Raw genomic sequence first — 72089 nt, 5'->3', positions numbered from 1 at the left:
CAACGGTGGCATGCCCTTAGTCAAAGGATCAACGATCATCAACTCAGTGTTGACGTGCTCAATGAAAACTTTATTTTCTTTAACACGTTCCCTTATAGCTAAATACTTAATGTCGATGTGTTTACTTCAACTCCCACTTTTGTTGTTTTTAGCCATAAAAATAGTAGTTGAATTGTCGCAATACATTCTCAATGGCTTAGAGATAGAATCCATAATTCTAAGCCCAAAAATGAAACTATTAAGCCATACACCATGTAAAGTAGCCTCAAAACAAGAGACGAACTCAGCTTCGATAGTGGAAGTGGCAGTCAAGGTCTGCTTGGCACTCCTCCATGATACAACTCCACCGGCCATCATAAAGATGTATCCTAATGTTGATTTGCGTGAATCAACACATCCAGTAAAGTCAGAATCTAAGTAGCCAATTACTTCCAAGTTGTTCGTCCGTCTATACATAAGCATGTAGTCTTTGGTTCTTTGAAGGTACCTCATTACTTTCTTTGCAGCTCTCCAGTAGTTTAAACCTAGATCACTCTGATATCGTCCCAACATTCCCACAACGAAGTCGTTCTTCGGGCATTGGCTCAAATTGAACCTATCACCCTTCACAATGGGAGCCACACTTGGTGAACAATCCTTCATCCGAAATCTCTCTAAAACTTTATTAATATAGGTTTCCTGAGACAGACCCAAGATGCCTCGAAATCTGTCTCTATGGATCTTAATGCCAATGACATAAGATGCCTCACCCATATCCTTCATATCAAAATTTTTAGAGAGGAATTGTTTCACCTCATGCAGCAAACCCTTATCATTGGTTGCTAGCAAAATGTCATCCACATATAAAACAAGAAAACAGATTTTACTCCCACTGACTTTCTGGTATATACATTGATCCATAATGTTTTCTACAAAACCGAAAGAAGAAATTACATTATGGAATTTCAAATACCATTGGTGGGATGCTTGTTTTAAACCGTATAAGGATTTCTTGAGCTTGCAAACCAATTGCTCACCATCACTAGAGGGGAATCCTTCAGGTTGTTTCATGTAAACCTCCTCCTCTACATCTCCATTGAGAAATTCTGTTTTCACATCCATTTGTTGCAACTCCAATTCAAAATGGGCTACTAATGCCAAAATAACGCACAAGGAATCTTTCTTAGATACAGGAGAGAAAGTGTCCGTGTAACCGATTCCTTCTTTCTGAGTGAATCCCTTAGCAATGACTCTTGCCTTGTATCTCCCAATGTTTCCCAATGAGTCTTTCTTTGTCTTAAAGACCCATTTACATCCAATGGGTTTTGCACAATTAGGCAACTCAACAAGATCCCAGACTCCGTTAATCTTTATATAATTCATCTCTTCCTTCATGGCATCGTACCATAATTATGATTCTTTTCAACTCATGGCTTGTGAAAAGGACTTGGGATCATTTTTGGCTCCAATGTTGTAGTCAGATTCTTGCAGATACACAACATAATCATCAGGAATTGCTGATCTCTTTGGTCTAATAGATCTTCTTAATGTTGTACCATCATTTTCCTGAGAAGTATGTGGTTCAACTCGTTGTTCAAAAGTTCTTGGCAACTCTTGAACTACCTGATCTACTGGAATGTCATCAGCAACTTGTGGAACTTCAAAGATTGGTTGTTTAGTACCAGTTTGTACTTCAAAGATTTATGTTTCTATGGAGGTGGAAATAGCATTCGCCATTTTTATTATGGCATAACTTTTAAACCTAATCATTTTTAATTACTTAAATTTTATTTGAATTATATATATACAATCTCATTGAAGATGAGTCTTTTTAAGGTTTTGTATGGGAGGAAGTTCCATGTTCCTTTAAGTTTGAGTCAACTTAAAGATTGGCTTATGCTATGGCCAAATATGCTATAGGAAATGTAACATAGGGTGAAAAAGATAAAATAAAATGTAAAAGCAGTGTAGGACACAGAAAAGAGTTATGGAGATTTAAAAAGATACGTAAAGAATTTTACGTGGGTAAACATGTATATATTAAATTACAATATAAAAAAAGTTGTTTAAAATTGCGAAGTTGTTTTAAATTAGCTCTTAGTTTTTAGGGTGGTTTGAAATACTAGCTAGGGTAGTGCCAATGACCTACTAGCCCACATTAGAGTTCATAATGTATTTCATGTGTCTCTTTTGAAAAATTGTATACATGATCCGAATCATATAATTGATTGGAATGTTGTACAAGCCAAACTAGAATGAAAGTTCCAAGCTGAGCCTCTACAAATTTTGGACTGTAGGGAAATTACAATCTAGAATTGAGTCATCACCTAGGTTAAAATGCAATGGAAACACTTTGGGTCTAAGGATGCCATTTAGGAGATGGAAGATGAAATGAAGGAAGAATTTCCAATGTTGTTCCAAGGAAAATGGAAGCATGAAAACACTAAGGGCAGTGTTCCCTTTTAAGGGGAGGGTAGATGCAATACCCTTGGTAAAATTATTTTTATGACTTTTATGTTAAATTTGTGGTTGAAAGCTCAAATGGGACAAGTGACATGATGTGATGATGTAAATATTTATTTTGATCAAATAAAAGGAGTAACGTTTTTTGTGTATGATTATTCTGGAATATATGTTAAAGGCTAACATGTAAAATTAGACTCCTAACTTCTAAGGTAACAGTTGGAATTAGTTATGCCTAAGAAGGGACATGAACAAAAGAAGAAAAAGTCCCCCTTTTTTCCATTCAAGGGAACTATTGGAAAAGACAAATTGTTAAGAAAATTCATGACTAGACATAGATGTCATGAGGTGGAACAATTAAAAAGAGCACTTTAGGAGATAAAGGTAGTTACATTTAAGAAAGGCAAGTGGGACATAAATACTAGCCTTGAATCGAGAAAACTAGTAGGACATTGCTAAAGGGTTACATAGGTGAAATTCAAAAAAGATTCTTGTGTTTTTTTCCTTGCGGGTAGGAGTGGAGCTTGAGGGGAATTAACTGAGAAACTTAGTTCATGCTTGGGAGGAACGTGGAAGCCTTTAACATATTTTCTAGAAGACTTTATATAAATATAAGAATGTTTGATTAATTATGTGATGGTTGATTTGGTTTATGGAAAATGGAATATATTGTTATTATGAATTTAAAAATGATTTATGTACCACAAAATAAATAGTGGAAAAGCTCTTAGAATGTTCTATAAATGTAACAGGTAGATATGTATACCTATATATATAGATGTGTATGTATTTTTTTTCTATTATAGGTAAATGGAAGATTTTAGGTACATGGCCAACACTTCCTTTGTTGTAGAGAGTGGTAAGAAGTTCTAATTAGAAACTCACTCTGGTATCCTTTATGTGGGTGAATATGAATAAGAAAAACCAAAGAGTGTTTTCTAAGGTAAAATAGGCACTAAGTAGTAAGAATAATGTAAAGGCACACAACTTGTATTTGAATATTAACCCTTTACTAGTATTAGAATTGAGTTATGATAATTATAGAGTTATCTTAGGCTAGTTGTCTCAAGCCATAACAAGGATGAAACCCTATTCACAGGCCCAAGGACAACAATCCCGAATAAAGAATGTTAGTGCTGAGAGAAAGACCTAAAATAGTCTCTCGTTATAGGAATCCTCCATGTCTTTGGCCTAGTTTGTACACTAATAAATTTGTAGCTATATAGTTCATATAGATATACAGAAAATATATAACAAGTTATAGAGTATCCATATTCAGTATAAAATTAATGAAAGTAATATGACAATCCAAAATTTCATATAAAAATTACACAACACCTGCATAGAGAACAAAAAAAGGAAATAATATCAATAAGGGCATAAAAACATTGTAATAATTAGTAGACAAGCTACATGTTTCATTTCAAGAATAAAAAAGAATCATATAGTTTTTTTCATTTCTCATAAACAAAGGAAACATAATTTCAACATATGTCCATATATGATTCAACCTCAATTTACTTAACAAATTAAGAAAAACCTTGTTCAGGTAACCATATTTTATTAATATGCATGATGAACAGGGAAAAATTTAAGTATGGAAAAGTATCTTGAAGTTTAAAAACAATGGTGAATCTCACTAGTCCCTAATATGCAAACTATAAAATGTTTATTGATATATTTGTAAAAATTTTCAAATTTATAATGATTTTATATATAATATATATATAATGCTAGCGATTTTTAAGGTAAAGTAATCTTATATTGTAAAATTTGGGCGAATCATTTTTTTGGAAAAATCATGGAAAACTAGCCCACCTACGAATATTAATCCCTAAAATTTTCCATGATGATGCACCATAAAGGCGAAAATTGTAACCATTGTTTTGGAAAAGAAAGTAAAATAACTTACAGTCTCTCCCACACATCTAGATAAGAAATAAGAAATATGGAAATTAACCAGAGGGGGGAAAACCTTCAATACAAAAATAAGGGAACTTAAGTATTTCTGAAATTTCATGCGCAAAAACTAGGAATTTTCCCATATATTAATTACTAAAAGTTCCATACAAAAAAGTTACAAGAGAATATATGATTATGGCCGACATAGGGCCTCTCAGTAGAACCCTAGGCGAGCCATGGACAAGATAAAAGTTTGTTAATGGCATGGGAACCTTGGAAAGAATAAAGACAAATAAGCCCCTATAGCAATTGTGGTGAAAAGAAATTAAATTGAGGATGCCTACTCAAGAAAATGCCCAAAACAAACCCCAATCGCAACTAGAACTAACTTGCAAAAAGAATAGACTACGACCATCAGTGAAATTATTGAATTTCTTAGGAATTCATCATAAGGAAATTTTCTTGGAATTACCAAGGAAGCTATAATTATATTTACCTTTGTCAATAGCAATGAAGACTCTACATAATTCCCTGCCATGAAAAAAATTACTGGACATCTAAATTATAACTCATAAACAAAAGAAACCCATTGAAAATGTTAGAGTTAGGGTTTCAAGATTTAAACTTACCATGACAAAGTATGTTAATGAATCCCTGTAGAAGACAGAACCAGGTAAAATCATTGTGGAAAAGAGACGTCACGACTAAAAGCCCTCGAAGAAGAGCTAGGGTTTAATCTACAAACCTGCCAAGTCAGCGATTAGCGAGTGAAATTAACAAGAAATGTCATAAAGAAGATTCAAATATATATACACATCCAAGAAGAAATAAGAAATTTGAGGATTAACGAGGTGACGTCAAACCAGTTGTACACCAATGTCTTTGCTAATATATACATTATTTTTGGATGGTAAATATACGTAGAACTATCAAAAATTGGATGACAATATTCTCAAGAACAAAAGGAAACCCCATATTTTCCATTAAAATCACCATGAGGGTGTAGAGCTCGACTCTCAACCAAAGTAAACCACAATGATACCGAGGCGAAAAATGGGAAGGTAGGGTAATTTACCTAATGGTAATCCAAAAAAAATCATTTTCGATCAATCCTTGAATGATCCTCACTGTCAAATGAAATAGTTGGATATGGTTTTCATTTTAGTACCATGGGTCTCTTATCCATGTTTGAGCACCACGTGAAGCGAGTCCATGTGGCAGCGATGTGGAGCATATTTAAATACTCATGTTAAAGCTTTGTAAATAATTTTGACATGGCTAGAACAAGTCTAAGTGTAGACCCTTGTATCAATGCATATATGATTATACCGCTTGAATTTTAGAATAGAGGGTCGAGTGTATATATATATATATATATATAAAATAAGCTTCCATAACTTTGAACATTAAAGTCAAGAGTGGTAGAATAAAAAATCTAGTAACCCAATTCATAAAATTGTACATCCAATAATGTAAAATTCAAACGTGAGATCAATACATGATCAACCAAGGTGGGGTGTTATGTACATATTTTAATGAATATTAATACAAAGAAAAATATATTATCATTTAGTGCGAGAAGTATGTAGATAAGTGGAAAATTTCCTTTTATCTATGCAAAATAGATATGTCAACAAAAAAAAATGATTGTAGATGATTATTAATGCAAGTTTTATTTTTGGAAAGATATTTCATTGTGTAATTTTTTGGTAAAAGGTGTTATTACTTTAAAAAAATAACTTTTCAAAAGTGATCAAATTTTAATACAAAACATATTTAAAAAGGTTTGAACTACGGTACAAAACATTAAATTATTAAAACTGATTTTTTAGAAGTATATTTTTGAGCTATGTAATTTATAATATTGGTATATTTCAATAATTTTTTGCATACTAAGTTCATTTATGCATTCGAAAATATATTTTAAATAATGAACAATGACAATGCGCAATAAAATTATGTCAATAAAAAATTATACCATTTACACCTTTATAAAATTAAATAATACTAAAAATGTTAAATCTATTTCTATATTAAAAATAATAATTTGAATAATATGAAATTATAATTAAACACAAAATTTTGAAAAATAAAAAAACTATATAAATAATAAATAATTTAAAACTAATTTAATTTTGATAAAATAAATATTTAATTTTTTATTTCTAAATCTCTAAAATATTTAGATAAGAAACACAATTCAAATGTATAATTTCAGGTAACTCAAATCAAAAGTATGGAATTTTCATCATTAAACTAATTAAAAAGTAAAATGGTAAAAAAATCATTGATTATTTTATTAATTGAGAGTGTATATAAAATAATATCAAAATTATTTTCTCAAGGTTTATTAGATTGAGAATTAGATTAATGATAAAAGTTAATGTCTTCTATCCTATCTATACCTATAAAAAGATTTATTGATAAGTTTTCATTATGCAAATCATTAATGTTGTAATATTGGTAAATTTCAAGAAAAAAAAAACATAAATTAATTAAAACCATTAAAAAATAGAAATGTTAATAATGTCTAATAAAAATTAATTTCTATGAATCACCCAGCCATTTTTAATATTTTTTTTAATAGATGAGACCACCCCTCAAAATGTCTTCCTCGACTACAAAATTAAGTCCTTATGAAATTCAAATCTACAATGAAAAAATCTTCAATTTCCATCACTAAATATAATGTATTCAAACTAATCATAAAAGACATATTAATAAGAAAAATACATTTTATAATATTATGGGTAATCTTTTTTAATAAAAATCATAGTCACCTTTTTTCATAATGATGTTTACCAAGAATGGCCGTAACAAATCACCTTTCACAAAACTATCATCACTCTAACTTTCAAAACTAGTTATTCAAATTTTAGTCCATTTTAAAATTAATTTACTATATCTAAAATATGAGCGTCATTGGTTTAAAAACACTCCTTACCACAAATATATATAAATAAAGAAATTAAGTCATATATATATATATATATATATATATATATCTTAAAAATTTGTAATAAAGGGTAGTTAAAATAAATTAATTTAATTATTCAAATTGATTGTTCAATATTATTGGATATAACATATATTTTATTATACTTCAGTTAACTAGTGTTATTTATATTAATGTAGATCCATCAAGTACCAAGACGGATTGAATCTTTTAAGGTGAAAACCTCTTTTTTGAGTGAAAAACTTGAGGAAAGGTTACATGTTAAGAAATTTGATCCATCTCCAAGCTTGACAGATCCGGGTTAAGATGGATCTAGGTTGGTTATATAATACTATATAATATCTGTATTTGTATCTGTGTGTTTCTTTCCTATTCCCTCTCTCTATCTCAACCCACAAAAATACACACTCTCTCTCCATATCTATCTCTCTCACTCTTCCTCCCTCTTCCTCTATGCCTCTCTCTCTTCCCCTATTCTCTCTCTCTCTCTCTCTCTCTCTCTCTCTCTCTCTCTCTTACCCTTCTATCCTTCTCTCTCTCTTCCCTCCTTCTCTCCTCTCTCCCTCACTCTCTCTCCAGCACTCCCTTGTCACTCCCCCTCTCTTTCTACCTTTCTTCCTCTATGTCTTTCTTCTTCCTTCCATCTCTCTTCCCCTCCAACTACATCTCTCTCTCCTTCTCTCTCTTGAGTCTTATCTCTCCCTTTCTTTCCCACCTCCCTCTATCTCCCCCCCCCCCCCCCCATCATCTCTTTCTCACTCACTCTTCCCTCGAACACTATTTATCTCCCTCCATCTCCCCTTCTCTCTCTCTCCCCTCCATTTTTGTTTCTACCTCTCTCTCTCTCTTTCCCTTGTCTCCCTATCTCTCTCCCATCCTCTTCTCTCTCTTCCATCCTCTCCTCTCTCCCTCACTCTCTCTCCATCTCTCCCTTGTCACTCCCTTTCTCTCCACCTCTATCTCTCTATGTATTTGTTCTTTCCTCCCTCTATCCCCCCCCAATTCCATCTCTCTCTCTCTCTCTCTCTCTCTCTCTCTCTCTCTCTCTCTCTCCCCTTGTCATGACCCCATACTAGTGGTGCTTCAAATCCACCGTGGGCACGGTGCAACACTGACATTGTAATATTCCATCGAAAGTTTGTCCGTCGCATTGGAAACCAAATACTTCCTTCGCCGATTTCTACATATTGACCATCTTCCAAAAAATTAAACGAAACACAAGTTACAACAATACTTATGTTTTCATGAGGTATCTTCATGTGAGTGCCTCCTTCCTTCAATGTCTACAACGTGCACAAATTTGGTTTGACCTGGGCAAGAAATTTTGCACCAAGTTCCTCCTCTTCTGTTGGCACACATGAAAAAAATTATTCTTCATATATCATAGCTTCCTCTTTATCGCAATCAACATCTTCATCTTGCTCCACTTCCCAACCAAGTCGAAGGAGCTCTCTCGTAAACTTCATTTTCCAAAACTTCAAGTTCAACCCAAATCCTTGGTTTCTCTTCTTTCATGTGTTCCAACCTATACAAGGATTGCAAGAGTCTCTCATGGAACTCTTTCCAACTTTCCATAGATTTTTCGTTTAGCTCAACCCTTGACCAAGGTCTATGTCACTTTCCAAACTATCACCTATGTCACACTATGACCAACTTGTCATTTAGCTCGGCCCTAACTCCAACGTGCCTCTGCTGCTGCCAAACTTGTCTTAAATCAACTTGGTCCTGTATGAACCAAGCTCTTGTACCATCTGTCACGACCCCACATTAGTGGTGATTCAAATCCACCATTAGCACGGTGCGGCACCGACTAACTCTTTCGTTTCACCACTACTAAAGCTTTCAGGCTATGCCTACTACCAACACTTAGTTTATTTTTCAAGTGTTTCTTCAATTACTTATGTAGCGGAATTACTTAACTTCAATTATCTTCTTTTATCATTCACTTCATAAACTGTGTGATGTCAACAAACAACAATAAACAGTGTACACATAAGTTTATGAAGGGAGGGGGAAATCCCCAAACCAAGTTCACCCCAACTGTCAAAATACTTCACAAATAAAATACAAGTGTATTTTACAAATTTACAATGGTGTGGAAATTTCCTAGTTGCACTAACAACTCGTCCAACAAATTTTGTCCAAACTGTGTAGCTTCTCCCCACACTACCTGTCGAACTCATGCAGCCTCTACCCACACTGTGGAGGAACCCCAAGTTCTGCCCAGCCGAATTGCATAAATCACCCCATTCATAAATTTGTCTAGCCTGCTTTCCCTGGGCGGGTGCAAGGCCCAGGTCGTTGCCTGATGCACGCAGGCTGCATTGTTCTACCCTCGGGTCCTGGTCTGCACGCGCTTCCTCCTAAACTTTCTCATTCACCCTTCTTCCTTTTCCCTGCAACTCTGAACTTTTGGATTTTCCTTGGTCGAATTGGTTGATGCCTTTTGGTTTAATTTCCCAACTCCAATATATAATCGTTCGTCTGTTCCTAATAAACTAATCAAGACGTCCTTTGGATTTCAAGCTGACTTGCCATGTCACTTGCACACATCGTCTGACCTGGCAATTATGTTGTGAATGACCCTTCAACGGGCAGGCACACCCTTGGACCGACCTGCCATCATGCAGGTGGGTGCCCTTGTGGGTGGGTGTGCCTTGTTGTAACATTCACGCTAACCGATCATCGTTCATTCCTTTTCACTACTTGGCACCCAAGAACCCCACCATGGTGCGGGCATGCCCCTCGGCGCGGGTCCACCAACTCGGTCGCTATAAGTTGAACACTCTCCTCTGTTGCACATCCCTTCGCTTATTCACCTGACGCGCTCGTTCAGTTAAACACACCTGCTATGACTTGCCTTCAGTTTTGTGTGGTTGGCCACCTCGCCTTCGTGCAGGCACACGCCCTCTCGAATTTCCTTCTACATGCGTTCATTTAAACGCGCCCATCACCTGACTTGTATGTTCGATTTTTCGACTATCCTCATGTGCATGGGCAGTCATGGGCACTCGTTGGTTGTAGTGCTAATTCGAGGCCCTGACACCTCCCCTCTCTCCTCCATCCTCTCTCTACCACTTCCCTCTCTTTCTCTACCCCTATCACTCTGTCTCTCTAACTCTGTCTCTCTAACTCTTTCTCTCTATCTCTCCTCCCTCCATCTTTGTCACTATCTCCCTCTGTCTCTCCACCTACCCCTCTCTTCCCTTCACTTTGCTTCTTGTCATCACTTGGATCCTTAGTTTAGATGGATCTACGTTGGTTCTTACTAATACTATTTGTATTATATAAATTTCGCATATTTAAATATAAAAATATTCTCATTTTTAATTTTATTAGAACCCTAATTTAATTTCTATGGGAATATTTTTAGTGGTCATGAGGATAGAGGGTTTAGATATATCTCAAAACTAATTATAACCTTTTTCCTTTTAGCTTCAATTAGAAAAGTATTATAAAATACAACTAAAACAAAATATTTTTATTGTGAAATAAGTTATGGCTTCTCGGAATGTGGTATAGAATAAGCCTGGTATTGGCCTATGGTATTGTAACAAATCCTATTTACAAGCTAATAATATCCATGGTAAAGTGGGGATGCATATCTATGGTTAAGAATAATGTCATATTATTATAAAATATTTTGATTGTGCAATAAGTTATGATTTTTGGTATGTGGTATTGTTAAGCCATGGTATTATCCCATTCTATTGTAATAAAGCCTATTCACAAGTTCATAATATCAATGGAAAAGTGGGGATGAATATCATGATTAAAAATCTTGTCATATTGTTATAAAATATTTTGATTGTGAAATAAATTATGTTTTTTTTGGAATGTGGTATTAATAAGTCATGGTATTATCCCTTGGTATTATAACAAAGCTTATTGACAAGTTAATAATGTCCATGGTAAAGTGAAGATGAATATCGATGGTTAAGAATACGTTATATTTTTTGGCCATGTGGTATTGCAACAAAGCCTAACTTTTACAAGTTAATAATATCCACGTTGAAGTAGGGCTGCATATCCATGTTCAAGAATCTTGTCATATTGTTATAAAATATTTTAGTTGTAAGATAAGTTATCGTTTTTGGGCATGTGGTATTGATAAGCCATGGTATATGCCCATTGTACTGTAACAAAGCCTATTCACAAGTTAATAACAAAATCAAAATATAACCCATTGAATTTTATTATTTTTATTACTTTAACTTTTTATTATTAATTGAGCCAACATTTAAATGTTTTCACTCATCCCCTATCACTTTTAACCTTTTTTTTTAGTCAAGCCCACATTTAGAATTGTTTACATATGTACATTTAACGAGGGTAATCTCCACTTGCACGAGATAATTCACTGATTGATTGCATGGCCATATTAGTTCAACCATGTAGAACATATTTCATTGGATTGTATTTTCTCAATTCTTTTTTTGTGCATGAATATAATTCATTAATTCTTTTCTATATCAATTTTCTTTCTTGTTTTCTTAAAGTTTTGTTCATTGATTTTCACTAAATTCAATCTAGACAAATTTAACTACAATTTCACGAATCTAAGTAATAAAAAATGACATTTTTATTTATTTCAATTTTAAATATAATAATTTTAAATTAATTAAATTTAAAATATTAATTTTTAATAAAATAATTTAATTATTTAATTTTGATATATTTTAGAATTTATTTGAAATTCCCCGACCCATGTGCGCGTAAACAGTTGGACGCTGCTAGGATCCGTGCCATGTTTAGAGCCTCAATAAGAAAGGACTATGGGTGGTCATTTTACAGCCCTCACACACTTGCCTTCAACCTTAAGGTGGCAAGGCACATGCAGGATATTAACGGTGACTGGGGAGGACGACGAGACATATTCTTGTTGGGGTTTTATGCTGTGAGCTCAAATCGATTGGGATGTATTGTTATTGGAATGGCTAGGAGCTTGTTGGAAATCTTCGAGCTGCATGTGAAGGTTCTTCACAAGGTCCGCCATCCTAGTGCATATGGTATAATCCTTTTCCCTGTAGACAACGACAACAGGTATGTTCACTCATTGTATTTCTTTTATGCCCTCATCCTTGCGATTCAATTCTATCTAATATTTCGTTGGAGAAGATTCTTTGAGACGATGTTCGTGGTTAGAAGGGCAATCTTCCGTGAAATTTGGGAGGAAAGAGTTGTTTTTTTATGGGTTATCTGAATATAGTAGAATTGTCTTTGTTGGTTATGGAATTTTACTTTCTCAGATGGGCATGCATTTGGGCTCTGAGCACTGGAATTCAGTTTGCATGTCCTCCATGGATGATTTTGTCTAATATCTTGTTTTTTCGATGTATCTATTGGTCTTTAAGAGAATGGGTCTCCTGTGAAAGGATACGCCTTAATGGATTCTGTGTTTTGTCTCAAGAAGGCTCAGGGAGCCCCTGGTTGATGTGTTCAGCCTATCTTGGAACACCCATCTCATAATTGTTGGAAAAAGTTTGGTTTTTTGCCTTAACGCTCACTGTTATATGGAATTATGCTATCGCATATGTACAGGTTTAAATTCTCGATGTGCACACAAGGATCTTAAGCTAGTCAGATGCCTCAAGCTAGAGATCTTGTCTTTCCATTTCAAGGTATCATATCACATTCAAGGTAGGCAGAATTGTAGCATAGTGTGTCCTTATTCTGGCAGAGGCACCTCAATAAAGGGAGGTAGGTGGAGGAACAAAAGTGCTAGCCAGTGGTGGGGAGGTAGCCAACCCCAGCCATGTCGAGCTCGGGGCCGAGGTCGTAAATCTACTTCTAGCCTTATTTGGGATTTTGTATAGGCATATTAGACTGGCACGCAACCTCAGATCCACTAGTTAATCTCTGGTTGGGAAACAAATTTAAACCAACAAGTAGCTTGCATGGACTTGGATGTGGAGAAATGGCAAGACCTAGTGCTGGATCATGAACACTCAAGAGGTCAGTCCTCTCAATACAAATACATTGTCTATTTTTACTGGTTGATGAAGAATATTATGGCTAGAGCCTTAGCAACTCCTTCAGCTGATTCGTCCAAGACTGATCCCAGTCTCCAGAAAATTCATAAGGAATTTCAGTTCATACTATTTCAGGTTCAACAACAGAATGCCCGCCTCAACCGCATAGAGAAGCATATTCCATGTCTCACTCAGACGGAATTACCAAGCTCTAGTGTGAAAGACCCAACACCTGTGGTCTATTCTCGTGATTAATAGCATGATTTGCATAGTGGTATTTTTTTTGCTTTTTATAGATGAAGGGTCAACAAACTTTGATATTACGTCTTAGTTATCTAGATACTAGCATAATTAAGTATAATTCGACATATATAGCTATGACAAAGACTTTCAAATTCTTTTATTTTTGGATGACTTATAATGCGGTAAGATAACCAACAGAAGCGATTTACTAATAAGCCGTCCACATAACCATCTGAATATGGATGCATCTTCCCAGTTTTTGTTGAAAAAAATGAAAAAAATCCAACCAAACTTACCCCAAAAACAATTTATTTGAAATTATATTATAGTAAATCTTTTGAAGTGTTGAATTTACTTATGTATTCCCACATATATTTTAAATAACCAAAAAAATCACTGAGATCAAAACGGTAGAATCTTCACCGTTGAAAAAATTAAAAAGGTAAAACACTTAAAAGTATTGCTGATATATTTCACTTAATGCAATAATTAACAAAAACATACGGCAATTGAATATAAATGCTTCAAATTCTATAACATACGGAGAATCTAAATCAAAAAAATATTTTTATTAAACTTTTTTAAAGTAATATTTTATTATATTAGCAAAACATTTTCAGTTATTTGAATGAGCGGCTGGAGTTTCGGCTACGATTGCGGTTGTAGCTGCAGAACATCTCCGCCAAATCGAAATCTAAGAGCCAATACCAAACGAAGGGGTAGGCAGGGATATAGCAAATAGATCCAACCGGGTAAATTTTGATTTATGTTATAATCTTTTTTAATTAATTAAAAAAATGTTATATCTGCATATATTATATTGGGTATTGGTATTGATAAACCATTATATTAGTCCATGGTATTATAGTAAGTTTTATTTATAAGATTTTCTATAGTAAAGTGGGAGTGAATCTCCATGGCTAAGAATATTGTTTAACTCACATATTGATTGTTTTTCATAACTAATAATAATAATTTAATATAAATTTATAATTTACTTAATCTTTATGATTTTTTTAAATACTAGCAATGTAAGATATATCACCTATAAATGTTTTGATGCTTATGATGAATTGATGCCTATCAACAATTATTATCCATTTATTTTATATGGCTATGCTAGTTAATATCTATTATAAGAAAAACATTACGTATATCATACTACCAATATATGTAAAAACATTAATAACCAAATTAATAATGAGTAAAAAATATTATGTATTTACATTAATACTAATAACAATGCCGTAATACTATTAATGTGTTCATATATATTAGATAATTTTATTTTTGAAATATACTGTATGAAAAACATTCTGGAATATATATATATATATAGGAGTAGTCTATAATACGACTTTTCGGAGATTCCGATCATCCGAAAAGTGCATTATTCCGGCCAACCATCCAATCGGCCTTTCCATTCCCAGCCACCTCCAGTGTCACCGCCACCACCGTACCGTAGGAATATGTGAGGGTATACTATACGGCAATACGTTGAATTTTAAGTTTGAATTTCACAACCCCACTCGAAATTTGAATTTTGTATTTATATTTACCGCTCAGGCAATGTTTTTTCCTCATACATCGCGGAAATGAGGTGAGCAGCACCGACGGTGTAAGGTCCTCGGGTGCACATGCGGTTGGGCACCGAGCGAAGCAGTTGTGCGACGGGCGCGCGGGCGAGAGGCGAGTCGGGGCACACGCCGGGCGCGGGTGACCGACGAGTTGGCGCACATGGCGGGCGCGCGCGGGTGGACCGGCGAGTCGGAGCACACAGGAATGCGACGAAAGCGCAAGCTAGGTGCAACGATATGTGGGACAGTTTGCGAAAAGTGATAAAATGAAGTGCAACGGGGAAATTTATACCTGTGGAGCGTTCGCCGATATGATCAAAGGGCCGACTCATATGGAGGGCAGGCCGACGTGGTTGCAAGGCGTTCAAGGGGTGTGTGTGAACGAGATTTGATGGTTGGCTGGGCGAGCCACCACCCCATTTGCGATGGATATATATTATGACATTTGAAAGCGTTCAAAGGATCATTCGATCACAACAACTTCACATAAGGTGCAGGTCGAAGTGCGCATTAGGGACAAGAGATGAGCGCATAGCTCATGCGCTTGAGGTTGGACTTGTGCACGGTTTTGGCTCGCACTTGGAGAAAAGTCGAAGGGTGGGCAAAGTGTGTCGTGGGTTGTTTGAAGTGCCGGTTTGTGTCAAGACTTGACGAGGGTGTCTTGGTAGCTCGAGTGAGCACCCGCCCATCGTGCAAGGTGTGCACAAAGGTGAATAAAAGGCAGTTTTGCCGTGATTGTAAATTGGCTAAGTATAGACTTGGATTTTGCCAAGAATACTTGTAAAAGCTTGTATTGTTGAAAAGATTGATTAATATATATATTTCGGGCAGACTCATTGTTCAGGGAGTTGCCCCTCCCTTTATACTGTGCAATTGTGTTCTTGTTATAATTGCTGTTGATAATGAATGAGTATGGGTGTTCATTGGTATAAAGGCTAAACATAATAATACTTGGTTGCGAAACACAAACTAAGTAAGAGAAAGTGAATTAGGCGTAGTCCACGAACATAAGTATTGGTGAAAAGAAAGTGTTCGGTGGTGCCGCACCTCGCTAAGAGCGGTTGAAAGACTACCGCCGGCTTGGGGGCATGACAGGTGGTATCAGAGCAAGCTGATGACCGGGTTGAAGAAGCTTGACAATTGATGGTTGAGCAGGGTTGCTCGTAACAGGTACTTGCAGGTGAAGGAAGCTGATTTCACATACAAGTGGAACAAGAGCTGGTTCATGGTTGCAGGGAACCTGGTGAATATGGAGAAGGCTGAAAAGGCGAAGATGGTGGATGAGCCTATGATAGGTGAATCTAGCCATAATGCAGTTGAAGTCTTCCGGTACAAAGTGTTGGAACAAATGGGTCGATGGAGTTCTAATTGGGTTTCGATGAAGGCTGAGAACATGAAGATTCGGGAAAGCTGTTCGGAACTAAGGAGGGAACTTGAAGAACTCAAGAGCCAATGCGGAAGTACGACAGATGTTGAACTCAAGGAACTTGATGAGGAGATCCAATAGAGTGGTCTTGGTCTTCAAGAGCTCTTTGATGAAAGAGCCCGATTGAGGAAGGAAAGTGCCAGGGTGGAAGCCGAAATCAAGCAAGTTGAGGAGGAGATAAAGAAGAAGCTTCTTGGTAAGAAGATTGTTGTGATTGAGCAGGAAGAGCTCGACTACATTGACAGGTTGGGAACTCACTACCGAGACAATCCAGAGGACATTCAGAAGTTTAGTTCTATGAACTTAGTCAGTGGACACTTGGTTGGTGCACTTGAGCAGGATGCGATGGAGGACAAGCTTGAAGGAAGTCAAGCTGGACCAGGATCGAGTTGCTTAGAAGAGCCAAGCAAGGAGGTGAAGTACCTTAGGAGGAATTTCAAGTTGGAGCACAACCCAATTGACACTTCTGAGGCCGAATTCTTGAAGAAGGTTGCTGATGTGAGACACAAGATAAAGCCGATAGAAGGAGGTGATTCCTTGAAGCTGAGTTTTGTGCAAGTGACCGTGAAGGGTAAGAGATTTGCAGCTTTGGTGGATACAGGGGCTACTCATAGCTTCTTAAGCAGGAAAGCAGCAAAGTCTTTTGGGAAGAAAGCAAAGTATTTTGGGAAGAAAGCAAAGATGGAGAGGGAATGGAGTGCTTTCAAAGCAGTCAACTCTACCATGAAAGCTGTTGATGGTGTGATGGAGAACACTCAGGTGAGAGTGGGATCATGGTTTGGGAAGTTGGACTTGAGGATTGTGGACATGGATGATCATTCTATGGTGCTGGGGCAAGATTTCATGAGGCTTGCACAAGCCATACCAATGGTGGACCGAGACATTCTCTTGATCAAAACTGAGGAAAAAACCATGATGGTACCAATGAATAGGAGGAGTTGCTTGGGGTATAGGCCAAGGATGACTTCTATGACTTTGTATCCCAAAGATCCGAATGTGAAGCATGAGGATGTGGAGCAAAGAGGACTTGGGAGTGTAACTCAAACAACGAAGGAAAGGAAGTTGGTTGACTTCGTTGCAAGAGCTGGGAAGAATGACGGAAGTGAGAAGGCAATCTCACGAACATGGAGGCACTTGATAGAGACATCTTCTACTGATGATCTTCACAATGGAGTTGCAAATGAATGGAGTCCAAGTACTACTTCAAAGGCAATAGTTGATGAGGATTATGGAGGTAGAGATCCTGCTGGCATAGTGGACTTTTGCAGGTATGCTATGGGCATATATGACTTTCAGTTGACAAAGGACAAGCTAGGAGAGCTTGGGTGTACATGCGAGGAGATTGAGGCAGTGCACAGATACTTGAGGACACAACATCAATCTAATACATGGGTGGATGAGAGTCAGGGAGGAAACTTCTTGGCCCTCCTTTCTCTATAAACAACCTTGGAGAAGGTTTGGTGTAGGGACCTTGTTTGGGAGGGGCTACACCAACTTAACAAGGGGCCTTGGGAGAAGGCTTCTTTATGACAGATTGCAGACTTGGATGCACATGGCCAGATGTTGGGATGGAGTCTACATGAGTTGGACATCATGAACAACTAGAGTCATGAACATCAGGTTGGAGATATGGAGCATGACAGTTATGCAGGGACATGATGCAAGAGCATGTGTAGAGGTGTCATTCATGGACATTCTATGGGGAGTGCCAAAGCAAAGGATGTTGTGTAGATGTTGTTATGACATGGAGACGTATGAGCTAATGGAGAGGTTGTACACTCTTGTACAACAAAACCATGGCTTGGACATGTTGCAGATGAGATGGAGTTTCCATGGACTTGAGCATGGGATTGGATAGATTCCTGATGAGTCCGAGATGTAGCAGAAGTCAGGGAAAGACTTGTGGTGGTAGAAGGATGTGCATTCTTGTGATTTGGGCGTATGGTTGGACTGATCACCCGACTAGTTCTAGTCATGAGGGGTACCAATGTACAGAGAGATGCGACTATCAGTTTTACACTTGGCAGGAGCATATAGAGAGATGTTGCTGTCTGGTCGTTATGTTGGCACATGTGTGCCTCCATCTGATGGGAGACTACATGGAGGGAGGACACATGGTGAGCTTGGTGACAATTGGTCACTAAGACGAGACATGGTGGAGATGGAGTTCTACCTATGTTGCAGGGATGTTTGCTGTATGTGGAGGAGTTAACATCATGGATATTGATGATCTTGGTGGATGGATACCAGGATGGTATGTTGTCGAGGGCGACAACAATTTTAGGTGGAGGAGGATGTAAGGTCCTCGGAGGCGCATGCGGTTGGGTACCAAGCGAACCGGGCACGGGCGCGGTTGTGCGACGGGCGCGTGGGCGAGAGGCGAGTCGGGTCGCACGCCGGGCGTGGGCGTGGGTGACCGATGAGTTGGCGCACACGGCGGGCGCGCGCTGGTGGACCGGCGAATCGGAGCACACGGGAATGCGACGAAAGCGCGAGCTAGGTGTGACGATATGTGCGACAGTTTGCAACAAGTGATAAAATGAAGTGCGATGGGGAAGTTTATACCCATGGAGCGTTTGCCGATATGATCAAAGGGCCAACTCACATGGAGGGCAGGCCCCCAAGCCGACAGTAGTCTTTCAATCGCTCTTAGCGAGGTGCGGCACCACCGAACACTTTCTTTTCACCAATACTTATGTTCATGGACTACGCCTAATTCACTTTCTCCTACTTAGTTTGTGTTTCGCAACCAAGTATTATTATGTTTAACCTTTATACCAATGAACACCCATACTCATTCATTATCAATAACAATTATAACAAGAACACAATTGCACAGTATAAAGGGAGGGGCAACTCCCTGAACAATGAGTCTGCCCGAAATATATGTATTACTCAATCTTTCAACAATACAAGCTTTTACAAGTATTCTTGGCAAAATCCAAGGCTATACTTAACCAATTTACAATCATGGCAAAATGCCTTTATTCACCTTTGTGAACACCTTGCACGATGGGCGGGTGCTCACCCGAGCTACCAAGACACCCTCGTCAAGTCTTGACACAAACTGGCACTTCAAACAACCCATGGGCACACCTTGCCCAAAAGCTTTGTCTTTCCAAGTGTCACCTCCAACCGTGCGGGTAACCAAGATCACCGCATGAGCTATGCGCTCTCCTCTTGTCCCTTTCTGCGCACTTGAACTGCGCACTTCCTTATGCGAAGTTGATGTGATCGAATGATGCCTTTGAATGCTTTCAAATGTCATAATATATATCCATCGCAAATGGGGTGGTGGCTCACCCAGCCGACCATCAAATCTCATTCACACACACCCCTTGAATGCCTTGCAAACACGTCGGCCTGCCCTCCATGTGAGTCGGCCCTTTGATCATATCGGCAAATGCTCCACGGGTATAAACTTCCCCATCGCACTTCATTTTATCACTTGTCGCAAACTGTTGCACATATCATTGCACTTAGCTCGCGCTTTCGTCGCATTCCCGTGTGCTCCAACTCGCCGGTCTACCCACGCGCGCCTGCTGTGTGCGCCAACTCGTCGGTCACCCATGCCCGTGCCTGTCGTGTGCCTCGACTCACCTCTCACCTGCGCGCCCGTCGCACAACCGCGCCCGTGCCCGCGCCCAGTGCGCAACTGCATGAGCACCCGAGGACCTTACATCCTCCTCCACCTGAAATCATTGTCGTCCTCGACAACATATCATCCTGGTAGCCATCCACCAAGATCATCAATATCCATGATGTCAACTCCTCCACATACGGCAACCATCCCTGCAACATATGTAGAACTCCATCTCCACCATGTCTCGCCTCGGCAACCATCTGTCACCAAGATAACCATACCAAGGTATACACCTCATCGGTATGTCATACATCAGCTATCACCTCAATCCATGATCATCCCTCCATGTAGTCTTTCATCAGTTGTTCCACCATGCCAACACACCTGTATCATGTGTCATCATGTCGACCCAATAGCAACATCTCTCTGCACATTGGTACCCCTTATGACTCGAACTAGTCGGGTGATCAGTCCAACCATACGCCCAAATCACAAGAATGCACATCCTTATGCCACCACAAGTCTCTCCCTGACTTCTGCTACATCTCGGACTCATCAAGAATCTATCAATCCATGCTCAGGTCCATGGAAACTCCATCTCATCTGCAACATGTCCAAGCCATGGTCTTGTTGCACAAGAGTGTACAACCTCTCCACTAGCTCATACATCTCCATGTCACAACAGCATCTGCACGACATCTTTTGCTTCGGCACTCTCCATAGAATGTCCATGAATGACACCTCTACACATGCCTTGGCATAATGTCTCTGCACAACTGTCGTGCTCTATATTTCCAACCCGATGTCCATGACTCTAGTTGTCCATGATGTCCAACCCATGTAGACTCCATCCCAACATCTAGCCATCTGCATCCAAGTCTGTAATCTTGTCATAAAGAAGCCTTCTTCCAAGGCCCCTTGCAAATTTGGTGTGGTTCCTCCCTACTGAGTCCTCCACACCAACCCTTCCCCAAGGTTGTCTATAGAGAAAGGAGGGCCAGGAAGTTTCCTCCCTGACTGTCATCCACCCATGTGTCAGATTGATGTTGTGTCCTCAAGTATCTATGCACATCCTCAATCTCCTCACATGTACATCCAAGCTCACCTAGCTTGTCCTTTATCAACTGAAAGTCATATATGCCCATAGCATACCTGCAAAAGTCCACTATCCCAGCAGGATCTCTACCTCCATAATCCTCACCAACCACGGTCTCTGAAGTAGTACTCAGACTCCCTTCATTTGCAACTCCATTGTGAAGATCATTCATAGAAGATGCTCCTATCAAGTGACTCCATGTTCGCGAGATTGCCTTCTCACTTCCTTCATTCTCCTTCCCAACTCTTGCAATGAAGTCAACCAACTTCCTTTCCTTCGTTGTTTGAGTCACGCTCCCAAGTCCTCTTTGCTCCACATCCTCATGCTTCACATTCGGATCCTTGGGATACAAAGTCATAGAAGTCATCCTCGGTCTATACCCCAAGCAACTCCTTCTATTCATCGGTACCATCATGGTTCTTCCCTCAGCTGTGATCAAGAGAATTTCTCGGTCCACCATTGGTATGGCTTGTGCAAGCCTCATGAAATCTTGCCCCAACACCATAGAATGATCATCCATGTCCACAATCCTCAAGTCCAACTTTCCAAACCACGATCCCACCCTCACCTGAGTGTTCTCCATCACACCATCAACAACTTTCATGGTAGATTTGACTGCTTTGAAAGCACTCGATTCCCTCTCCATCTTTGCTTTCTTCCCAAAAGACTTTGTTGCCTTCCTGCTTAAGAAGCTATGAGTAGCCCCTATATCCACCAAAGCTGCAAATCTCTTGCCCTTCACGGTCACCTGCACAAAACTCAGCTTCAAGGATTCACCTCCTGCTGCCGGCTTTATCTTATGTCTCACATCAGCAACCTTCTCCAAGAATTCAGCCTCAGAAGTGTCAATTGGCTCATGCCCCATCTTGACCTTCCTCCTAAGGTACTTCACCTCCTTGCTTGGCTATTCTAAGCAATTCGATCCTAGTCCATCTTGACTTCCTTCAAGCTTGTCCTCCACCGCATCCTGCTCAAGTGCACCAACCAAGTGTCCACTGACTAAGTTCGTAGAACTAAACTTCCGAATGTCTTTTGGATTGTCTCGGTAGTGAGTTCCCAACCTGTCAACGTAGTCGAGCTCTTCCAGCTCAATCACAACAGCCTTCTTACCAAGGAGCTTCTTCTTTATCTCTTCCTCAACTTGCTTGATTTCGGCTTCCACCTTGGCACTTTCCTTCCTCAACCGGGCTCTTTCATCAAAGAGTTCTTAAAGACCAAGGCCACTTTGTCGGATCTCCTCATCAAGTTCCTTGAGTTCAGCATCTGTCGTACTTCCGCATTGGCTCTTGAGTTCCTCAAGTTCCCTTCTTAGTTCCGAACAGCTTTCCCGAATCTTCATGTTCTCAACCTTCATTGAAACCCAGTTAGAACTCCATTGACCCATCTGTTCCAACACTTTGTACCAAAAGACTTCAACTGCATCATGGCTAGATTCACCTATCATAGGCTCATCCACCATCTTTGCCTTTTCAGCCTTCTCCATATTCACTAGGTTCCCTGCAACCATGAACCCGCTCTTGTTCCACTTGTATGTGAAATCAACTTCCTTCACCTGCAAGTACCTGTTACGAGCAACCCTGCTCAACCATCAATTGTCAAGCTTCTTCAACCCTGAATCAGCTTCCTGATCATCAGCTCTGATACCAACTCACGATAGTGTAGAAGGATCAGCACTTCTTCATCAACCGGTCATCAGCCTGCTCTGATACCAACTGTCATGCCCCCAAGCCGATGGTAGTCTTTCAACCACTCTTGGCGAGGTGCGGCACCACCGAACACTTTCTTTTCACCAATACTTATGTTCAAGGATTACGCCTAATTCACTTTCTTCTACTTAGTTTGTGTTTCACAACCAAGTATTATTATGTTTAACCTTTATACCAATGAACACCCATACTCATTCATTATCAACAGCAATTATAACAAGAACACAATTGCACAGTATAAAGGGAGGGGCAACTCCCTGAACAATGAGTCTACCCGAAATATATGTATTAATCAATATTTCAACAATACAAGCTTTTACAAGTATTCTTGGCAAAATCCAAGTCTATACTTAACCAATTTACAATCATGGCAAACTGCCTTTATTCACCTTTATGCACACCTTGCACGATGGGCGGGTGCTCACCCGAGCTATGAAGACACCCTCGTCAAGTGTTGACACAAACCGACACTTCAAACAACCCACGGGCACACCTTGCCCAACAGCATCGTCTTTCCAAGTGTCACCTCCAACCGTGCGGCTAACCAAGATCAGCGCATGAGCTATGCGCTCTCCTCTTGTCCCTTTCTGCGCACTTGAACTGCGCACTTCCTTATGTGAAGTTACTGTGATCGAATGATGCCTTTGAACACTTTCAAATGTCATAATATATATCCATCACAAATGGGGTGGTGGCTCGCCCAGCCGACTATCAAATCTCGTTCACACACACCCCTTGAACACCTTGTAAACACGTCGGCCTGCCCTCCATGTGAGTCGGCCCTTTGATCATATCGGTAAATGCACCAGGGGTATAAACTTCCCCATCGCACTTCATTTTATCACTTGTCGCAAACTGTCGCACATATCATTGCACCTAGCTCGCGCTTTCGTCGCATTCCCATGTGCTCCGACTCGCCGGTCCATCCGCGTGCGCCCGCCATGTGCGCCAACTCGTTGGTCACCCGCGCCCGCGCCCGGCGTGCGCCTTGACTCGCCTCTCTCCTGCGCGCCCGTTGCACAACCGCGCCTGCGCCCAATGCCCAACCGCATGCGCATCCGAGGACCTTACAATAAGTATTGGTGAAAAGAAAATGTTCGGTGGTGCTGCACCTCGCTAAGAGCGGTTGAAAGACTACCACCGGCTTGGGGGCGTGACAGACAGTGTTTAATTCACAACTGAACCAACAAGGTTGAAGATATGCGTTCAGTTTAGAGTTACTGCAATTGGGTTCTTCAGCGGATTCAATATTTAAGATCCACAAGAATCCCAACAATAGTGTAGAGTGGAAAGAATACATAAAACCTCTTCGCAGGGATAACCTGAAACCCCCTTGGAGGGATAACCCTTGCCTTGGCGAACAGGAAGTCGTGCGCAGCTGGAAGCCTATGGAGTTCGCATTTTCTGTTTAGGTTTTGACATATTTCTAGTCACATAGTGCATATTTCTGGAATTGTCCATGACATTTTCACCTCTCAGTTAAGAAAACATCAAAATTACCAAAACTATTGGTGACCCGCAACTCAGAAAATAGGAGAAAGTTGAGAGAGCTAGAACTGTAACCAAAAAAAGGAGATCTGAACTGTGTGCCATACAAACTTATCATAACATTTATGTTCGGTATAAGTGAAGAGCTATATAAGACCTGCAATGGAGGCAGATCTTTGATTTTTCGAATGAGATTGCTTTTAAATGTTTGAACGGTGTGTTATTGCTTTTAAATTTTATGTGAAAGTCTTTGTTGAGTTCAACAGGAATGAATGTGTGCAATGGACTCGTGGTTTTCAAAGACGCTCTGCACTCGTTTTCCCCGGTGAATTCGCACTTTCCTTGGAAACGCTTTTATTTGTTTCCTCCCTCTCTGTATTCTGAGGTAGTTTAAATTATTTTTGTATGATAGCAGGCTGGGAGTGAGCTCGATAACCCTGTAAATAATTACTTCAAAATTTTCATTTTTACTGTGTTTTCGCTTTTACTTTACTGGGTAGTTTTGATTTTAAAAACAAGATGTAATAACCCAACAATATGTAATTGGTTATTAGTTTTCATTTTAAAAACAATACGTAATCTCATTTTCGTTTTCCATTCATCTTTTGTATTTTTGTCATTATAATTCTTCCGACATATAGATCGCCCTAAAATTCGGGTGAGTAATGTTTGTAGAGGTTTCAAATAGCGCCGTTCAACTGCAAAATTGGAGCCAAAGAGTTCGCAAGATGGTCGAACACGACTTTGAGTTTGTGTAAAAATTAGGAGTTAATATGATGGGGTATGTGTTGTATATATGTTTGCCAAAATAGAAAGTCTTTCATGTATGCATTAGCCATTATCCATTCATGTATATTATATATATTGTGTTGTATATATGTTGATAAAGTGTAAATTATCAAGACTACATGCCTGTGTTGTGCATATCATATATGGTGATTGGAGATATTTTAAGGTTAATACATGTTCAATAAGAATTGTTTTAAATTTTTTAAATTAAATTCAATTTTTAATAATTATTAAGAAAGTGGTAGAGATTTAAGTTTGAAATATTAAAATAAAAATATTTTTTTTTATTAGTAGTTATATGAATATCAATTATAATATTTTGGATGTCATAGTAATAAGTATGATATAGATTAGTTGTAGTATTTTATATATATGGTAGTAATAAGTATGATATAATTTTTTTTCTTTTTTTTTTTTAACAGAATCGGTTACTTTTGTATTATAAAAACTCAGAAGCATAGTTCTAGTACATAGATATTGAAAGTTTGGGCGAAGAGGATCAAAACCGGGTGCGCAGACCCATTTTCCTCATTGCTACCTCTATGATAACTGAAAGTGAAAAGGAAACGGCTATATTGCCGAACAAAAGCACCACCTAACCAACAGAATTTACAGTCCATAGATTCTAGGGAAGTTTCTGAGTGATCGAATCATCGGGGAGGGGATCTTTCCTGGCGCTGGCTTTAGTTGAGGCCTCAGCTTGATAGCTCTGGGAAAGGGCTCTGATCTGCTCAATGGCTTCCTCCAGATGGCTGCACCTTCCTTTCAGATTTTCTATTTCTTCTTTTTGCTTCTCCAACTTCTTCCGCTTCGATCTGCTATCAGCTTCATAATCGTCTTTTAGATCATTGAAGTGCTTGACAAATCTGTTAATCATGATTGTATGTGTTCTGCACATAGTGCACTCATGGTTGAAGATCCTGTCTATTGGATTGATTGTTGGCTCCTGAGCGTTCGGCTGGTCTTGTTGATTCGCCATGTTGCTGGACAGGATGAGAGAGTCTGTAATATGAGAAAACAGGTGGAAATCGGGGAAAAGGGAGATATCGGGAAGGGAGGCGGTATTACAGAGTAGGTAGATCAGATATGTGAGGAGCGTAGAGCGCTGGGGATTGTGGTGGATGGGCAGCAATGGAATACGGGGAGCTCTGCAGCGGTCAAGAAACAAAATGTCAGCAATAATTAAAACAACAGAACATATACCAGTAGTTACCAAGAGCAAGGAGCGGAGCTCTGGATCCCAATGAGAGCTGGGAGCTTCAGAATGATGCCATCGCTTGGTGAGAGCGCATAGAAGATGCCTTGCGGAGCCGCGAACTGTGGAGTCCCTGAGGTCCAAACTGCAATATATAGAAGGAGAGAAGCTCCTCAGAAGCTTAATCCAGTGCTGAGAGGATCTGATCTTGGGAGGATTGAGATCCTCTAAAATGATTCTGCTACTGTCAAGGAGCGTGCGAAGGGGATGGGCTCGATCACGCAGCCAGAGAATGACTGCGCTGGACAGAAGATAATTCATGGTGAGATAAAACATAATGATGTGGACCGAGTCATGGGGGCGGTTTTGTCTTCTTTGGTACCAGATTGTGCAGTCAAGGAGATTTGGGGAAGGGAAGGGAGATTTGGGGAAGAGCCTGATACGATGGAAATGGTGCCTAAGGTGACTGATGTTCTGGAATGAGGGGATGGGGAAGGGCTGCTTAGGGTATATCTTTTTCATAAACTGCATCATTCTCTCTGACCTGGCCTGTCTGTCTGCTTGTAGCTTTGCGAGCTTGTTCATCAGCCTCCGTGTTGTTTCCTCTTAGCACATGCTTGAAGGTGACTCCGCTTAATTTCCTGATGTTTTCCATTATCCTGCTTTTGATGTTGTTCAAGGCCATTTGCTTGAAATCTTTCCCTGAGGTCATGGCCGCTATGATAATAGCAAAATCTCCCATAATAAGAAGGTTTTGGAGGCCGAGTTTTCTGGCGATAGAGGTCCCCAGGAGGAGGCTATATGCCTCTGCCTTATTATTTGACATGGAGCCTAATCCCCATTCATATGTCACTATGGTTTTTCCTTGAGGATCTCTGATGATTCCACCAGCTCCAGCTTGGCCCGGATTATTTTTTGATGCCCCATCAAATTGGAGGGCGGGTCTCCTTTGTTTTTGTATCCAATTTCTGACTTCTTCCTTGGTCCCTCTCAACTTCCAATCCAAGTTTCCTTTTCCTGTGTTTACATTTTTTTTAGTTCTTGTTTCATAATTGAATTTACTCACCCACTCTTTTACTCTTGCATCTGTCGATTCCGAGTCTATCTGGGTTATTCCATTTGCTTCAATGGTCTCTGAAATGAGTGCAATCACTTTAGCCAAGGTGCTAGAGATGCTTGGTTTCTTGTTATTGAATATGCACTTGTTCCTGGCGATCCATATCTGCCAGCATAGATTTGGGGGTATACTGTTCCACGACCTTGTAGCTAGGGTCTTACCTTTTTTGTTTTGGGGGAAACTTTTTTCCCAATTTTTCTGAAGGAGAGTAATCTGGTTGGGAAGATCACCTGTGAGTAGAGGGCTGGTGATGAGTTTCCAACAAGATCTTGCGAAAGGGCACTCTATAAAAAGATGGTTGCTACTTTCCTCCGCTGCCCTGCACATGCAGCAGATTGAGGGGCCATGAATGCCCTTCTTCCTGAGGTTTTCCGCAGTGAGAATTTTACCATGGAGAAGGGTCCAATTGAAAAGTTTTACCTTTGGCAGGCATTCAGTTCTCCAAGCTGCTTTGTGAAGAGGCCAGTTGTTTATTGCTGAGGCATTTTGGAGTGTTTTATAGCCCTCTTTGACCGTGTAGCTGCCACCATTGGGGTCCCATACAAATTTATCATCTGACATTCTGTGCGTGGGAGCTGAGCCTATGAGTGAGGTCTTAAGATCAGCCCAGAGGTTCTTGAGATCATTAGGGAAAGTGATAGACCTCCAGCCTATCCAACAGTTGTGTTCCCAAAGAGAGATGTCATAAAGAGTCTTGAGATTTGCCTCTGACATCCACCGTTGCAGGGGCCTGAATTTAGGAAGCGCTTCCCTAGCCTCCGATCCCATTATTCTGTCCTCCCAGATGCTGATATCTCTGCCATTGCCCGGAACTCTTGAGATACAGGATTTGAATTGGGGGAGAGTTTTTTTGATAAGCTTCCAAATGGGTGTACACTGCCTGTCGATGATGGTTTCTGAGAGGATATTGCTGTTGACCCCGTTCAGGTATTTCTTCTTGATGACTTCTGTCCACCAGGCTCCTCTCTCATTGAGAATTCTCCAGGTCAATTTGTAGCCCATAGCCATGTTTGCTAATCTTGGTATTCTAATTCCGAGCCCTCCTTTCTCTAAGGGAAGAATGACCTTGTCCCACTTTACCAAGCTGAACTTTTTTGTGTCTTGCTTTCCTCCCTGCCACAAAAAGCTTCTAATTATCAGCTCCATGTGCTTATGGATGCTGGCCGGGGCGAGAGTAATGGCAAATTGATAGATTGGAAGAGCTGAAAGGATGGCCTTGATGAGAATTGTTCTGCCCGCCAAGTTAAGCCAATACACTCCCCAGCTCTGTAGCTTCCCTCTCAATTTCTCGATTAGCTTGGCCCAAATCTCAGTTTTAATTGATTCCTTGGCTAAGGGTAGCCCCAAGTACATAAAATGAGTCCAGTTCCTTTGAGCAGGGATTTCCATGATTATAGAGATTCTCTGGATTATGTGTCTGGGGACATTCCATGTGTAGATCATGCACTTGTTGTTGTTTAGCCTACCTCCAGAGGCTTGAAGGAATAGATCCAATGTTTTCTTGAACCTCCGGGCCATAAGGCTTGAGGCACCTCCAATTAACAGTGTGTCATCGGCGAAAAGGGAGTGATTAATCCCCTTGGTTCCTCGGACTATATCTACCCCTGTTATTTCCTTTAACTTGCGCATATTCTCCAGGTGCAAGCTTAGAGTTTCAGCCATGATGATGTAGAGGAAGGGGGATAGCGGGCATCCTTGCCTCAAGCCTCTTGAACTTTTGAAAGCATTGCTGGGCCTGCCATTAATGAGAGGAGCTGTCCAATTGTAGGAAATACATTCCATGACCCTGCTGATGAAGAACTCAGAGATGCCAAATTTCTTTAGAACTGCCTGGAGGAATGAATGGTTAACCCGGTCAAAGGCGTTTGCCATATCGAGCTTGATGATCATGCCCCTTTCCTTTCTAGATATGCTGCTGTGAATTGCCTCCTGAATAAGAATGACATTATCCGTTATTTGTCTCCTAGGGACGAAGCCTCCTTGGTTCTCGGAGATGAGGGAAGGGAGGAGTTTTTTTAGCCTGTTTGCTAAGATCTTAGTGATGATTTTATAGGAGACATTACACAGGGATATAGGGCGGAATCGATCAAATGTTTGAGGATTGGGGTCTTTAGGAATAAGGGCTAGATGGGAGGATTTTATGCTGCTGCCCATTTTGCATTTTGTGAAGAAGTTTTTTGCCATTCTGATGTAGTCCTTCTTGATAATTTCCCAGTGAGTTCTGTAAAAGGCCACTGTGAAACCATCAGGGCCCGGAGCCTTGTCCGAGGCCATGCTGTGAATTGACCATTCTATCTCCTCCGTCGTGATCTCCTTATCCAAATCTGCATTTTGGGCTTCTGAGATCTTATTCTCAATTATGTTGAGGAAATCCGGGTTTTCCATGTAGTGAGGATCTGCTGTTAGGAGAGCTTGGAAATGTCGGGTCGCTGCTTCCCTAATTTCCACTTGTTCTCTTAGATCTCTTCCCTCCACTATTATTCTTTCAATGTTGTTCCCTGCTCGCCTTAGTTTGAGGCTGTTGTGGAAAAAAGAGGTATTTTTGTCTCCTGATTTGAGCCAAAGGCATCGTGACTTTTGCCTTTGCTCTTCTTCCTCCCTTCTGTTCTGTTTGTACAGCTCCTTATACAGTTCATTTTCTTTAACTTGATCCTCTTCTGTGTCTTGGCTTCTTTCCTTTTCTTGGTTCCACTGTGCTAGTTTTGTTTGGAGATCGATTTTTTTTTTGCCTTCCTCTTTTGCATGGTTTCTTGCCCATTGCTTGATGGCGATCCGGAGGAGCTTGAGCTTGGTTTCCCAGATGTAATGAGGGGAGCCCGAGATTTCTGTTGCCCAGTGTTCTTTTATCAAGGTTCTGAAATCATCACTGCTGTCCCAGGCTCTGTTATACTTAAAAGGGAGCGGTCCCATATTCTTCCCTTTGTCCAGTTTCAAAGCCACTGGTTTATGGTCTGATATATAGCCTTGAATAATTGAGCTTTGAATACTTGGGAAATTGGCCACTATTCTCTCTTGTGCCAAGATACGGTCCAGCCTCTCTTTTATGTTATTCTTGCCTGTTCTCTTATTTGACCATGTGAAACGCCCATTTTGCGGTGGGATGTCCACCAGATTGTGGGCTTGAATGATTTCTTCTAATGCATCTCTTGAGGAGTCTGCAAAGAAGTTCCCTCCCATCTTCTCTTCAGCATTCCTTATTAAATTCAAATCGCCTCCCAGGAAGATGTTCCTTCCTTGAGCAGTCATTAGATCTGAGGTGATTGACTCCCAGCAAGAGGCTTTTTCTCTGAAGTGGGGGGGTGCATATACATTATATATTGTGTACTCTTCTGTCGTGGCTATGTTTTGCATATCTGATCTTATCCACCATCTGTTCTGCCTGTGGTCTTTCAGTTTCCATTTATTTTTGTCCCAAATTGTCCCTATGCCTCCTGAGGCACCAGCTGCGCTTGATGCTATTCCTACATAAATTCTGCTTCTTTTCATGCTGTTTTGAAATTCCTGTTCAGTGATTTTGGTCTCCTGGAGTAGGAGAATGTCTGGATGTTCTGATTTGAGGAGGTCTCGGACTGCATTTGCTTTTAGGGAGGAGCCCATCCCCCTACAATTCCAAGAGACCAAAATCATCATTTACTTTGTTTGTTGTAGGCCCCGCTTTTCTCTTTCATCTTCTCTCCGCTTCCTTTGGTCTTATCTAGATATGTGTCCATTGGCTGTTGGGTCCCTGTGGCCATTTCTTTTGCAGCGTTCTCATCCCTGATCTCTTTGTTAGATTTCCTTCCGACTTTTCTGGGAGGGTCAGTGGAGGTGTTATTTTCCTTCGACTTGTTCCTAGTTAGAATTCTTTCTACTGTTGGGGGAGGGGAGGTCGGGGGAGGAGAGGTAGGGGTTACCTTGGGACCTCTCGGGGAAGGGGGAGGGGATGGGGGTTCTTCTGCAGACAGAGTTTCGAAAGGGTTGGAGGAAGAAGGGAAGGAAGGGCCAGATCCAGAGGGTTGGGAGGGGGGGGTGGGGGTTTCAGAGGGGGCCTTTGGGAATGTTCCTTGAGGGGGGTTTGATTTTTTCTTCTTGACTATTTCCCATGCTTCTTCCGGAGCTTCAACATTGTTATCGGAAACATTTGATTTAGATTTACTACATCTATTGGCAAAATGCCCATATTCGTGACATACCTTGCACTTGAAAGGCAGCTGCTCGTAGTCCACTTGCTGTATGTGCGTCCACTGGTCGACTTTAAGTTTGATTGCTTCCGGTAGCCCTTTTCCCAGATCAACTTCTACACATATCCGTGCACAGGCATGCATGTTCTCCTTTGGTTCCGATCTGTCAATATATTTCCCCACGGCGTTCCCTATGGCTTTCACTGATTCATCTCCCCAGCAGTGAAGCGGCAGATGGGGAAGGCGAACCCAAACAGGAACAGCGTTGGGAACATCCATCTCAGGATCAAAATCAGGGGTCCATCTGTTAAGGTAAAGGCCTCTGGTATCCATAAAGTAGGGGCCGTTTCTGAAGATGAGATTTCGGTCTTCCATTGATTCGAAAAGGAAGGTGAAAAACCCTCTCCCACAGAACCTTATTGCTATCTTTCCTTGGACCATCGAGTTCCAGTTCCTCTCTACCCAGCGTTGGACAGTACGAGGAGAAGGCCATAATCCCGTGAACTGACCTACCAGGCCACGTTCAGCCAAGGCAACAGCAGCTCTCCTCGGGAGGGCGGGAGGGAGCAAGACTTCCGGGATTTCATCAAGTTTTTTGATGAACTTTGAAGCTGTAGGACGGATTTTTCCGGAAGTGTTCTCTGGGATGAGCGAAGCAAAGGACTTTTCCAGATCTTCCTGATCCTGAGTGGGAGGATCCATTGCAGGCTTGGGTTACTGCACAGACGGCTCTCCAGCAGAGGCCCCGAGGAAGGGGGAGGGCAGGAGGCCCAGAGAAAAGAAAGGGCAGGAGGCCCCGGGCGTGAAGGGAGTCAGAAGAGGGAGGGCGCAGCCTAGCAGCAGCGCTGCCAGGCGCAGGCACGCAGAGGGGTCAGTTCAGAGAAGCAGCAGGGCGCGGGATCGCCAGGTAGCAGGGCGCGGGTCAGTGGGGATGTTAACAGCTAAAAAACAAGTAGTTGAAAAATCATATAAATTTTATAGTATTGTAATAAAGTCTATTTATAAGTTAAAAAATTCATAATAAAAAGAGATAAATCTCTATAGTTAAGAATATTGTTACATATTTTTTTAAATTATATATGTTTAATGATTATTATTATTATTTTAGATATCATTTTTGGGATTCAACTGCGTTAAGTAAGTCATTCAAAGTATGACCATTTCCATGAGAGGTAGTCGTAAAGTGACTAATTTCTCATGATTTTTGAATAGTTCACTTAGCACTCATTGCATCGGGTGATGCTCACAGGGGTGAAGAAGTGGGATTGAAACTAGTGAAATGTGGAGAACGAATCACATAGCATCAATCATCACTTCCGGGGCTTGCACCCGGTAACCAGGACTTCCCAGGAGGTCACCCATCCCAGAACTCCTCTGGCTCAAGCGCGCTTAACTGTGGAGTTTTTCCCACAATCAAGCCCACTTAGCTTGCTACCCCATTTGCAAAACCTTAGCAAGTATTGTGCCTCATGAACCATTCAGGTAGAGATCCCTTGACTCTTTTTGAATTTAAGTATGGGGGATTTTCGCAGTGCATTATATTAGATATCATTTTTGGGATTCAACTGCGTTAAGTAAGTCATTCAAAGTATGACCATTTCCATGAGAGGTAGTCGTAAAGTGACTAATTTCTCATGATTTTTGAATAGTTCACTTAGCACTCATTGCATCGGGTGATGCTCACAGGGGTGAAGAAGTGGGATCATGAGTCAAGGGATCTCTACCTGAATGGTTCATGAGGCACAATACTTAAATTCAAAACCTTAGCAAGTATTGTGCCTCATGAACCATTCAGGTAGAGATCCCTTGACTCTTTTTGAATTTAAGTATTGTGCCTCATGAACCATTCAGGTAGAGATCCCTTGACTCATGATCCCACTTCTTCACCCCTGTGAGCATCACCCGATGCAATGAGTGCTAAGTGAACTATTCAAAAATCATGAGAAATTAGTCACTTTACGACTACCTCTCATGGAAATGGTCATACTTTGAATGACTTACTTAACGCAGTTGAATCCCAAAAATGATATCTAATATAATGCACTGCGAAAATCCCCCATACTTAAATTCAAAAAGAGTCAAGGGATCTCTACCTGAATGGTTCATGAGGCACAATACTTGCTAAGGTTTTGCAAATGGGGTAGCAAGCTAAGTGGGCTTGATTGTGGGAAAAACTCCACAGTTAAGCGCGCTTGAGCCAGAGGAGTTCTGGGATGGGTGACCTCCTGGGAAGTCCTGGTTACCGGGTGCAAGCCCCGGAAGTGATGATTGATGCTATGTGATTCGTTCTCCACATTTCACTAGTTTCAATCCCACTTCTTCACCCCTGTGAGCATCACCCGATGCAATGAGTGCTAAGTGAACTATTCAAAAATCATGAGAAATTAGTCACTTTACGACTACCTCTCATGGAAATGGTCATACTTTGAATGACTTACTTAACGCAGTTGAATCCCAAAAATGATATCTAATATAATGCACTGCGAAAATCCCCCATACTTATATTATTATTATTATTTTTATAACTGGTTTTTTTATCAACTTAGTTATATTAAATATATCATGAGATAAGTGTTTCAATGTTTATTTAAATTTATTTTATATGATTGACTAGTTATGGGGTATTTTGAAAATAATAATAAGACATTTAAATACACTCAAGTAACATTTAATTATAAAGTATTTTGAATGTGTGTAATAGAAAAATATTTTATTATGCCTTGGAGTATGATTTAAGTTTTATTTTTTTTACTTAGCTAAGAGATTATTTGCCTTGGATGTAAGAAAATAAGTTAACAATCCATGATTTAAAGGCATCTAGTAAGAGTGAGAGCCTACCATGCCATGAACTAGACATTTCAAGTCACATGGTTTTCCTTGGATAACAATAATGATGATGTTTCCATTCTCAAATAGTAGTTAACTATGATTTTCCTCGTTACTCATTGGAAAGCTAAATTATGATAAATTTTCTTGTAGTGTAAAATTTTTTATTTAACTATTAAATTATAAAAATTTAAAATATATTTTATTAAATATAAAATAATATTTAAATATAAAAGATAAAACATATTTTATTAAATTAAATTAATATTTAAATATAAAAATTAAAATATATTTTATTAAATATAAATTAATAAAGTGAAAAATTCTTCTAAATTTTCTAAACAAGATTAGTTTTTCAATGAAAAAAACAAAACAAAACAAACATATTTAACTACACAATTTTTTTATTATTAATTTAATGGAATCGTTACATGTAAATAATAATAAGTTTACATAACATATAGAATTTATTCAAAATTAAATGAAATTAAAATTAATGATATATAAATAATATTAACTTTATATTATTGGAATTTGTTAGGATTAAAAATATGTGTTTTTTAAATTATATATTTTATGAAGGTAAAAAATAAATGCTCTTTAAATTATATATTTTATTAAGGTTGAAAATAATTTTTTTTAAATGATATATTTGAAATTGTAATAGTAAATTTTGAAATTGTAAAAGTAAATTATATATTTTAAGGAAAATTTAATAATATTATTTTTAATAAAAAATGAAAGATGTATATGTGTGGGGAGAGGATTTAATAATTTAATTAAATTTTATGTTTTGTAGGTTTTGGTATAGACTGCAAATTTTTGTGAGGCAAAAAAGCTCCACATATGGAGAGCATATAACTATCTGTGGATTGGAGAAATAGAAACACTGTAATTTTAGCTCCATAATTTTTTTAGATTGAAAGTGAAATCGGGAGACGAGAATGGTTCCACATATATAGAGTTGAACACTCTGGTTGATCGGTAGTTCATGATTGTTAGGCAGTTTTGGAAATCCATGAGTACTTTGAAAACTAATAACCAATTACATATTGTTGGGTTATTACATCTTGTTTTTAAAATCAAAACTACCCAGTAAAGTAAAAGCAAAAACACAGTAAAAATGAAATTTTTGAAGTAATTATTTACAGCGTTATCTAGCTCACTCCCAACCTACTATCATACAAAAATAATTTAAACTACCTCAGAATACAACGAGGGAGGAAACAAATAAAAGCGTTTCCAAGGAAAGTGCGAATTCACTGGGGAAAATGAGGGTAGAGCGTCTTTGAAAACCACGAGTCCATTGCACACATTCATTCCTGTTGAACTCAGCAAAAACTTTCACATAAAATTTAAAAGCAATAAAACATCGTTCAAACATTTAAAAGCAATCTCATTCAAAAATCGAAGATCCAGCTCCATTGTAGGGTTTGTATAGCTCTTGACTTATACCGAATAGAAAAGTTATAATAACTTTGTATGAAAAACAGTTCAGGTCTGCTTTTTTTCCTTAACAGTTCTGGCTCTCAGCTTTCTCCCATTTTTTGAGTTACAGGTTACCAATAGTTTTGGTAATTTTGACGTTTTCTTAACTGAGGTGAAAATTTCATGGACAATTCTAGAAATTTGCACTATTTGACTAGAAATATGTCAAAATCTAAACAAAAAATGCGAACTCCGTAGGCTTCCAACTGCGCACGACTTCCTGTTCGCCAAGGGAAGGGTTATGCTTCCGAGCGGGTTTCAGGTTATCCCTGTGAGGAGCTTTTCCGTATCCTCTCCGCTCTGCGCTGCTGCTGGGATTCTTGCAGATCTTAAATATTGAATCCCCTGAAGAACCCAATTGCAGTAACTCTAAACTGAATTCATATCTTCAAACTTGTTGCTTCAGCTGTGAATTAAACACCGTTGGTGCCGCTCACCTCATTTCCGCGATGTATGAGGAAAAACATTTCCTGAGCGATAAAGATAAATTCAAAATTCAAATTTCGAGCAGGGTTGTGAAATTCAAACTTAAAATTCAACGTATGGCCGTATAGTATACCCTCGCATCCTATGGTATGGTGGTGGCGGTGACACTGGAGGTGGCTGGAAAAGGACGGTTGGGTGGTTGGCCAGAATAATGCACTTTTCGGATGATCACAGTCTTCGAAAAGTCGCATTATAGACTACTCCATATATATATATATATATATATATATATATATATAATACTCATTAAACAAAATGCACACATCATGATAGTGAAAGCATAATAACGATTCTATAATGCGGAATAAACACTTAAAAAGAATCAAAAACTTTAATGCCCAAGAAATCGTACCTTCGGCCATTGATACTTGCTACGATTCTCTCACTGTTTCTCTCGTTTTGGCACTTCCAAAACTCTACTCACTCTGTTTTAATGGTGTAAGACTAAAGGGAATTGAGTGGTGATTTTTGGGACCAAACCGAAGTATTTATAGCCAAGCTTCCATCAAACAATTGGTGGCTACGTGTCAAGTGTTCCACAACTTCAGTTGATCATGGGGAACGTTCCAACTGCCCCATGAATGTGGTAGAGAACTTAAGGGAAGTTATGGACCACTTCAAGAGCTCCCAACAAGAAAAGGAATCCCGTGAGACGGTTTCCGTGAGAATCGGTCATGGCTTGTTCATGGCCACGACTAGATACAGGGAGCTAACATTCTCCCACTTGTTCCATACTTCTAATCTAACGTCTCATCTTAAAACCCATCGATAATCTGTGTTAAGTAATAAATACATGAATCATGGCAATAAGTCCTCTAATGACGAGTATTATCTTCCATGTATTACTATGTATTTATTTCTATTATAATTTATGTGGCAACAATTTCTTAATGAATAAACCCTATGTTTATTGTTGGTCCTACATAGATGAATTTTATCGAATCAAATTAAGGTACACATAAATATGAGAAAAACATCACAATAATTAAGAATTTCATTAAAATAACATTGTCCATATAGTGAGAAACTATGTTATGAAATCAACTCAAGAAAAGATAGAAAAGATAGATCAACGCCTTAGAATTCAGCCTCTTCGAGGGGGAAACCTCCTTTACATTACATAAATGAACAATTATTGGATGATACAAATGAAAAGACCTCCTTTCTATATATAGGAGTCTAAGGGGTCATAACATATTCAGAGCCGACATAGCAATAATAATGTAAGGGCACAATAATAACAATAGTGGGCTTCTATGGGGCACAATAGTAACAATATGGGCACTACATGGGTACATCAATATAATAAGTGGGTTGTACTAATAACAATAAGGGGTTACACTAGTAGTATAGGGGCCTAACATGCCCCTCTCCTTCAAAAAGAGTTGTCCTCAACGCTTGAGTAGTTCTTGATGCTTCTGTATAAAATTCTTGTCCTCCCATGTGGAACCTTCAGCAGGTAAGTTCTTCCACTTGATGAGATACTCTGAAATTGATCGAGGCCGTAGCTGTCGGGTTCTTGTTTCTATGACTGCTCTAGGTTCCAATATGATTTTTCCTTCCTCTTCAATTTCTGGCAATATTGTTTGAATTGGGATCTTTTGCAACTTTTTGAATAAGTGGCCATACTTCTTCGTCCTTCTTCCATTCATCCCTTGCTTTGTTTATCCAATCTCGTTGGATAATAGAAAGAGCACAAAACAATGATTCCACATCCTCATCCTTGAAGAGTCTTCCCATTCGATAAGGTCACCATTTTTTAAGTGCATGTAGTATTGCCAACCTTACCTTCTCATAAATAGCTTGCTTGAGATGTAGCAGTAAAAATACCCAATCACCTACATCAAAACATTTTTCACTATGATGTTGATCTACCTGTTGTTTCGTTTGATTTTGCACCGAAGTGGCGTTATCCTTTAAGATTTGGAGAACTTGTTGTTGATCCTCGATGTGATCTTTCACTGCTTGAACCTTTTTCTTCTTGATATGTCCTTCTATCTCTAGAGTTTGAGGAGTGGTAATTTCTTCCAATCCTTTACAAGATATGGTCGGATTCATTTCTTGATGCTCGATGTGATCTTTCACTTCTTGAACATTTTTCTTCTTGACATGTCCTTCTATCTTGATAGTTTGAGGAGTGGTAATTTCAACGAATGAATTACAAGATATGGTTGGATTTATTTCTTCTTTCTCAATGTGATCTTTCACTTCTTGAACCTTTTTCTTCTTGATATGTCCTTCTATCTTGAGAGTTTGAGGGGTGGTAATTCTTGCCAATGCTTTACAAGATATGGTCTGATTCATTTCTTCTTTCTCTGGGTGGTGTCCTGGCATATATCTTATTCTTTTGATGTTTCTTGATCCTCTTCTTCCTCCTCTTCATATTCTATGTAAAATAATTTCTTCTCAGCACACTTATGACCTTTAGTGCATTTGCTATCACAATTGTAACAAAGCCCTTTTTCTCTTTTTTCTTCCAATTGTTGTGGTGTAACCCTTGTAGGTTGTGGAAGGCTAGGAGAAACAACACTTCCATATTTATAGTTGTGAGGGGTATGCTTCTTGGTTTCCATAATTTTTCTTTCCATTATGTCACAAAGCCCTTTTACTCTTTCCAATTGTTGTGGTGTTGCTCTAAAGGTGTTGCTCTTTGTATCCTCATAATGTGCTATCATTTCCTCCGTCAAAATTGACCACGTAACAAGTTGTTTACGAGAACAAAGCCCTTCATACCATAAAAATTTATCTGGTTCTAAATATGACAATGCAATACATACCTTTTGTAACAATGGTACACCATGTAGATCAAAATATTGCTCCATTTGAAGTATCCAATTTACCGGATCCTTGCCATCAAACTTCCTCATCTTGCTTTTTCTTGATTTTAGGAGCTCGATCTTGAAACGACTGTAACTTTGTACTTTCAGATCTTCAAGTTCTGAAATTGTGATCTATAGTAGCCCTCTGTGTCCTCTTTCCAATGCCATCAATCTAATCCAATTTGGATTCTCCAAGAAAGAGTTATGCACAATCTCCCAAGATGACCTGATTATAGACCTTCCAGAAGAGCGAACTTGTACGAAGTGCCACGTGTCACTTTTTCGACCTTTAGCTATGAAAAATATCTACAAGAAACTACAGTCCGTCCTCTTTATGTACCTTCTTACGAAATTTCAATCCGATGCTCAGAGAGAAAGTTATGACGATTTTCCCCAGGTCACCTGATTGGAATGTAATTCAGGAGTCTGCAAAAAGACAAACTTCCTCAGATCATATCTCTGCAAATATAGTGCAAAAAACTTTGAAATTCGGACCCAAGGTTCAAGACGATTTCTTCTCAAATGGTTTTTTTTTGCAACTTTTGAAATATCACAGAAAAACAGTTATAGCAAAAATGCCACGATGACCTGTTTGGAGCAGCGAAAACCTAGAATCCAAAGCTCTGATACCAAATGTTATGAAACCAGCTCAAGAAAAGATAGAAAAGATAGATCAATGCCTTAGAATTCAGCCTCTTTTAGGGGGCAACCTCCTTTACATTACATAAAAGAACAGTTCTTGGATGATACAAATGAAAAGACCTCCTTTCTATATATAGGAGTCTAAGGGGTCATAACATAATCAGAGCCGACATAGCAATAATAATGTAAGGGAACAATAATAACAATAGTGGGCTTCTATGGGGCACAATAGTAAAAATATGGGAACTACATGGGTACATCAATATAATAAGTGGGTTGTACCAATAACAATAAGGGGTTACACTAGTAGTATAGGGGCCTAACAAACTACATAATGGAACCAAGTCCCATATTCACTACATGATCCTTGAATTTCAACGGTGGCATGCCCTTAGTCAAAGGATCAACGATCATCAACTCAGTGTTGACGTGCTCAATGACCACTTTCTTTTCTTTAACACGTTCCCTTATAGCTAAATACTTAATGTTGATGTGTTTACTTCGACTCCCACTTTTGTTGTTTTTAGCCATAAAAACAGTAGTTGAATTGTTGCAATACATTCTCAATGGCTTAGAGATAGAATCCATAATTCTAAGCCCAAAAATGAAACTATTAAGCCATACACCATGTAAAGTAGCTCAAAACAAGAGACGAACTCAGCTTCGATAGTGGAAGTGGCAGTCAAGGTCTGCTTGGCACTCCTCCATGATACAGCTCCACCGGCCATCATAAAGATGTATCCTAATGTTGATTTGCGTGAATCAACACATCCAGCAAAGTCAGAATCTAAGTAGCCAATTACTTCCAAGTTGTCCATCCGTCTATACATAAGCATGTAGTCTTTGGTTCCTTGAAGGTACCTCATTACTTTCTTTGCAGCTCTCCAGTGGTTTAAACCTAGATAACTATGATATCGTCCCAACATTCCCACAATGAAGTCGTTCTTCGGGCATTGGTTCAAATTGAACCTATCACCCTTCACAATGGGAGCCACACTTGGTGAACAATCCTTCATCCGAAATCTCTCTAAAACTTTATTAATATAGGTTTCCTGAGACAGACCCAAGATGCCTCGAAATCTGTCTCTATGGATCTTAATGCCAATGACATAAGATGCCTCACCCATATCCTTCATATCAAAATTTTTAGAGAGGAATTGTTTCACCTCATGCAGCAAACCCTTATCATTGGTTGCTAGCAAAATGTCATCCACATATAAGACAAGAAAACATATTTTACTCCCACTGAATTTCTGGTTTATACATTGATCCATAATGTTTTCTACAAAACTGAAAGAAGAAATTACATTATGGAATTTCAAATACCATTGGTGGGATGCTTGTTTTGAACCGTATAAGGATTTCTTGAGCTTGCAAACCAATTGCTCACCATCACTAGAGGGGAATCCTTCAGGTTGTTTCATGTAAACCTCCTCCTCTACATCTCCATTGAGAAATTCCGTTTTCACATCCATTTGTTGCAACTCCAATTCAAAATGGGCTACTAATGCCAAAATAACGCACAAGGAATCTTTCTTAGATACAGGAGAGAAAGTCTCCGTGTAATCGATACCTTCTTTCTGAGTGAATCCCTTAGCAATGACTCTTGCCTTGTATCTTTCAATGTTTCCCAATGAGTCTTTCTTTGTCTTAAAGACCCATTTACATCCAATGGCTTTTTCACAATTAGGCAACTCAACAAGATCCCAGACTTCGTTACTCTTTATATAATTTATCTCTTCCTTCATGGCATCATACCATAATTATGATTCTTTGCAACTCATGGCTTGTGAAAAGGACTTGGGATCATTTTCGGCTCCAATGTTGTAGTCACATTCTTGCAGATACACAACATAATCATCAAGAATTTCTGATCTCTTTGGTCTAATAGATCTTCTTAATGTTGTACCATCATTTTCCTGAGAAGTATGTGGTTCAACTCGTTGTTCAAAAGTTCTTGGTAACTCTTGAACTACCTGATCTACTGGAATGTCATCAGCGACTTGTGGAACTTCAAAGATTGGTTGTTTAGCACCAGTTTGTACTTCAAATATTTATGTTTCTATGGAGGTGGAAATAGCGTTCGCCATTTTTATTATGGTGTAACTTTTAAACCTAATCATTTTTAATTACCTAAATTTTATTTGAATTATATATATACAATCTCATTGAAGATGAGTCTTTTTAAGGTTTTGTATGGGAGGAAGTTCCATGTTCCTTTAAGTTTGAGTCAACTTAAAGATTGGCTTATGCTATGGCCAAATATGCTATAGGAAATGTAACATAGGGTGAAAAAGATAAAATAAAATGTAAAAGCAGTGTAGGACACAGAAAATAGTTATGGAGATTTAAAAAGATACGTAAAGAATTTTACGTGGGTAAACATGTATATATTAAATTACAATATAAAAAAAGTTGTTTAAAATTGCGAAGTTGTTTTAAATTAGCTCTTAGTTTTTCGGGTGGTTTGCAATACTAGCTAGGGTAGTGCCAATGACCTACTAGCCCACATTAGAGTTCATAATGTATTTCATGTGTCTCTTTTGAAAAATTGTATACATGATCCTACTCATATAATTGATTGGAATGTTGTACAAGCCAAACTAGAATGAAAGTTCCAAGTCGAGTCTCTACAAATTTTGGACTGTAGGGAAATTACAATCTAGAATTGAGTCATCACCTAGGTTAAAATGTAATGGAAACACTTTGGGTCTAAGGATGCCATTTAGGAGATGGAAGATGAAATGAAGGAAGAATTTCCAATGTTGTTCCAAGGAAAATGGAAGCATGAAAACACTGAGGGCAGTGTTCCCTTTTAAGGGGAGGGTCGATGCAATACCCTTGGTAAAATTATTTTTATGACTTTTATGTTAAATTTGTGGTTGAAAGCTCAAATGGGACAAGTGACATGATGTGATGATGTAAATATTTATTTTGATCAAATAAAAGGAGTAACATTTTTTTTGTATGATTATTCTGGAATATATGTTAAAGGCTAACATGTAATATTAGACTCCTAACTTCTAAGGTAACAGTTGGAATTAGTTATGCCTAAGAAGGGACATGAACAAAAGAAGAAAAAGTCCCCCTTTTTTCCATTCAAGAGAACTATTGGAAAAGACAAATTGTTAAGAAAATTCATGACTAGACATAGATGTCATGAGGTGGAAATTTTAAAAAGAGCACTTTAGGAGATAAAGGTAGTTACTTTTAAGAAAGGCAAGTGGGACATAAATACTAGCCTTGAACCGAGCAAACTAGTAGGACATTGCTAAAGGGTTACATAGGTGAAATTCAAAAAAGATTCTTGTGTTTTTTTCCTTGCGGGTAGGAGTGGAGCTTGAGGGGAATTAACTGAGAAACTTAGTTCATGCTTGGGAGGAACGTGGAAGCCTTTAACATATTTCCTAGAAGACTTTATATAAATATAAGAATGTTTGATTAATTATGTGATGGTTGATTTGGTTTATGGAAAATGGAATATATTGTTATTATGAATTTAAAAATGATTTATGTACCACAAAATAAATAGTGGAAAAGCTCTTAGAATGTTCTATAAATGTAATAGGTAGATATGTATACCTATATATATAGATGTGTATGTATTTTTTTTCTATTATAAGTAAATGGAAGATTTTAGGTACATGGCCAACACTTCCTTTGTTGTAGAGAGTGGTAAGAAGTTCTAATTAGAAACTCACTCTGGTATCCTTTATGTGGGTGAATATGAATAAGAAAAACCAAAGAGTGTTTTCTAAGGTAAAATAGGCACTAAGTAGTAAGAATAATGTAAAGGCACACAACTTGTATTTGAATATTAACCCTTTACTAGTATTAGAATTGAGTTATGATAATTATAGAGTTATCTTAGGCTAGTTGTCTCAAGCCATAACAAGGATGAAACCCTATTCACAGGCCCAAGGACAACAATCCCGAATAAAGAATGTTAGTGCTGAGAGAAAGACCTAAAATAGTCTCTCGTTATAGGAATCCTCCATGTCTTTGGCCTAGTTTGTACACTAATAAATTTGTAGCTATATAGTTCATATAGATATACAGAAAATATATAACAAGTTATAGAGTATCCATATTTAGTATAAAATTAATGAAAGTAATATGACAATCCAAAATTTCATATAAAAATTATACAACACATGCATAGAGAACAAAAAAAGGAAATAATATCAATAAGGGCATAAAAACATTGTAATAATTAGTAGACAAGCTACATGTTTCATTTCAAGAATAAAAAAGAATCATATAGTTTTTTTCATTTCTCATAAACAAAGGAATCATAATTTCAACATATGTCCATATATGATTCAACCTCAATTTACTTAACAAATTAAGAAAAACCTTGTTCACGTAACCATATTTTATTAATATGCATGATGAACAGGGAAAAATTTAAGTATGGAAAAGTATCTTGAAGTTTAAAAACAATGGTGAATCTCACTAGTCCCTAATATGCAAACTATAAAATGTTTATTGATATATTTGTAAAAATTTTCAAATTTATAATGATTTTATATATAATATCTATATAATGCTAGTGATTTTTAAGGTAAAGTAATCTTATATTGTAAAATTTGGGCGAATCATTTTTTTGGAAAAATCATGGAAAACTAGCCCACCTACGAATATTAATCCCTAAAATTTTCCATGATGATGCACCATAAAGGCAAAAATTGTAACCATTGTTTTGGAAAAGAAAGTAAAATAACTTACAGTCTCTCCCACACATCTAGATAAGAAATAAGAAATATGGAAATTAACCAGAGGGGGGAACCTTCAATACAAAAATAAGGGAACTTAAGTATTTCTGAAATTTCATGCGCAAAAACTAGGAATTTTCCCATATATTAATTACTAAAAGTTCCATACAAAAAAGTTACAAGAGAATATATGATTATGGCCAACATAGGGCCTCTCAGTAGAACCCTAACACAATAAATTTCTAGGCGAGCCATGGACAAGCTGAAATTTTGTTAATGGCATGGGAACCTTGGAAAGAATAAAGACAAATAAGCCCCTATAGCAGTTGTGGTGAAGAGAAATTAAATTGAGGATGCCTACTCAAGAAAATTCCCAAAACAAACCCCAATCGCAACTAGAACTAACTTGCAAAAAGAATAGACTACGACCATCAGTGAAATTATTGAATTTCTTAGGAATTCATCATAAGGAAATTTTCTTGGAATTACCAAGGAAGCTATAAGTATATTTACCTTTGTCAATAGCAATGAAGACTCTGCATAATTCTCTGCAATGAAAAGAATTACTGGACATCTAAATTATAACTCATAAACAAAAGAAACCCATTGAAAATGTTAGAGTTAGGGTTTCAAGATTTAAACTTACCATGACAAAGTATGTTAATGAATCCCTGTAGAAGACAGAACCGGGTCAAATAATTGTGGAAAAGAGACGTCATGACTAAAAGCCCTCAGAGAAGAGCTAGGGTTTAATCTACAAACCTGCCAAGTCAGCCATTAGCGAGTGAAATTAACAAGAAATGTCATAAAGAAGCTTCAAATATATATACACATCCAAGAAGAAATAAGAAATTTGAGGATTAACGAGGTGACGTCAAACCAGTTGTACACCAATGTCTTTGCTAATATATGCATTATTTTTGGATGGTAAATATACGTAGAACTATAAAAAATTGGATGAAAATATTCTCAAGAACAAAAGGAAACCCCATATTTTCCATTAAAATCACCATGAGGGTGTAGAGCTCGACTCTCAACCAAAGTAAACCACAATGATACCGAGGCGACAAATGGGAAGGTAGGGTAGTTTACCTAATGGTAATCCAAAAAAAATCATTTTCGATCAATCCTTGAATGATCCTTACTGTCAAATGAAATAGTTGGATATGGTTTTCATTTTAGTACCATGGGTCTCTTATCCATGTTTGAGCACCACGTGAAGCGAGTCCATGTGGCAGCGATGTGGAGCATATTTAAATACTCATGTTAAAGCTTTGTAAATAATTTTGACATGGCTAGAACAAGTCTAAGTGTAGACCCTTGTATCAATGCATATATGATTATACCGCTTGAATTTTAGAATAGAGGGTCGAGTGCTATTTAATTATATTGTTAGTGTCAGGTATATATATATATATATATATATATATATATATATATAAAATAAGGTTCCATAACTTTGAACATTAAAGGCAAGAGTGGTAGAATAAAAAATCTAGTAACCCAATTCATAAAATTGTACATCCAATAATGTAAAATTCAAAGGTGAGATCAATACATGATCAACCAAGATGGGGTGTTATGTACATATTTTAATGAATATTAATACAAAGAAAAATATATTATCATTTAGTGCGAGAAGTATGTAGATAAGTGGAAAATTTCCTTTTATCTATGCAAAATAGATATGTCAACAAAAAAAATGATTGTAGATGATTATTAATGCAAGTTTTATTTTTGAAAAGATATTTCATTGTGTAATTTTTTGGTAAAAGGTGTTATTACTTAAAAAAAAAACTTTTTAAAAGTGATCAAATTTTAATACAAAACATATTTAAAAAGGTTTGAACTACAGTACAAAACATTCAATTATTAAAACTGATTTTTTAGAAGTATATTTTTGAGCTATGTAATTTATAATATTGGTGTATTTCAATAATTTTTTGCATACTAAGTTCATTTATGCATTCGAAAATATATTTTAAATAATGAAAAATGACCATGTGTAATAAAATTATGTCAATAAAAAAATTATACCATTTACACCTTTATAAAATTAAATAATACTAAAAATGTTAAATCTATTTCTATATTAAAAATAATAATTTGAATAATATGAAATTATAATTAAACACAAAATTTTGAAAAGTAAAAAACTATATAAATAATAAATAATTTAAAACTAATTTAATTTTGATAAAATAAATATTTACATTTTTTATTTCTAAATCTCTAAAATATTTAGGTAAGAAACACAATTCAAATGTATAATTTCAGGTAACTCAAATCAAAAGTATGGAATTTTCATCATTAAACTAATTAAAATGTAAAATGGTAAAAGAATCATTGGTTATTTTATTAATTGAGAGTGTATATAAAATAATATCAAAATTATTTTCTCAAGGTTTATTAGATTGACAATTAGATTAATGATAAAATTTAATGTCTTTTATCCTATCTATACATATAAAAAGATTTATTGATAAATTTTTATTAGGCAAATCATTATGTTTGATAAATTTCAAGGAAAAAAAACATAAATTAATTAAAACCATTAAAAAATAGAAATGTTAATAATGTCTAATAAAAATTAATTTCTATGAATCACCCAACCATTTTTAATAATTTTTTTATACAACCATAGGTGAGACCGCCCCTCAAAATGTCTTCCTGGACTACAAAATTAAGTCCTTATGAAATTCAAATCTACACTGAAAAATCTTCAATTTCTATCACTAAATATAATGTATTCAAACTAATCATAAAAGACATATTAATAAGAAAAATACATTTTATAATATTATGGGTAATCCTTTTTAATAAAAATCATAGCCACCTTTTTTCATAATGATGTTTACCAAGAATGGCCGTAACAAATCACCTTTCACAAAACTATCATCACTCTAACTTTCAAAACTAGTTATTCAAATTTTAGTCCATTTTAAAATTAATTTACTATATCTAAAATATGAGCGTCATTGGTTTAAAAACACTCCTTACCACAAATATATATAAATAAAGAAATTAAGTCATATATGTATATCTTCAAAATAATAAAGGGTAGTTAAAATAAATAAATTTAATTATTCAAATTAATTGTTCAATGTTATTGGATATAACATATATTTCATTATATTTTAGTTAACTAGTGTTATTTATATTAATCTAGATCCATCAATTACCAAGACGGATTCAATCTCTTAAGGTGAAAACCTCTATTTTGAGTGAAAAACTTGAGGAAAGGTTGCATGTTGAGAAATTTGATCCATCTCCAACCTTGATAGATCCAGGTTAAGATGGATCTAGGTTGGCTATATAATATTATATAATATCTATATTTGTATCTATGTGCTTCTTTCTTATTCCCTCTCTCTATCTCACCCCACAAAAATACACACTCTCTCTCCATATCTATCTCTCTCACTCTTCCTCCCTCTTCCTCTATGCCTCTCTCTCTTCCCCTATTCTCTCTCTCTCTCTCTCTCTCTCTCTCTCTCTCTCTCTCTCTCCCCTTCTATCCTTCTCTCTCTTCCCTCCTTCTCTCCTCTCTCCCTCACTCTCTCTCCAGCACTCCCTTGTCACTCCCCCTCTCTTTCTACCTTTCTTCCTCTATGTATTTCTTCTTCCTTCCATCTCTCTTCCCCTCCAACTCCATCTCTCTCTCCTTCTCTCTCTTGAGTCTTATCTCTCCCTTTCTCTCCCACCTCCCTCTATCTCCCCCCCCCCATCAATCTCTTTCTCACTCACTCTTCCCTCGAACACTATCATTATCTCCCTCCATCTCCCCTTCTCTCTCTCCCCTCCATCTTTGTTTCTACCTCTCTCTCTCTCTTTCCCTTCTCTCTCCCATCCTCTTCTCTTTCTTCCATCCTCTCCTCTCTCCCTCACTCTCTCTCCATCTCTCCCTTGTCACTCCCTTTCTCTCCACCTCTCTCTCTCTATGTATTTGTTCTTTCCTCCCTCTATCCCCCCTCCAATTCCATATATCTCTCTCTCTCTCTCTCTCTCTCTCTCTCTCTCTCTCTCTCCCCTTGTCATGACCCCATACTAGTGGTGCTTCAAATCCACCGTGGGCACGGTGCAACACTAACTAACTCTTTCGTTTCACCATTACTAAAGTTTTCAGACTACGCTTACTACCAACATTTAGTTTATTTTTCAAGTATTTCTTCAATTACTTATGCACCGAAATTACAACTTCAATTATCTTATTTTATCATTCACTTCATAAAATGTGTGATATCGACAAACAACAATAAACATTGTACACAAAGGTTTATGAAGGGAGGGGGAAACTCCTCAAACCAAGTTTGCCCCAACTGTAAAAATACTTCATAAATACAATACAAGTGTATTTTACACATTCACAATAGTGTGGGAGTTTCTTGGTTTCACCATCAACTCGACCACCCAATTATGTCCAAACCATGCAGCTTATGCCCACATTGTCGACGCTGTCGTGTAGCTTTGTCTGCATTGTTAAGACATGCCACTTCTGTGCATACTGCTTGCTGAACTCATGTAGCCTTTGCTCGCACTATGGAGGAACCCCAAGTTCTGCAAAATCAAACTGCAAAATTCACCCCGTTCAGAAAATTACTTGGCCTACCCTCCCTCGGCGGGCGCATGGCCCAGGCTGCTACCTGCTACATGCAGGGTGCATTGTTCTCCCGGTGGGTCTTAGTCGACACCCGCTACCTCTTAAGCTTTCTCATTCACCCTTCTCCCTTCACCCTGCAACTTTTAACTTGTGCGAATTTCCTTTGTCGAATTGGTTGATGCCTTTTAGCTGACTTGCCCAGCACCAATATATACTCGTACATCCGCTCCTAATCAATCAACTGACGCATCCTTTGGAATTCAATCTAACATGCCATGTCACTTACATGACCCATCTGACCTGTCAGTTATGTGCTGAATGCCCCTTCCACGGATGAGCACACCCCTAGGCCGACGTGACGTCATGCATGCGGGCGCACCTTGTTGTAGCATTCATGCTAACTTGTCATCATTCTTTCCTTGCCGTTAATGGGCACCTCACGCCACCTTGTTGTGGGCATGCCCCTCGATGCAGGTCCATTAACTTTTCCACTATAAGTTGAATAATCTCCGCTATCGCACATCCCTTCGCTCGTTTACTCAGCGCGCTCATTTGGTTAAATGTGCCCGCTATTAATTGCATTTGGTTTTGTGTGTTCAGGCACCCCGCCTTTATGTGGGTGTGCATCCTCTTTACTAGCCTTCCACATGCGTTCGGTTAAACATACCTATTGCCCTAACTTGTCTGTTCGGTTTTTTGACTCTCCTCATGCGTGTGGGTAGCCATGGGCACTTGTTGGTCATAGTACTAACTCAAGGCCTTTACAACCTCCCCCACTTTAAAAAGGTTGTCATCCTCGACAACACCATCTCGAAAAACTCCATTGCCAAGACCAATTGTCACAAAGTGTCACCAACTCCAATGTCAATCGTCCCTATTGCATGAACTCTTTGTGTCCATCACACGAACCTCCATTAAGGCTCATGACTGTATGTAGGTAAGACTCCTCAATCCACAATTATCAACCACTTCTCGTTGAAATCCTCCATACTGCCTCATCTCGTAAAAGGTTTCTCCCTCCAACCTGGCTACATGCTATGGTCACAACTCATATCATGCTAATCCATCGTGTATCATCATCATGTGAACTATAACTATGATACTCTGAATCAACTCTAAAATATCTCGGTGCATTGCATGCCCCCATTACTTGAACTAGTCGAATGGCCAGTCCAACCATTATCCAAATCCATGAAAATGCCCCTCCTCATGCCTTCATTGGTTGTTTCTCCATCATTCTGCCACATCTTCAACTTGATCAAGAACTCTTCCCATCTCTACGCAATAGTCCTTCAACCAACCACTCAATGTGCCATACCCAGGTCCATGAAGAAAAAACCATCCCATCTGTGATATGGTGCCCATCAATGATGTCAAAAGGGAAAGTCTACACCTTCCTCATCATATTTTCCATGTGTTGCCCATGGTCATAGTCAAACAGTCACCATGTCCATAAAAAATGGCTAACTCTCATCAACCCAACCCATGCCTAAGTGCTCCCTTGTGGGCTCCAGTATTGCAGCAACTCCTCGGACTCCCGTCTTTACTTTTATCAACCCGGTAGTTCGTAAGAAACTTGGAAGCGACGGTGTTGTATGCAAAAGTACTAGCTCTTGCCGCAGCTGTCACTTGGTCAGTTGGCACAAGTCTGCTAGGGGCTTAAGCCAACTTCTATGAGCTCTTAGAAGAAGCTTTTTAACTGATGGATGGAAGCTAACTCAAAGGAAGCTGATCTACTTGCAGAGAGAAACTGAAAGCCAAAAAGTAACATAAACCCTAGCAAACCCTAATTCTACCAGCTAGTCCTACTGATGCAAAGGAGAGAATGCAAACTATTAAAAGAGATACCATTACTTCTATGAAGGTAAAATGCACATGACTAGGCTACCTCTATCTGAAGGAAACATCTTTTTGTATTTTTGAATAAGTTATCAGAATTATCATGCATGTGTTTTAACTGGATCTTTACTCTGCAGGGGTGGATCAAGGAAGAGAAATGCTTGGAAAAGGTTGGGAAGGTTCAGAGAGGGTCTAAGGAGTCCCTAACACTCTTCTGGAGAGTTTCACAAAGTTTGGCTATCCAACAACCTCATTTGTGAGCTTCTACAGGAAGTCTGCAGGGGTTCTATAGGATGTTTCAGGGATTTCTACAGGATGTTCAGAAATTTCTACAAGATGTTTTAAAATTGGATTTTGGAGGATGGGTGAGTGAAGTAAGGTGCATGAATGGATAGGGAGGTAGGGTAGGGGCCTGAAATGACCCAGGGACTGATGGATGGAGTGGTGAGAGGGTGTGGAAAGCTGGCTTGGCTTAAATAAGGCTAAGACAATGGAGGAGCAAGAAGGTAGGGTTACGTGAGTAGAAGAACAGTTGTGAGACAAGGAACCTAACTAGGAGATGGAGCAGCTGGCCTGGACGAAGCTTAGGTGGATGAGAGAGAGGTGGAGATGCCCTGCACAGTGTACACTTAACCGAATCAACTAAGTCCTGCACACAATCAAAATCTTAGCTAATCTAATCTAATTGTCAATGAAACAAATGAACAGCAGCTTTGATCCGGATCTTGGGAGGAGGCCCCCAAGATCTAAAAGATTGAAATGGATCTTGGGAGGATAGACCCCCAAGATCTGAAAACTTGCAATGCCAGAAGAAAAAAGAGGAGAATTCCCAATAACAAAACCACAGAGAAACTTTTATTTAAAATAGTAATAGAAATAAACCAGCTAGGGCGATGGTAGCTTATCTCTGAGAAGAGATGTGGCAGCTACATGCCTCTGAACTATAAAGGCTACATTGTGGCAGACAATCTGTCCTTTTACAAAATGTGACTTGTTACTTATAGTATTTTTCAGTTACAATACCATGGGTCAATTCCATGGGTGAATGAATACCATGGGTGGATTTTACAATACCACAAGTGGATGCCATTTACAATACCATGGGTAAATTCCATGGGTCAATGAATAATATGGGTGGATGAGTACCATGGGTTGATGCCATTTTCCATTCAAATCATTCCTCCCTCCTTAAGAAGCAATGGTCCCCATTGCGTAAAGTTCCCTCCTGCAAAGCCTTTTTTGAATATGAAGAGCCACTGAAGATAAGGGTTTTATGTGGTTAACCCAAAACCTTGATAAACAAAGATCCGAGGATAGAGATACCCTGTAATGCTTGTGACCAACTGTGATGCTAACAGTGTGCGGTCTAGAAAATGGACTTTGATGACAAGGATTTTGTGCGGTTGACCCATAACCGTGATGTTGGTTGTTGATGAAGTAGCAGGTGCCTACATAGCCTCAGGTGGGAGGACACATCTCCAAATAACCCAAGCCGAATGCTGCTATGCTGAAACTGATGAATGTGAAGCAGGTGCCTACTAAAGTGGGGTGGGAGGGCACGTCTCCAATGGGAACCCACTCCAAATGCTGCTCCAAAATTAAAATGGACATAACTCGGCCAATATAAATCAGAATATTTATTATAACCTATTTTTGGAAGTAGAAGGATCATTTTGCATCTTCCCATGCGTTGGAAATCCTTATCTGGGCACTTTGAGATCTCAGATTCACGCTGCAACAATTCTGCCGTCATAAAAATTCTGATAAAATAGATGATTTCAAATCAGCGATATTCCCCACATCCGAACTCCGATTCGACCCATTTTTTTTTAAAATTGGGTAATTTTTCGAGAGGAATCTAGATCAGGTATTTGTTTTTGTAAATTTTGTACCAAATGTTTCAGATCTAATCTGCAAAGTCGCCGCCCAAAAAAAATTCCTGCAAAAAAATGAAAAAAGAAAAATTCTTCCTGCTTGACCCAAGAAAGTGCTCTATGGAGGTTGTAGCACATGCCTGAAGTTTGTTGAATATTGCTGCAAAATTTGAAACTGAAATATGCATCAAACCCTCATTCCCATGGAATCATAACCTGCTCTGATACCATTGATCTGGATCTTGGGGGGAGGCCCCAAAGATCTAAAAAAAAATAAAAATTGAAATGGATATTGGGAGGAGAGACCCCCAAGATCTGAAAACTTGAATTGCCAAAAGAAAAAAAGAGGAGAATGCCCAATAAACAAAAACCACAAAGAAACTTTTTATTAAAAGCGATAATAACTGTAAAGGCTACATTGTGGCAGACCATCTGTCCTTTTACAAAATGTGACTTGTTACTTATAGTATTTTTCAGTTACAATACCATGGGTCAATTCCATGGGTGAATGAATACCATGGGTGGATTTTACAATACCACGAGCGGATGCCATTTACAATACCATGGGTAAATTCCATGGGTCAATGAATAATATGGGTGGATGAGTACCATGGGTTGATGTCATTTTCCATTCGGATCAAGCTTTATTCATAAAGAGAACCATGTACAACACTTAAGCAAAGAAACATTTCAAAAGCCTGAACGCATAACCAACTTCTATAAATGAAAACACTACACCAAAGATTGCATGGTCAAGAAAACTAGTGTTTTTGTTGGGCAGCACTGTTTCTACAATTCCAGCCCCTGATCCAATAAGGGAGAGGTGAAACTGAGAGTGTTGTCAACCCTTTTTCTTGGAGCTTTATCTGTTATTATCCTACCAATCTACTCTACACATCTGAAGCAATTCTATTTATCAACAGTGACCTATTTAACCAACACAACTAAATCTTTCTCAACAGAAACACGTTTCAAATGCATAAAAGGAAAATCACGATGCATAAAGAAAAGATAACAATACAAAGAAGGAGGCCCTAGGCTCTCAGGTTGGGCCCAACCCCGAGAGCTATGGCTCCTATAGAAAACTCAGAGCTGATATCAAATCTGACTGCTTCTCATTATCAAAAAATAATCATAAGTCAAGAGTTATGCCAACAATGGCTACAAGAGAACAAAATGGAGCTAGCAGCACTGTAGTGCAAAGTATGCAAGAGTTTCCCAAAAGTCCCTCACGAAGGTTGAGGCCTTAACATTTATACACCACGAGGCCCTAGCTGGCCTCCTAAATCTATGGGACTTGGCTGCCCAAACTGTGAGTGAACAACTCCTTCCAAAAATCTGTTTGGCTGCCTTCTAGATCCGGTTTTGGTGGCCTTTGGAGCTCGAAGTTGGGGGTGAAGATCCCGAGGGAGGCTATTTAATGCCATAGACAACCCCCCTATGAATCCTCAACCCAAGCTTGGCTATCTCCTAGCCCATGACTGCTTGGTTTTGCTCCAACATGTGTCAAAAAAACCTGAAATGAGCACGTGTTAGCCACCTAGGAAGAGTGACTACCCTTATTCATACAAATGACATAAACATACTAAAAAATAATGCATAAGTTATGAAAAATGAAGGATTGAACAAGGATAATTAGGCCAAATGAGCCCAAAATGTTACCAAATTTGGGGCTCATCATCACCCCCTGCTAAAATGATTGCTCATCCCTGAGCAACTAGTCCAGCTCCTCGTCTTTCATTGCTTTAATCGCCACTCTCACATCCCAAGCTTCTGAAGTAGTATCCTCCTCACTGTCATGGAACCCGGCCTTCCTTTCCACCTCTTCCCACTGCTTATGCTCTTCTTTTTTTGTGCTTCCTTCTACCAATCCCAAAAGCAAAGGTGGGCTTAGCTTGAGGCCGATCCAGCTGGCCTGGAGGTTCTGCATGGACTTCTTATAGAGAGGCACCCATGCCAGGGCCTCCCTCATTCTAGTTGGAGTGTGATATTCCCTGATTTTGAGGCTGTGGGACAATGTGTTCCACCTACGGGTGCAAGCATGAACACAATTGTCCCCTAATAATCGCTCCATATCCTCGAAGTGTGCTATAGCCTGAGCCTGCTGATCCATGTATTTTAATAAAGCCTGAGAGTTGGTTGCTAGGTGCTGGTGGGCTGATATCAATGCGGTGGGGTCCCCTGGCTCTGCTCTAATCAGTAGTGGTTCATGTAACTCTCGATTCATAACATCTTTGACCTCTGCCACTCTCTTTTCTTCGTGGTTTAACCATGAGGTTAGTGCCATCAGCTACATATCTCCCACGACTGTGTTGGGGTCCCATGAAGTTACATTTGGAAGGGCCAAATTATGGAGGTAGAACTCTGATAGCTTGGCCTTGTCCTCTGTTGAGCTGCTGTTGCATAAATCTGTGAACTGCTGGGGGTTTTGGATTTGGGAGATACCCCTCTATGCCAATGCATTAATTTGGAATTGCAGCCACTGGTCCCGTAGGTATAGGCCATAAGATTTTGCCGGCTGCCTACATTGCAGAGCATCCATAGCCCAACTGGCCATGCAGGCCAGTTGTGCCTCCTTTTCTTGCACCTGCTGTTTGAGAGCTTGTATCTCTATGTTTGCTTGCAATTCTCTTTCCTGTAGTTGCTGGTTTAGTTCCTCAAGATTAGCTTGCATTCCTTCTTTGCCTTGAGGTTCTGCTGTAGTGTCCTCTGATGCTGTGCCCCTTTCTTTCCTCTGTCCTTGTAGCTGCAGTTTGAGCTTCTCATTCTCTTCCTGTAGAAATACTCGCTGGCAGTTTCCCACATGTTTTTCCATAGCCAATTCTCTTCTTTCCTCCTTGAGTTGTTCCTCCAAGGGGCCTATATTTGCTACTCCTTTAGACTTAGCTATTCTCATCCATGTGTGGGTCCTCACCCTTTCTTCCTCCAGTGCAAAGAAAAGCGGCACTGTGAATTTTTGTGGAATGATTTTCCCGGCCTCCAAAAAGTTATAATAAGAGCTCAAGCTGGGTTGGGGGCTAGGTTCCATAATGTGCTCTACCTCTTCTTCCCTTTGTGGTGATTTGGCTGCCTCCCCCTCCATTCTTTCGGTCTCCTTGAGCCTGGCCAATGTTTCCTGTAGAACGGCTTCAGCATCCTGTAGAGGGGTTTTTGAAGCTAACCTTTCCATTCTCTCCCTCCAGGTAGTTGTCTTCGGGCTCCCCCGCTCATAAGTGACTGATACTTTGGAGGGGGACTTCTCCTTTGGCGAGGTAGGGGTGTCTTCAATAGTAATTGGGTCTTTGGATGGAGGTTGGGGCCTGCCGGTTTTAATTCTTACACTCCTCCTTGCTTTGAAATACAGAGGAGTCTCCCTCTTTTGTTTTTCCTTTGGCTTGGGAGAGGTACTTAGGGTGGCCAGCACAGCTGCTGCCTCCCTAGCAAGAATTTTGGTTGTTTTCTCCTTCTGTTTTCCTTTTTCAAGACTTCCTATAGAAAGCCCTGTAGTGGCTGATTTCTGGCTTCCTGTAGAAGTCGTTTTTAACCTTCTTGTAGAAACAGATGACACCGTTTTAGCCTGCTTGGCTGAGGGTGCTTTTTCTTTTAACTTTGCTGAGGCTGCCTTAGAGGTGCCCTCACTGACATGGACATTTTTAGTCCTTTCCACCCTGCTCTGTAGTCTTTTCTCCCAGGGTGTTGGTGTGGTTTTGTCACCCTCTATTTTGGCAGCTTGGTTTTTCTTTTGTTTTCACTTCTGTTCTTTCTTTGGTGTTTTGCCCGAGGTTTCTTAGCCTTTACCTTTCTTCTCTACTTGAGTGTGTTCCTTCTCCTCGCTGCTGGAGGAGGTGAGCTCCTCAGCCAAAATTCGGATGTCATCATCCTTAGTCAGATTTCGAAAAGTTTCCCAGGAGAGAGGGACGGTGTACGTGTGGAGTGCATCTTCCACGAGGAGCTTGATGAGCCCATGATGGGCTATCTGGTCTGGCGTTCCCTCTCTTAGTTTGGTGGCACACTCAGTCATGGATTGCAGGAGGAAGTAAGGAATTCTCAACTTTTTCTCTCAGGGTAGGTCCATTTGGTGCCTGAGTTCTGTGAGCAATCGGAAATGATAGCCATACACGATGCTAAATCGCCCTTCGCACGTAATATACTTCATAATCTGGAGGCTGACCTCACTCTAGAATGGCTGTAGGCTGGTTCTTCGAACTCCATTCTTGTCCTTTGAGAATTTCTCCTCTGGCAAGAATAACTCCTTCTTAGCTTTCTGACCCAGTTTTCTCTCCTCCTTATCCTAGGGTACCCCGATCGGTAGATCAGTTACTCTGCTAATGAACTGTGGGGTGAGTCTAAGGGTCAATCCTCTAAAGTTGACAACGGCCAATGTCTTTGACTTTGGCTTCAAAGATCGTAGGAATTCTTCTGCAACCTCGTCATCGTGACCTTGAAGCTTGTCACAGAATGACATCCATTGCACACGGGAAAACAATTCCACCACCTCAGGGGTTTCCTGTAACTTCTTTGAGTCTGTAGGCTCTTTTCTAATGAACCCTCCAAGCATGGTAAAAACTTGCTTTGTTGTCCTGAGCTTGCCTGCTCGTATACAGAAGTGGATCTTCGGGATTTTCTTAGAGAGAGCACAGAGCTATGTCTCTGTTATGCACACAGGTTCATAAAATTCATGACTTTCTACGAATGAGCCTTAACAGTGGCTCAATTATAAATCAAACCGTAGAGAAAATCCCACATACATACTACGACGACAATTCTCATGCAGCGATAAGAAAACGCTTGTAAATTCATGCACAGACTTTAATTCACGGTTTCCTACCCTTTCAACACGTCGACTTCACCACCTTTCGAACCAATTTCATGGGAGAACTATGTTCAGGCTTACCTCATTCCAAAATTGCCACCTTCGACATGAACAGTCCAAATTCCTCCGTAATGTTGGGCTTCCTGTAGCGCAGCTTCTTGTAGAAGTCATGCACAGATTCTGGGGAGCGCTTCAGTGGTTCTGGACTTTCTGTGCAGCAACAGGACATTGGAACAGGCCGAGAACTTGGGTTAACAACCTTCAGAGGATTTAGGATGCGTGCTCAGCTGCAAAATGGTTGAGAATAAATGACTGCAGTGCGCCATGAGTAATTCAGCCAGCTGATTTGAATTTCTGCAGAATTCGTGGCACGGGGGTGAGCTGTCCCCGTCGGCCCATTGGCCAACATCACCTGCTATCATTCCACTGCATGTATGCCTGGCTGCCAAATCCTTCCTTGTATATCTACCGCCGCCATTCCTGTTAGATCGCTGCTTCTCTCCAACTGGACGCTTCCCACGTGTCCATTTCCTGTCTTGTCGACATAACCAAAGCCTTTTGGATCCGACGAGGCTGTCGGACTGGTTGTGGTGGCCATTTGAATGGCTACTGGACTTGTTCAATCCGTTCATTTCCATAGTTACGCACATTTTAGAGTATAGCTTATGTAATTTGACGAAATAGGGTGAGACACTTACCTGTGCGGTCGTGGACGTGATTTTTCTTAGGCTTCAGGACGAGGGATGATGGATCTGCTTGCTGTTGCTTCGTGCACAGGCATGGGAGCTCCTCTTCATGGACGGCTGCTGGTTGTGAGACCGGTTTCCTGGCTGTGAATGTTGCATGCGCCGGCTTCATGAGTTGCAGGTTTCTTCATGGTGTGTGCTCTAGCCGGATCAACTGCTACAGGATTCCTGTAGGACATCTTGTAGCCGTTTCTCCTCCTGGGGTGCATGCCGAAATAATGGAGTCACGTTCACAGGTGCAGGGTCCTTAGATTGCCTTGACAGGTAAAGCATTGAGCCTCTGCATGCTTTATTTCCCACTTAAAAATATTTTTTCTGAGAAACCATCGTTTTGGTATGACTATGCAGGTATTTCAATCATGTGGCAGCAATGGTGGTGAAAGGAGGCGACAACAGTGGGGGATGGAGAAGAAAAAGTGGTTGCATGCCTCCTCATCAGACTTCGAGCTTCAAATTCTTCTTCATAGTCAGTCTTGGCCCGTCCAAAGGTTCTACAGGATGTTTCCTGTAGAAATATAGAACTTCCTGTAGAAAGTCCTGTAGCTTCCTGTAGAAGGCTAAACTATGACCAGATTGCGCCCAAACCTTGGAAGAGATGAGTGTTTATGGAGGGAGTGCTTGTGAGGTTGCCTGGTAGCATGGTAGGGACCCTTGTCCTTGAGTTGAGAGGCCTCCTTTTTGCATGGAATACCTGCAACCTGCATCAATTTCCAAAGATTAAGCCTGTTTTTCTGTTTCTGCCTCCTTTTTTCTTTTCTTTTTTCTTCTTCTTTTTCTCCTTTTTTTTTTTTTTTAAGAGACAGCAGGGGCACCTCAATGAGGTTTTCACCCCTACTATCTGCCTTGGGTGCCTTAGAGAGGTTTTCACCAAAGGGTCTTTTTATTCCAATTCTTTTTTAGAGAGACAGTAGGGGCGCCTCAATGAGGTTTTCACCCCTACCATCTGCCTTGGGTGCCTCAGAAAGGTTTTCACCCAAGGATCTTTATTATTATCATTATTATTATTATTTTTTATGATGCTCAGGGTATGCCCAAAACAGAGGCAGAACCCTTCTCTATGACCAGCACTGATTTTTCCACAGTTTTGATGAACTCTTGCCTCGAAAGAGGTTTCCTGTAGATCTTTAGTCGATGCCCATTGATGAGCATGGGGATTGCTTCCTCATCAATGGTCCTAATAAGAACAGAACCATTATCATTACACTTCTCCACTGCATATGGTCCTAGCCATCTTGTCCTTAGCTTCCCTTTGAAATCCTTATGTCTGGAATCATACAACAGTGCCCAATCTCCCGGTTGGAATTGTTTGTCATTGAGGTGCCGGTCATGCCATATCTTCCTCTGAAGTTGAACCACTTCTGAGTGCAGAAGGGCCTGCATTCGGTGTTCATCTAGCCCATTCAGATGCAGTAACCTTTCTTGTTGGGCATGGCTGAGATCTAGGTCTAGCTGAGCTTCCATCCTCAATGTGTTGTACTTGAACTCAATTGACAGCAAAGCTATCTTCCCATAGACCAGCTCATAAGGTGTGAAGCCGGTTGTGGTCTTCCAAGTGGTGTTGTAAGCCCAAGTGGCCTCAACCAGGCGATCTGCCCAATCCTTTCTGTTGCTGCTCACCACCTTAGTCAAAATCCCTTCTAATGCTCTATTGGTGACTTCCACCTACCTATTTTCTTGAGGATGATAGGGGGTGGAAGTCCTATGCTTGATCTTGTGATGAGTGAGCAAGTCTTCAATTAAGTTGGAGGTGAACTGGCTTCCTTGATCGGTGACTAACTCTCTTGGGTAGCCAAATTTGTAGAAGATGTTTTCTCTTAAAAACTCAGCCACCTTTTCTTCTGTTGCTACTTTGATTGCCTTGGTTTCTGCCCACTTTGTCAGATAGTCTGTGCACACAATGATGTAAGACCTTTGCCTTGAAGGAGGATTGATAGGACCCACAAAATCCAGACCCCACTTCTCAAATGGTTCGAGAGTCACTTGAGGTTGGAGAGGCATTTCGTCCCTTGGAGTCAGCTTCCCCATCCTTTGGCATCGGTCACATTGGCTGATATATCTTTTGACATCTTGATGAAGCGTGGGCCAATAATAGCCTGCCTGTAGAATTTTGAAGGCAGTCCTCTTGGCTGCAAAATTTCCTCCACAAGGCCCATCATGACAGGTTAGGAGGATGTCAAAGACTTCTTACTCCCTTACACAATGCCTTAAGATCTGATCGGGGCCAAGTTTGAACAGGTTGCCCCCGATCCAAGTGAATGAGGCACTTTTCCTCACAATTCTGCTTTTCTCTTTTGAGGATAGATGTGGAGGGAACTGTGCTGAGACCAGATAGTTTGCTATATCATCAAACCATGGAGAGAGTACTGAGATAACAAACAAATGTTCATCTGGCATCTGGTCATCCACCGTTCCATCTTCACCTGCAGGTAAATCCAATCTAGACAAGAAGTCAGCAACAACATTTTCTTTACCAGGTTTGTAAACGATAGTCAAACCAAACTGCTGCAACAAAAGTAACCATCTAATAATACGAGCATTCACATCCGGTTTATTCATTAAATATCTAATTGCAGCATGATCAGTATGTACAAATGTTTGATAGCCACTGATGTAGTGTCGGAACTTGTTCAGGGCATGGACCACGACCAAGAACTCTTTCTCAGTTACAGTATAATTCATTTCTACCTTGGATAAGTTTTTGCTGACAAAGTATATGGCATATGGGAGTTTTTGTTCAACCTGTCCTAAGGTTGCCCCTATGGCTTTGTTCGAGGCATCAATGTGGATGTGGAAAGGTAGGGCCCAGTTTGGACCTCTCAATATCGGGGCAGACACCAACTTATCCTTTAATTCATTCAGAGCCCTTTGACAGTCATCCGTCCATTTGAACTCAACATCTTTTGCTAAGAGGCCAAACAGTGGTGAGGCTAGCTTACTGAATTCTTTAATGAATCTTCTATAATATCCTGCTAAGCCTAAGAAACTCCGAACATCTCTTACCTCCTGAGGAGGTGAAACCTTTTTGATGAAAGCAATTTTATTAGGATCCACCTGCAATCCTTGGTGAGAAATGGTATGTCCTAGCACGGTCCCTTCAGTCATCAGGAATTCACATTTTTCAGGACTAAGGGACAGCTTCATCTCAATGCACTTGGTTAGAACTTTTCCTAGATTGGACAATGCTTCCTGGAAGTTGGACCCCATAAGGAGTGAAGTCATCCATATAGATTTCGACCGAATCATGGACTAGCTCGGAAAAGATGCTCAGTACTACTCTTTGGAAAGTGGCAAGAGCGTTGCATAGCCCAAAGGGAAGGACTCGGTAAGCAAAGGTACCCCAAGGACAAGTGAAGGTGGTCTTATCTTGGTCTTCTGGGCTGATTTGGATCTAGTTATACCCACTGAACCCATCTAGGAAAGAGAAAAACTTCTTTCCCGCCAGTCCATCCAACACTTGATCTATGAAAGGCAGAGGGAAGTGGTCTTTCTTGGTGGCTTTGTTCAGTTCTCGATACTCCACACAGATTCTCCACTTTCCATTTTTCTTGGGTACCAACACTAGAGGGGACACCCACTCGCTATCCGAGATGGGGTAGATGAATCCTGCATCCAACAATTTTTGCAATTCTTCTTTGACAATGTCCTTAAGGGCTGGATTCATTCTCCTCTGAGGTTGCCTAACCAGTTTACAATCTTCTTTAATGTAGATTTGATGGGTACATACCGAAGGATGGATTCCTTTCATTTCCTTATATCTCCAAGCAAAAGCATCTAGATGACTGGCCAGTAGACTATACAGCTCCTTTCCCTGGGAAGGAGATAGGGAGGAGCTGATCTTTAACGTTCTCTCGGGGCCAAACTCCACATTTTTAACTCTGGGAGAGATCATATCAGTCACACAAAGGTCCACTAAGGTGCTGGCTTGAGTATCCTCCACCAATTTCTCTAAGGACAATGCACTGGGAGGCGGATTCTGAATCAAGGTCTCAATCAAATCATCCTCAGTTTGAGGGCCTCCCCTGGTGGTTTCTAAGGTGCACAAGGGTGCAGAGTACACCTCATCCTCTTCTCCTTCTTCCAACCATAGTGGTAAGTCATGCTCTAATAGAGGTTCGGTAGGAGGGTATAGGACCAGCTGCTTGGACATAGAACCATTTTTGATGGTCATGTTTCCTGCTCGGCAGCTTATGTAAGCATCCGCAATGGCTAACCAAGGCCTTCCCAAAATAAGGGGGTATCCAGTAAGCTTTGCCTTTGGTTGAAGAACCAAGAAGTCCGCAGGATACTCCCAAGAGTCAACAAAGACCAAGACATCCTCCACAATCCCTTTGAGAGTCATGGTGGAGCGATCTGCCAACTGCAAGACCATCGAGGTCTTCCTTAAGGAACCCTGAAGGTTGAGTTTGAGCATGGTATCCCTGGTCATCACATTAATGGCAGCCCCTAAATCAATCAAAGTGTGGGGTATGATGGTGCCATTGATGTGGACATCAACTACAGGACTCCCAGGATCCAAATACTTTGGACATATTACTTGCCCCAACATAAGATCAGACAGTTGTCCTATGACATTGATGGTTGAGGCATCTCTTTTTCACTTGCCTGGGTGCCTGAAACACTTCTCCTTAACCAATTTGTTGTATATCGGTACATCTTTGATGGCTTGGAGAAATGGTATTTTCACACACAACTGTTTGAGTTCTCCCAGAAGCTCATTCTCTTCTGGTCGGGTTGTGTGGTTACTGTTAGTCTCTCAGGAAAGGGTGGAATGGCCTTGGGTTCACTTTCCTGTTTATCTTCCTCGTCCTCTGGTGGAGGAGGTTGGCGATCCGAAAGAGTCTTCCCGGATCGCAGGTTGATCTCCTGAATCTCCACAACATAGGTAGGGCATGTTGTTTCCCCAGTATATACCTGCTAGGCCTGTCAGTTTTAGGGATTCGGGTTCGGTTGAGTACGCATTTGGGGTTGCCTTGGAGGAGCAGGAGGTAATAGTTGTGGTTGAGCTGGTGGTGGAGGCAAAATGGTGGGAGGAGTGTTGTACTGGGGCCTCCACCCCGGTTGAGGTGCATTCCACTGAGGCTGTGGCTAGACATGTGAGTGAAACGAATGAGTAGTGGGCTGAGTATGGTATTAAGGCGAGTAAGACCATGGAGGAGGCACTGACCATGAAGGATGAGCAGGGGGACCCTAAGAAGGCATAGGAGCAGATTGGTTGGGGCCATAATAAGCTTGGGATGTCCCTTGCATCCCATGCTGGTAAGGTCTAGGTCCATGCGGCCTCCTTTGGTTGAGGAAGTAGAGAGGTTCAGTGGGTGCCTCAGTTCCTTGGTATATGGCCTTAAATCCAAGTAAGGTTGGGCATTGGTTTGTGGGGTGGTCCTCCTCACAAACGAAACATACCTCTACCGAGTGTAATGGACACTCGTTCTTAGGGTGCTTCCTTGTACACCTAGGACAGAAGATGGCCAAACCCCTCTCAGCTTCCTCTTTCTTTTGCTGGATTTGGAATGTATCAAGTTGCATGGCAATGGTCTGTATCACCTCACTTTTGAGGTCCTCCAGCTGATTAACAAACTCATGCTTGGAAAAAGTAGTATTAGCTGAAAGGGGGTTTCCCCTGCCTCTTTTTCGGGCTGCCCTAGAGTGGTTTCTAAACACAGTCTTTATATCCTCATAAGGTAGTTGGTAAATATCTCCTCCAGCTAGCATGTGAAGGGTATCTAGAAGGTCTTCAAGGACTCCTCGGAGCAGGACCAACTTGAGAGATTCAGGGTCAAGTGTGCACCTGGCCCGTTTATAGCTAAGTTGGAACATTTCCTCATAATCTTCTAAAGACTCATCATTTCCCATGGTCATCCGAAAGATTTCTCCCTTGGCTTCCTTGGACCTACAGTAGTCCCGGTATTTGGTATTGAAAGCTTGCTGCATCTGAGCCCAAGTGGTGATACTGTTTCCAGGTAAGCCCATGAACCAGCATAATGCTGCATCCTTGAGGGTAGAGGGAAAGAGTTTCAATTTTTTCTCATCTTCTGTATAGTCATAGGTTCGACAAAGGACATCAAACTCAAAATGGAAGGTATCAGGGTCTTCAGTAGTCAATCCATGGAAGTGAGGTAAAGCGGAGGGGCTTATGTTTTTCATTTTCATGTCTCCATTGGTCTCTCGGATGGGAAAGGCACCTTCTATTCTCTCATCTTCTCTTCTACCGTTTCGGTTTTCAGCCATGGCTTCAGATGGAGTGTTCTCTAACTCTTCTTTTGTTATAGGATCTTCGTATATCTCAGGAGGCTCACCTATAGGTTCTTCTGGATCACTGTCACCAAAGAAGAGAGAAGGGTGACTCAGTGAAGTGGTGGGGGTGTTGGGTAAGAATTTGCCGGTTTTATCTCTGTTCCTACGAGGCATGAAATGGAAAGGCTTTTGATTGCTTTTTGTTTTTTTTTTTCTCTGGCACCTGCAAAACTGAAAATAGATTGAACTGCAACTAGCTATCTTGCTGAAATAAAAATGCGGAATTGAAATGAAAGAATGAAAGGACTAAGCTATGTTGCTAAAATGAAATTGCAGGAATGAAATGCTAGTCTATGCTTGCAGAATTGAAATGCTAATCTACACTTGCAGAATTGAAATGTTAATCTACGCTTGCAGAATTGAAATTACGGAATTGAAATGCTAATCTATGAAAGTAGGAAATGTCTACTTTACTTTTGCAGAAATGAAATTGCAAAAATGGAAATGAAATAAACTATTTAGCAGAAGGCGAGTGTAGGAAAATAGAAGAAAAGCAACAATCACCAATACTCTGACGCTTCCCCGTCAACGGCGCCGAAAATATGGTGGGCTCCAATATTGTAGCAACAATGCTATAACTCCTAGGACTCCCGTCTTTACTTTTATCAACCTGGTAGTTCGTAACAAACTTGGAAGCGACAGTGCTGTATGCACAAGTACTAGCTCTTGTCGCAGCTGTCACTTGGTCAGCTGGCACAAGTCCACTAGGGGCTTAAGCCAACTTCTATGAGCTCTTAGAAGAAGCTTTTTAACTGATGGATGGAAGCTAACTCAAAGGAAGCTGATCTACTTGCAGAGAGAAACTGAAAGCCAAAAATTAACATAAACCCTAGCAAACCCTAATTCTACCAGCTAGTCCTACTGATGCAAAGGAGAGAATGCAAACTATTAAAAGAGATGCCATTACTTCTATGAAGGTAAAATTCACATGACTAGGCTACCTCTATCTGAAGGAAACATCTTTTTGTATTTTTGAATAAGTTATTAGAATTATCATGCATGTGTTTTAACTGGCTTTTTACTGTGCAGGGGTGGATCAAGGAAGAGAAATGCTTGGAAAAGGTTGGGAAGGTTCAGAGAGGGTCTAAGGAGTCCCTAACACTCTTCTGGAGAGTTTCACAAAGTTTAGCTACCCAGCAACCTCATTTGTGAGCTTCTACAGGAAGTCTGCAGGGGTTCTACAGGATGTTTCAGGGATTTCTACAGGATGTTCAGAAATTTCTACAGGATGTTTTAAAATTGGATTTTGGAGGATGGGTGAGTGAAGTAAGGTGCATGAATGGATAGGGAGGTAGGGTAGGGGCCTGAAATGACCCAGGGATTGATGGATGGAGTGGTGAGAGGGTGTGGAAAGCTGGCTTGGCTTAAAGAAGGCTAAGACAATGGAGGAGCAAGAAGGTAGGGTTACGTGAGCAGAAGAACAGTTGTGAGACGAGGAACCTAACTAGGAGATGGAGCAGCTGGCCTGGACGAAGCTTAGGTGGATGAGAGAGAGGTGGAGATGCCCTGCACGGTGTACACTTAACCGAATCAACTAAGTCCTGCACACAATCGAAATCTTAGCTAATCTAATCTAACTGTCAATGAAACAAATGAACAGTAGCTTTATTCATAAAGAGAACCATGTACAACACTTAAGCAAAGAAACATTTCAAAAGCCTGAATGCATAACCAACTTCTACAAATGAAAACATTACACCAAAGATTGCATGGTCAAGCAAACTAGTGTTTTTGTTGGGCAGCATTGTTTCTGCAATTCCAGCCCCTGATCCAATAAGGGAGAGGTGAAACTGAGAGTGTTGTCAACCCTTTTTCTTGGAGCTTTATCTGTTATTATCCTGCCAATCTACTCTACACATCTGAAGCAATTCTATTTATCAACAGTGCCCTATTTAACCAACACAACTAAATCTTGCTCAACAGAAACACATTTCAAATGCATAAAAAGAAAATCACGATGCATAAAGAAAAGATAACAATACAAAGAAGGAGGCCCTAGGCTCTCAGGTTGGGCCCAACCCCGAGAGCTATGGCTCCTATAAAAAACTCAGAGCTGATATCAAATATGACTGCTTCTCATTATCAAAAAATAATCATAAGTCAAGAGTTATGCCAACAATGGCTACAAGAGAACAAAATGGAGCTAGCAGCACTGTAGTGCAAAGTATGCAAGAGTTTCCCAAAAGTCCCCCATGAAGGTTGAGGCCTTAACATTTATACACCACGAGGCCCTGGCTGGCGTCCTAAATCTATGGGACTTGGCTGCCCAAACTGTGAGTGAACAACTCCTTCCAAAAATCTGTTTGGCTGCCTTCTAGATCCGGTTTTGGTGGCCTTTAGAGCTCGGAGTTGGGGGTGAAGATCCCGAGGGAGGCTATTTAATGCCATAGAAAACCCCCCTACGAATCCTCAACCCAAGCTTGGCTATCTCCTAGCCCATGACTGCTCGGTTTTGCTCCAACATGTGTCAAAAAAACCTGAAATGTGCACATGTTAGCCACCTAGGAAGAGTGACTACCCTTATTTGTACAAATGACATAAACATACTAAAAAATAATGCATAAGTTATGAAAAATGAAGGACTGAACAAGGATAATTAGGCCAAATGAGCCCAAAATGTTACCAAATTTGGGGCTCATCACTCCCACAAAGGAACCTCCATTTCTACAACTCCATCCAACTCCAAGGTTTCTCCTCCTCTATCACATCCATCAAGTCACTCCTCACAAACATATCACATACTATGTTGAAAGTATGCATCCCATACCACATCAAAGTCAATTGTCAAACTGACCTCATCTCCTCAATGAACTAATACTCCAAGACCACCATCATATGAAGTTTTCATCGACTGTAACTCTCTTAAGGCATCATAAGATCCCATAAATAACCTTCATCCAACACTTCGACAGACATACTTGTATCTGTCACAAGTTCCATCACAAGTTTCCTCTTCCCTCTTTGTTGTATGATACCTTTCATAGGCTGCCCATGTCTTCCATCGAAAATGACTATGGTCTTGTTGTTTCAAATATGTCAAACATACCCATCGGTCCATTTGCAAAATGTAGTCATGTCGCATTGGCAAGTCCATCCTACCCACATCCTTTCCTTGGCACTTTTCCTTGATGTAAATATATGACATCTCTACAAGTTCTCTCTCTTGATGCCTCTGCACGAAATTTTCCATGCCCATCTTCTTTAACTTGATTCCCATGACTTCAGTTGCCTAACTTGTCCATCCTAACAGACCTAACACAACTTTAGTCATCACATATTCGCTTTCATTCAGGTTAGTGCCCTCGGTCACCCTACCATCATATCACATCGCATGTCTCTTCTCCCACTAAAGGTTCACCCAAGACTGCCTCTTGGCCTCAACGAAAAGGAAATGAAGAAGTCCACCCAGGTATATCTATCAAGTCTTGTTCACTTTGCTTCGGTGCGCCCTTCCTTGATTCTGCCCATGATTCATGTCAGGAAATTACCATTTCAAAGTTGATTACGTCCCACCCTTGTCATAGGCATCTGCACCTTCTGCCTCAAGGTTGCAAACTACCCCAACAAGTCCTACAACACCCAATGTTCCTTGCTACCCAACTGCACAAGGTCTCATTGTAATATTCCATCGAAAGTTTTTCCGTCGCATTGGAAACCAAATACTTCCTTCGCCGATTTCTACATATCGACCATCTTCCAAAAAATTAAATGAAACACAAGTTACAACAATACTTATGTTTTCATGAGGTATCTTTATGTGAGTGCCTCCTTCCTTCAATGGCTGCAATGTGCACAAATTTGGTTTGACCTGGGCAAGAAATTTCGCACCAAGTTCCTCTTGTTCCGTTGGCACACATGCAACAAGTTATTCTTCATATATCATAGCTTCCTTTTTATTGCAATCAACATCTTCATCTTGCTCCACTTCCCAACCAAGTCAAAGGAGCTCTCCCGTAAACTTCATTTTCCAAAACTTCAAGTTCAACCCAAATCCTTGGTTTCTCTTCTTTCATGCGTTCCAACCTATACAAGGATTGCAAGAGTCTCTCATGGCACTCTTTCCAACTTGCCATAGATTTTTCATTTAGCTCAACCATTAACCAAGGTCTATGTCACTTTCCAAACTATCACCTATGTCACACTACGACCAACTTGTCATTTAGCTCGGCCCTAACTCCAACGTGACTCTACTGCTGCCAAACTTGTCTTCAAATCAACTTGGTCGTGTATGAACCAAGCTCTAGTACCATCTGTCACGACCCCACATTAGTGGTGATTCAAATCCACCATTGGCACGGTGCGACACCGACTAACTCTTTTGTTTCACCACTACTAAAGCTTTTAGGCTACACCTACTACCAACACTTTAGTTTATTTTTCAAGTGTTTCTTCAATTACTTATGTGTAACAGTAGCGGAATTACTTAACTTCAATTATCTTCTTTTATCATTCACTTCATAAACTATGCGATATCAACAAACAACAATAAACAGTGTACACATAAGTTTATGAAGGGAGGGGGAAAATCCCCAAACCAAGTTCGCCCCAACTATCAAAATACTTCACAAATAAAATACAAGTGTATTTTACAAATTTACAATGGTGTGGAAATTTCCTAGTTGCACTAACAACTCGTCCAAAAAATTTTGTCCAAACTGTGCAGCTTCTCCCCACACTACCTGTCGAACTCATGCAGCCTCTACCCACACTGTGGAGGAACCCCAAGTTCTGCCTAACCGAATTGCATAAATCACCCCATTTAGAAATTTGTCTAGCCTGCTTGCCCTGGGCGGGCGCAAGGCCCAGGTCACTTCCTGATGCACACAGGCTGCATTGTTTTGCCCTTGGGTCCTGGTTTGCACGCACTTCCTCCTAAACTTTCTCGTTCACCATTCTTCCTTTTCCCTGCAACTCTGAACTTTTGGATTTTCCTTGGTCGAATTGGTTGATGCCTTTTGGTTGACTTTCCCAACTATAATATATAATCATTCATCTACTCCTAATAAACTAATCAAGACGTCCTTTAGATTTCAAGCCGACTTGCCATGTCGCTTGCACACATCATCTGACTTGGCAGTTATGTTGTGAACAACCCTTCCGCGGGCGAGTACACCCCTAGACTGACCTGCCATTGTGCAGGTGGGCGCCCTTGTTGGTGGGTGTGCCTTGTTGTAACATTCACGCTAACCGATTGTCGTTCATTCCTTTTCGCTACTTGGCACCCAAGAACCCAACCTTGGTGCAGGCATGCCCCTGGGTGCGGGTCCACCAACTCGGTCGCTATAAGTTGAACACTCTCCTCTGTTGCACATCCCTTCGCTTATTCACCCGACGCGCTCGTTCGGTTAAACACACCTGCTATGACTTGCCTTCAGTTTTGTGTGGTTGGGCACCTCACCTTCGTGCAGGCACATGCCCTCTTGAATTTCCTTCTACGTGCGTTCGTTTAAACGCGCCCATCACCTGACTTGTCTATTCAGTTTTTCGACTCTCCTCATGTGTGTGGGCGGTCATGGGCACTCGTTGGTTGTAGTGCTAATTCGAGGCCCTGACACCTCCCCTCTCTCCTCCATCCTCTCTCTCCCACTTCCCTCTCTTTCTCTGCCCCTATCACTCTCTCTCTCTATCTCTCCTCCCTCCATCTTTGTCATTATATCCCTCTGTCTCTCCCCCTCCCCCTCTCTTCCCTTCACTTTGCTTCTTGTCGTCATTTGTATCCTTTGTTTAGATGGATCTATGTTGGTTCTTACTAATACTATTTGTATTATATAAATTTCGCATATTTAAATATAAAAATATTCTCATTTTTAATTTTATTAGAACCCTAACTTAATTTCTATGCGAATATTTTTAGTAGTCGTGAGGATAGAGGGTTTAGATATATCTCAAAACTAATTATAACCTTTTTCCTTTTAGCTTCAATTAGAAAAGTATTATAAAATAAAATTAAAATAAAATATTTTTATTGTGAAATAAGTTATGGCTTCTCGGAATGTGGTATAGAATAAGCCTAGTATTGGCCTATGGTATTGTAACAAATCCTATTTACAAGCTAATAATATCCATGGTAAAGTGGGGATGAATATCTACGGTTAAGAATATTGTCATATTACTATAAAATATTTTGATTGTGCAATAAGTTATGATTTTTGGTATGTGGTATTGTTAAGCCATGGTATTATCCCATTCTATTGTAATGAAGCCTATTCACAAGTTCATAATATCAATGGCAAAGTGGGGATGAGTATCATGATTAATAATCTTGTCATATTGTTATAAAATATTTTGATTGTGAAATAAGTTATGTTTTTTTGGGAATGTGGTATTAATAAGTCATTGTATTATCCCTTGGTATTATAACAAAGCTTATTTACAAGTTAATAATATCCATGGTAAAGTGAGGATGAATATCTATGGTTAAGAATACGTTATATTTTTGGGCATGTGGTATTGCAACAAAGCCTAACTTTTACAAGTTAATAATATCCACTCTGAAGTAGGGCTGCATATCCATGTTCAAGAATCTTGTCATATTGTTATAAAATATTTTGGTTGTAAAATAAGTTATGGTTTTTGGGCATGTGGTATTGATAAGCCATGGTATATGCCCATTGTATTTTGTAACAAAGCCTATTCACAAGTTAATAACAAAATCAAAATATAACCCATTGAATTTTATTATTTTTATTACTTTAACTTTTTATTATTAATTGAGCCAACATTTAAATGTTTTCACTCATCCCCTATCACTTTTAACCTTTTTGTTTTTAGTCAAGCCCACATTTAGAATTGTTTACATATGTACATTTAACTAGGATTATCTCCACTTGCATGAGATAATTAACCGATTGGTTGCATGTCCATATTAGTTCAACCATGTAGAACATATTTCATTGGATTGTATTTTCTCAAATCTTTTTTTGTGCATGAATATAATTCATTAATTCTTTTCTCTATCAATTTTCTTTCTTGTTTTCTTAAAGTTTTGTTCATTGTTTTTCACTAAATTCAATCTAGACAAATTTAACTACAATTTCACAAATCTAAGTAATAAAAAATGACATTTTTTTTACTTCAATTTTAAATATAATAATTTTAAATTAATTAAATTAAAAATATTAATTTTTAATCAAATAATTTAATTATTTAATTTTGATATATTTTAGAATTTATTTGAAATTCCTCGATCCGTGTGCGTGTAGATAGTTGGACACTGCTAGGATCTGTGCCATGGATAGAGCCTCAATAAGAAAGATCATTGGGTGGTCATTTTACAGCCCTCACACACTTGCGTTCAACCTCAAGGTGGCAAGGCACAT

The sequence above is a fragment of the Pinus tabuliformis genome, chromosome 5_1 (assembly GCF_031772625.1).
Source record: "Pinus tabuliformis cultivar Carrire ecotype Pingquan chromosome 5_1, CPIR1, whole genome shotgun sequence".
Classification (NCBI taxonomy): Eukaryota; Viridiplantae; Streptophyta; class Pinopsida; order Pinales; family Pinaceae; genus Pinus; species Pinus tabuliformis.
Note: the sequence above shows the minus strand (reverse complement) of the source record.